At 39.2% G+C, this 72,089-nt stretch overlaps 2 protein-coding genes across 4 annotated transcripts in view; both read right to left on the bottom strand.

The window, feature by feature from the left end:
- Window positions 1–24,584, bottom strand: part of LOC122885817 (calcitonin gene-related peptide type 1 receptor) — a 34,226-nt gene extending 9,642 nt beyond the window's left edge. The window contains exons 1-9 of the mRNA XM_044217496.1: window positions 24,426–24,584; window positions 4,486–4,594; window positions 3,218–3,374; window positions 2,902–3,012; window positions 2,043–2,155; window positions 1,273–1,364; window positions 1,024–1,150; window positions 545–698; window positions 1–45 (exon numbers count right to left, since the gene is read on the bottom strand). The exon at window positions 1–45 is cut by the window's left edge and continues 16 nt beyond it. Of these exons, the coding sequence (XP_044073431.1) occupies window positions 1–45; window positions 545–698; window positions 1,024–1,150; window positions 1,273–1,364; window positions 2,043–2,155; window positions 2,902–3,012; window positions 3,218–3,374; window positions 4,486–4,560 (874 nt within the window). The 5' untranslated portion in view covers window positions 4,561–4,594; window positions 24,426–24,584. The remainder of the gene's footprint in view (window positions 46–544; window positions 699–1,023; window positions 1,151–1,272; window positions 1,365–2,042; window positions 2,156–2,901; window positions 3,013–3,217; window positions 3,375–4,485; window positions 4,595–24,425) is intronic.
- Window positions 24,585–25,823: 1,239 nt separating this feature from the next.
- On the bottom strand, window positions 25,824–64,844 carry tfpia (tissue factor pathway inhibitor a). Of its 3 annotated transcripts, none has more exons than XM_044217421.1 (7): window positions 64,544–64,844; window positions 42,531–42,734; window positions 31,202–31,378; window positions 30,190–30,267; window positions 29,949–30,008; window positions 27,040–27,213; window positions 25,824–26,766 (listed from the first exon to the last, which is right to left on the bottom strand). In XM_044217421.1, exons 1-7 carry the CDS (start codon window positions 64,629–64,631, stop codon window positions 26,702–26,704), a joined length of 846 nt encoding a protein of 281 aa, XP_044073356.1. In that variant the 5' UTR covers window positions 64,632–64,844; the 3' UTR covers window positions 25,824–26,701. The 3 variants fall into 3 exon arrangements, with proteins under 3 accessions (XP_044073356.1, XP_044073357.1, XP_044073358.1); XM_044217422.1 differs by having other exon boundaries at window positions 42,531–42,731; window positions 64,544–64,732; XM_044217423.1 differs by lacking the exon at window positions 64,544–64,844 and adding an exon at window positions 47,314–47,450.
- Window positions 64,845–72,089: the final 7,245 nt, after the last annotated feature.

Raw genomic sequence — 72,089 nt, 5'->3', positions numbered from 1 at the left:
AACTTCGAGCAACGGCATGTATGGAAGCCGGAATGAGAGGAAAGCCTACAAATAAATAAATAAAAATAATGAATTACAGTTGCAGTTTAAGCTATTAAGCCTTGCAGTCAGACTTCCCTTTAAAAGTACAATTCTGGTTTAAAACAACTTTTTACTACAAAAATGTGCAATGGGGCAAGCAGTAAGACAATCACACAAATTGGAAATAAGCCAAAAGTTTAACCAGAGCACCTAAACCGAGGTAAACCCAAAAGTGTAATAGCAGTAATTTTACCATTCATTGCCAAATAAGCCCTGCTGAACTTTAGTAATGCTGCCGAATTCTGAGACTTCCGAGATGGCCAAAATAACAAAAACAGCCCCAAGTTGTGTGAAACTCAGTTTTTTAGTCCACAAACTCAAGCTCAGCCGTAAGTAGACATACCAAACCTGGTTTTCTTTGTTTTAAATAAACTAGAATGAAGAGACTGACTCTAACAATTGAACTTTTTTCACAGCACAGAGAGCGACTTCCATTGACCCGTCACATTATCCTGTGACTTACCCCAGCCTAAAAGATAGTACCACATCAGGTGCTGCTTCTCAGCAAACACAGCCACCACGATGAGAGTGTGCAGGTATATTCCCTCACACAGCATCCAGAAGTAATTGCAGCCAAACAGGTACAGATGAATGAACTGGGAGACTTTACAGCTCGTCTGAGGAAGAAACACACACACATAATGGATTTGGATGGTGGCTGTTACATATTCTATTCTACTTATCTTATTTCCTTGTGCAGTGCTTTCACAGTTATGTGAAATATATAAATAAATACATTTAAAAAAATAAAGCTATTATAGAATTCCACTGCACTCGTGGAGATGGGGGCAGTGCTTTTACAGATTTTAATACTGAAACTAGGATGACAAAGCAAACAGCTCAAATCGCTGCTCAAACTGGTAGAGAATCTACGATATGAATGTAAAAATAATACAAATTAATTAGAACAAATAAACTACAAATAAATACATAAACACTCACTGGATTCCTCTGCACCAGCTCCTGGTTGTTTGCCACTGCCGTCAACCAAATGATGGTGATCACAGAGTTCAGAACAAAAGAAAAGAAGAGGTTTTTGTGAAGCGTGATCCTTTGGCAACTTAAACTCCTGCAAGAAGAGAAAGGCGACATTTACATCACAATGCTATTAATTCAGGCGAAACAAACAAACAAACAAACAAACAAAATATCTGTCTATAAAGCATGTTAAGACGAGGTTTGCTGACTCACTTGAAATGGAAGAATATTCCGAGCGAGATGAAGAGGGAGGTCAGTGACAGTCCATGTCCTATGAGAGCTAAGTAGAAAAGATTCATTGCAGTCTGGAATGAAAAAAGAGACACAAATGAGATTATCTGGGTCTCCTAATGACTACTCATGCTGTGAGACAATATAAAAATGCTCCTTACTCCTACAGTAAATCCCTAATTTATGTAAGGATGACATTCATCATCATGTAAAAGTGTTAAATGTTAAATAGTCACTCTGAATAGGAAATGTGTGACTAAGGGAAAAGGCCAGATGGTCCCCAGAGAATGTTGTAATGGAATGATTCTGGTGAATTTCCATTTGATGATGAGTTGTAATGTTTTCATCCCCTGACCCTTCTGCTTGCACCACCTTTAGGCCAAAATGTCCACCCAGAGGCATCTACAGAGGATAAACCATTTTGATTTTGTTTCACTGCTTTAACGACCTCATGTGTTTTACCTCTTGGGCCACCCGCAAGACAAACTGCACATGTTTAGCCTCGCTACAGATCAGTACATTTCAGCCAACATGAGCATGACACTTACAAGTGTGCTATTTAGTTAAATATATGTATGAGAAATAACGGTCTGCTGCCGCCACGAAATGATGCGTATGATATGCACATTGATCTTTTACTGTCCTCTCACCATTGCAGATATACAGTAACTGCCCAGATATCTACTATAAGATCAGTGACTAAGTTCTTTACATTCTATATGCATTCAATGCCATTTCATAAAGTGACCTACCACTCTGCCTTCATTGGTGTGTTCATTGCAGCGGGTGTAGTTGGTCCAAGTCCGGTTGCTCTCTGGATGCAGGAACCAATGACCGCTGTCTGTGCAAATCTTTGTAACCATCTCTGCAGGTAAAAATGATACATACATGTTTTTTTAAGAATATTTCAGTCCTGTAGACTGAATCTCAGAGGATATTTCTTGGTATTTCATATTTGCAGCGATGCAGGTGAAAAACTAGGGGCTACGTAAGTAAAACATAAAACCAAAAGGAAGAGTGCTATTGAAAATAAAGTCAAGAAGAAGTTCCCCTTTGACACACAACCAGACTGTTTAAAGACAGATTCAGAAGCTGTCCCCCGCAGACCCATACAGTTAAAATCAGGTTCTGAGACTCCATGAAACAAACACATCAATACACCTGAAACTACTGAGGGCCATGATTAGAGGGACTGAATCTAATTATATATCTGCATATCCTGTTGAAGGATGTGGCTCAGAATCTTCCAGCAATTAAAACTAATTTACTGTTATACACACATTCACGCACATACACCACTGCACACATGGAAACACAATTAATAGATGCCCAAAGAAGCTTGCATTGTCAGTTTAAGACACATCAATGAAAGATGTTATTAAGTTGCATTATGGGAAGTGGCGGATCCAACATTTTTGGAGCTTGACCCAAAGGTAAAGTCAGGATATCTCTGTCTGCTGCTTCGATTTAAACCGTCATTTCATTCATCTGTCTCTGTAAAGCCCCCCCAACTTTAGTGCAATACTACATTGTTTACCACTTTAAAGCAAAACCAAACATGCTTGGTACAAATGCACCTTCAGAGCTACTACTGTAAGCCACAGATCTTACCTGAAGGATCAAAATCCTGGAAGTAGTCCGGGCAGTGCTGCTCTGAGGAAATACCTGCCTTGGTGTCATCCCAACACAGCCAGCCATCCCAAGTGCGATTACACATGGGCTCTAAAACAACAGAAAAGGTGTTAGGAGCTATGGTGTGTCAGCGAGAATTTCCAAATATTTAAAAATAATTAATAAATCTAAAAGTATTACAACAACCAAATTCAATCAAGCGTAGGGTTTTGCGAGCAGTGGATTCCAGTTACTTCTTGCTGCCATTTAGCCTAAGAAGCTTTAAAGTTCAGAAACATGAAACATGACAAGCTACCTTCTCTGCTGTGGGTATTGTCCTTCATTATCTTTTGATAGCACTCAAACTGCGCTGTAACTATCTTGTTCCTGGTGAGTCCCATGTCATGGTAGACGTGGGTTGGTTGCTGCTGCTGCTGGGTTTCATTGACCTCCAGGCTTGCTTTCACAAAAATCTGCAAGGAAGGAGAGAAAAGGTGAATACATCTTTTCAGTTCTTTTTGTTTTTTTTGTTGTTTTTTTTTAAATCAGGAGAGATTTGTCCAAAGATGTCCTGTCCAGTGTCTCACAGAAGATACATTGGGCATGAAGTACAGTCATATAGAATTAAGAATTTCATTGCCAATGACTGCTTCACTGTAATTGTTGGGCATGTACAAGAACTTGAATATTCAGTAGAGAAAATGTTGTCCATGGCCATAACTTAAAATCAGAATTCCTCATGAATCTTACCAATTAGTAGTATTATTACAGTATTCCAGATCTGATTCCTGTAACATTTATTGAAGTTAAAAAGGACAAAAATTCTGATTTTTGGAGCCAACACTGGGCTTCATTTCACGAAAAGCCTGCGTGCAAGCATGTGCCCGGACCCACGTTCAGAGCGGTGTATTCTGACTCTGTGGGGATGTACTAAAGTAAGAACGCTCCTTACAATGCCAGGAAAGGGAGTCTACCATACACAAGCTTCCATTAAATCCATTTGCGCTCCATGGAAAATATGACATCTATGCAGAAATATTGCCAACCAGATATGTCTTGCTTATTTATTACACAGCAGATACCAACCTGAAGCAGCTTTGGTAATCCTTCAAAAATGTCTAACATAAACTGAAACTGACATCAATCTTGAGTGAGTCTAAATAAGGTCAAATAAAGTCACAGCTTAATAATAAACTATAGTATTTCTAAAATTTAGATACGTGTGCAAATCGCATGCTCTTTTACTACAGAGCCTTTTTCTTTCACTGCATTATGAATCCAAATGCACTGACGAAAACAAACAAAAAACACCTCTACAGGCTGCAGTGTCATGTAGCATTATGCAACAGAAATATGTCAGCCTCTGTCAGCTGGGTTATACAGTAACCATGTCAGTTCATGTAAATTTAGTCTCAGAAATTATGATCCTAACACACACTTGACATAAATAACATAATTCGTTCTACTATCTATTAGTTTCTACTATCAAATATAGACAAATTTGATTCACACACGTAAACGTATTCAATTAAGTATATTTTGCATGTTTTCCGAATTTGTTTGATTGCATGCAGGCTGTCCTACCTTTGTTAGATTACACAGCAGTATGAGTGCCACCATCCCACTCCGCCCGATGCTATCCATCTTCCTTTTGGCCATGTCAAAGCTGGTTGATGATTTAGCAGCAGCAGATCTGGAATGGAGAATAAACAATTAAGCCCCGTCATTAAAGCGACATACAATCCCCTCATAAAGGCCACTTCACAGCACTCCCTATCTCTCCCACGGCTGATAAATGTTTCGCTCTGTGGCTTTAATCTACTGAAATGTTACCCTCACAGTCCATTAAGCTGGGAACAGACTGTAAATGTATCATTGAAACAGCCCACACATAACGACTTATTGTTACTGTACCACGTTAGAAATACATGAGGAAAAAACATTTTGCTACTTCAAGGGGAAAGGCAAAGAAATTGACGACAAATTTGAGGACAAATCTGGATGACATGGCAGATAGAGATGTGGGTAACCAAGTCCTTGTTGGTTAGTGATTGGTAGTGAAGAGTGAGGTAACCTTCATCTGAGCTGTGGCTCTGCATGAAAATGTTGGGCCATTTTGTCCATTTGCTAGCTGGTTTTGGGCAGTTCTTTTTTTTTTTCAAGAACTCAAAAACTGTGATGTCAATGGTCCAGATTCTCGTCGTAAGAAGTCAAACATGTTGACTGGATCAGCGCGTAAACAGTCAGAATCCTCAAACACAACAAACGGTAAGATTTTATCTCCCAGGTGTCATCAACATGGATCTAACTTGATCTGATCTGTCGTAATCCAGAATCAACAATTGTAGCTTGTGTCTACCCCTTTACAGGCCACATAGCATGCAATCACTGACTGTACATGTTAAGTCAGTTTGGAGTTAAATGTACCCACAATGCTAGTATTCTGGCTTGGTGAACAACACAGCTGCCAAAATAAGCAGTCGGAATCAGTCCAACAAAACCCCACTGATTTAAGACATTTCCGGTTCCCTGACAAAAGTCACGTATGCACAGCTGAAATTTAAAATCCCAGGCTCGCACTGCTGCTGTGTGTTTTGTGAGCCATATCTGTTTTGCACTCTCAATTCTCAGTCGTGACAGGAACAGTTTTAAAAAGGTTAGTGCTCGTGTTACACATTTATACATTTCATTTTTTTTTTTTTTAAAAGGTGATGCTGGTTTCTCATCAAAGCAGAATCCCAGAAAGTTGTTTGCGGCAAAGCTCCGGGCCACTGGGATTTCATGTCACTGCTGCTGCATAGCAGATGAGACAAAATTCAAATGGAAACATATCCCCCAGGTTGTACAAATCTGCTTTGCAAAACAGTGGGTGTACTAATGCTGGGGTAGCTTTAGATAGTTTAAGCCTGCCTGTTACACCTAGTGTACAACTATCAAAGAGTTCAGGTCTGCAACTGCTCCAGTGCTTTTTGTTCAGACTCTGGAGGCTCTGTGGGCCACTTAGTCAAGCATGTTGTCCTTTTGGTTTGTGTTTGAAGCCCATAGTGGTGGCTTTCTGTCTGGGTGCTCTGTAACTGGGTGCTCTGCTTTTTTATTTGTTATTTTTGCCATAAATGCCAAGAGTTCCATACTGGCACCTAAGTTAACCAGAAACAGGTAGTTAGCGTTGTTAGAATACCTGATACAAATCACCAGGCTGGGTTCTTGCGGCAGCATTGCTTTCAGTGTGAAACTACGCAACCAGCATTTATCGTCCGAGCAGCTGAGGAACAAAAAGAGACAGGAGGGATGGCAGAACAGAGAGAGACCCTGAACCCAGGATGGCATACATGTTGGTACGTGGTATTCAGGAGTGGATTACATCTCATTCAGAAGCGAAATTTAATAATGCCTTATATACCCTAAAGGAACTAGGTCGTCACTTTGCAATATCTCAAGTCTAATTAAATTCGGTGGAATGGAACAGCTAAACCAACAACGCAACAGCAAAAAGAGGCAAGCATTCACAAGACGTAGGGCTTTTAACTTTAAGCACACAAATATCCATTTTCTATCACTACTGATAAATTGACAAGTATGGAAAGTAAGTATGTATTGTTTTAAGGCTCATCCTTTTAGTTTTTTTTGTTTGTTTTTTAACCAAACTGCACCCAAAAAAATACACCTTTTTTAACCAGCAAGATGTGTTCCCTGCTACAGGTGGATACTGTTCCTTTCTGTTTACAAGCAACGCCATTTTTTAACAGTTTCTGAGAGCTCAGACGGGAGTAATTGTTTTTGTGTCATTAACTTCATGAATCAAAAGTATGAAGGTTAGCTCAGAATGCAGAGCTGACTATCAGCATCCAGCGACCTGGTTAGAGCTCTGAATTCTAATTAAGTCAAGATAATTTTTCACAGACGCTGGTGAGGAAGGAATGCCTGTTTTAAGATAAGACAACCCACATTGTCACTGCGTGTTTCTGACTGTTTAACGAATAGTTGAACATTTGTCAGGCCCTGTGATCAGTGCTTTGCTGATCAGTTTGACGTGTGTTTAGAATTTCGGTGTGGGACTTTGTGACAGCTGATAAGAGTTGCCGAATGATGTCTTTGGATGGAAAATGCCTAATGGGTTTTTGCACTTACATAAGACAGCAACCTATGACAGCTGGCACATGTCCAGTGTGTGGTATATGTTTTATGATGTATTCATTTTATTCATGGTAACTTAGTAATATCCTGAATAAGGAGGCTTCTTTACTCTTAACGTATGCAGGCAAACAAATTTCATACTTGCTAACATAGCTTCTGTCCTCTTTAACCCATTCTGATGGTCGATGACACAGACAAGTAATTTCTCACTAACTACAAAAGCTAACATCATGTAGTCTGTGTTAATGTTGCAACTGCTACTAGCTGCCATGTCTCCCTAGAATTCCATGAGTCATATTAGCCAGTTAGAGTGAAACATGCATCTATTGAGCCCTGTAGTAAATGTGTTTTTGGAAACATGAGGATGCTTGCCACATATGGATTTACCTCTAAAAAGTAATTTTACTGGTTTCCAGCAAGTTGCTTGTTTTCTTACATTGAAAATGTCCACATGTAAGCTATCATGACATTGTTGCAATGTGCTTTCTACCCCCCTGATCTCGATATCCTCGATTGTTTGTAAACCTGGAAAGCTGTCCATAAAATGTTTGTAACTGGATTTTCAAACAGGTATTTGTGTCATCTGGTTTGGAGCTTTTTTTACATTTAAAATGAACACCAAAACGAAAATGTTCATATAACTTGCTTTTATATAAATACTTTGTATATATAACTACATATACTTTTAATGCTACAAATTATGCAAATACTGCAGCGTTATGCAGCTTCAACTTTGCTGACAGCTTGAATATTCATTGTTTGGTGGCCAAAACAAACCATTTTCACTTACGAAAACTTAGTACAGTCTTACAACACACTGACAAAGGAGGAAAAGGAGGCAAAGCAGGGGGCCGTCAGTCAGCACATCACTGAGAGATTTGACCCAGTCAAAGTCTCCCTGTGGCTCTGTCACCAGGAGGACTGGCCCAGTGCCTCCTCAAGTCTGCTCAGAGTTAAAACTGCATTACTCTGCAGAAAGGAGAGGGTGGGGGTGGGGGGTGGGGGGGGGGGCTTACTGAAAGTGGGATAGTAAAACATTATGGTGATGTGCAAATTAGAAACAGCCAGGAAAAGATCAGCTGCTCCGTCACACACGCATGCTTGCAAACACACAAAAATGGACGCGCGCAAACACACACACACGCACACACACACAGCACTGCTTTGCCAAGTTCCCCGGCTGTTTCTTGGCAAAGGCTGTTTGCTGTAGCAGACCGATACAAAGGATATATCTTGTCGGATGGCAACACAGAACAGACGACAGAATGATTTCCCATTAGCTGCTTCAGTGTTGCTTATAGTTGTGATTTGTTACTCATCCCATTTTCTTTGGCTATTGCTTCTTTTTTAGTGGTCATACAGCCGCATTTAACATTTAAAAAGGTGGTAGTGAAGAAAAAACCCCTGACCCCATCTAAATGGAATCCATTTGTTAAAGTGGGAATTTCCAGCATGACCTTTTGTTCACGTCTGTCATAAATACCTTGCTTATGAAAAACCCCACTATGTTATAGCATGATCAACTCTCAACACGCCTCTTTTTGAATGATAAAAGCTTGGGGAATGAATGCCATCAAAGAATAAAGAGTGGTTGGTCTGAAATACCTTCTTCCCAAACAAAGACAGATTAGTCTTTTTCAGTTCTCTTAGAAACCAAGTTTTAAATAGATATTCCTTATTCAGACTAAATGACACTGGTTATTACACAGAGAATATCGTTTCAGTTCTCTGTCCCAAACCAACAGTGTCTCCTACTGTCATAGAGTATGCAACTAATTTATAATAACCATTTATGTTCACTGGCAACATTTAGTGCCAGTACAGTAAGCAGTGGGATGTCCCAGCTCAACCTTAACTCTACTGTACTTACGCAGTCCAACACCATTATGTTTACCTTAAAGTTTCATTCAAATCATTTTGGCTATTAGGGGGCAGCAGAACTCCAAAACCAGCAGACACACATACAGCCCTGATTCGATCCCCAGCCCGAGGGCTGTGCCTTCGGTGTGTGAGTGTGTGTGAATGCATTACTTTCTTTCAACTGATGAGCAGTTGGCATCTGCCATCAGTGTGTGTGGGGTCAATGTGATATGTAGTTGAAGCGCTTTGAATAGTCGGAAAAAGACTAGAAAGGCGCTATATAAGTACGTCCCATTTACCATTCCCTGACATATTATCTCGTTATAAAATTGCTGTTAGCAAACAATTGCCTATGGCAACATAACCATCCCATTGGAGCTAGGCTTGGGCGCTGTGTTTTTCATACCTTATACAGTATATGACGGTATTTGTGTAAAAAACAAACAAAAAAAGCCCAAAGTAAACGCTGAGCTGTTGGTGATAGAAGTCACTGTAGCATGCATGACGTCGTCTAGCCTACAACGCTGTGTCTAAGATGCAATTAGCCTACTCAGTGCTGTACCGAATGTCATTTATTTTTTACATTTGAAGCTTCTATTGAGATTTTCGAATGAAGCTTTAAATGTCTGTTTCAATTTAAAAATCCTCAATTTGAATAAAGTGATTAAATGAGTTAGTCTTTTTTTTATTACATCAACTTTCTTTAATGAATGTACAAGTCGTCAGCTATTCTATGACTGACAATGATTTTCTACAGTAGTCTGAAGTCAAAGACTATTTGTATATCTCAAGTTGTAACTCATCTATTCTGTAGTAGCTAAAGCATTCACCCATAACTGTTTTTCCTACCACTACACAGATGTAGGCATACTGTATATCAGCAGCAATGTGATAGTCCATAGTAGATAGAGTCCATATAAAAGAAAAACTAATAAAAAATCATATACTTCATGAATATTCTTTGCTCATTTCAGCTCAAAGCTAAGAGCAACCTCTATAGAGGCACAACACTTGATTATTAGTCTGTTTGGGTCAACTTCATCCAACCATAAACCAGTGCGAACTGTGGGTGGTCCACTATTATCTGTAGTACCTCAGAGTGTTTCACTGAAGTGGTTAGTCATGTACACTTTGCACAAGAGCTGACATCACCTATTACATCCGCCAGCATGCAGAAAGATACCTGGAAAAACAGCCTATGCATAACAGCTGTTGTCTTCTCGCCCAGTGCCAGAGCTCAGCCTGTACTTCAACTCCCACTGTCCCTGCAGAGATGCTGTGCTGTGCTGTAAACATCCTTCTGCCCTCACAGGATGTTTGGAGCGCCATACTCCAAGTTCCGCTCAGTGGCATTCGGATGTCCATTAGGCTGGTGAGGACCTATAACATCATTACTTCCCCATTCTATAGCAGGATACAGGCATAAGACTAGAGTAGAAAGGGGAGTAGCCATGAGAACTGATGAAGTCCCGGCATGCAGTAGCACTAACAATCATTCATGTTGTCATGTTTTACTTCCCACCAAGACATATTCCTGTACATTTACTGCATATGGCAACTCAAAGTGATCCTGATTCTTGAAGGGGTTTGAGGAGAAAATAGATTATACGCTAACTCTATCTCAAGTATTATATGCTGATGCTGATGCATCAAGCAGCATATGGTGAGAAGGCAAAAATGAATACGGTACTGTTGCACTGCAATGCTTGCTTGATTCTGTTATCAGTCTTTGAAAGCCAAAGACAAAACGGGTCACTGGGGTAAGTATCTTGTGCTTGCTGCAAAAACAAGAGACAGGAAACTACGTAGCATGGGAAATAGCACAGTTGTGCCTTCTGGATCTAATTTCAAATGACCTGCAGACTTATATCATTTTGATAAACAGTAGGAGTCAGGGAACCTTTGGTTCAGGGTCAATTAGATGTATATCAGCACATAAATTTATCATATATATTTCCAGAGATGACTGTACCTCCAGAAGAATTAAGATATAAGAACATAATCAGATGTATAGTTGGTCATTGTTAAAAGGATTTAATATGGAAAGATTTCAATTTTTTTTTAACTGAGTGGGGCTGTTTGTTTTTCAGAAATCAGACTCGACCAAGTTTAAACTAATATATAATTCTTTTGGGTTAATTTGAATGAATAGCCTAACCCTAAACTACGTTGAGGAATTGATGTTGTTCCTTTCATTCGCGATGACGCAGCCTCACTGACAAGCTAATGTTACTATAAGGCAGTTGCATTATTAAAAGGCAGCAAACAGCCATTTTTTTTACATTTATGGTGTCAAATCAAAAATGCTTTCTCACAATATTGATGGTTTGGTGACACGATTATCCATTCAGCATGGATTGCCAGTCCTCCGGAGGCACTGTTAACACCCCCCACCGGAGGACACAGCCTGTCACACTGAAACACAGAATTTTGAATTCCAACAGAGGATCAAATATTACATTTTTCCATTAAAAACAGTAGAGCTAGACCACTAAAAAGCTGATAATAGCCAACTGCAGATATATTGGCATCGTGTATATGTTGGCCAATAAGTAACAAGAAATTGCAGTACAGAAATGACAAACTAGGTTTGAGGTCATTTAGAACAGTGACACCATTACATAGTTTGTAGGACTGACAAGTTGATTTTTCAACTGTAAAATGTCCTGCTTTGTATGCATCCTGATCACAATACACTTAAAAAACCAAGACCAATTCCGTACCAAGACTGTTTAATTAGGTTATGTGTTTATGTTTAAAACATTACTATGGGTCAATTTTAAACTCCCAAATATCAACACCGGCTGTAAAAAATCCAGTAACGGTTGGGCTGTAAAAAAATAGTGACAGCTGTCACACTGCGTTGTTCAGTAGCTGGGAAACTGCCCAGTACCTGAGGTCTACAGCTGGTGAATGAATGGAAGGGGATAAGATCTTGGCAAGTATAGCTGGAGCATGGGTTGATGATGGAGGTCACCTTCTAACCAAGGCCTCGCATGACCACATCATGCATCTTTAAAACATGAAGATGCTAAAAGACGTGACATGATGATTTTGAAAAAAAAAAACAACTATTTGTATGTATGACAAAACTATGATTAACTGGATAAACTGTACTGATGTCAGAATGTACACCACCCATTTGGCAGTATCATAATATGCTCCCACTGAGCTATTTCAACATTCTCCGCATGTGTGCCGCATCCCATCATATGGATTTCTAAGTGGTAGTTTTGAAATGTGTGGTCAACCTAATGTTGAACACTGTCTTCTAACCTCTGAAACACAGGTTGTAATAAGTATAGGATCAAAAGTGACCATACTAACACCAGTCCATTCTTTCTCACCGTACTCCGTATCATGATGTGTCAATGACGCTCACAAGCCCAGTTTCGTTTTACACGCAGCACGTGCAACATGTGTCCCAGGTCCATGTCTTTATCAGCTAGGCTTACGTTACCTTAACAACATATGTTGGGAAACAGCTTGAGGAGTGCAGGTGTTCGTGCAGCACATCACCACAAACTAATAAGCAAGACGATAACCTGCATCCAGCTGAATTGTCATACATATGTTTGCTTTTAAAGTCACAACAATGCAGATGATACAAAACTATTTATAACCTCTCTTTGATTTTGTCAGCAGCTGCAAAATGTTAACTTTCAAGTGCTTTGTGATGCTTGGCTTATAATGTTTTGGGGTTTTTTTACTGTGTTTTCTTGCATTTATAGTTACTTATTCTCTGATAAAAAGTTCTACCTGTGTATCATCTCTTTTATTTGACATAAATAAAAAATAGTGAGTTGATTCTGACAAGGAAGTCTTGACATGGACAGGGAGGAAGGAATGGGTTCAGTTTCCAGCCAGCTTGGTCTCCCCCTGTTTTCTGTCATTTTGTGAGCACAATGAGAGCTGATAATTGAACAGTGGATAGAAGATGGTCTATGAAACAGGAAATTCTAAGAAAAACCTATAACTGTCTGCAAGAGAGGCTGGGAATGTTAATACAAGAAACAGGAGGAGAAGCTTTTAAGAGCGACACAGTCCCTCTGAGAGCTTCCTCTCAATCAGCAAAACCAAATATAGCAAGCGGACATTTCCCATGGGATCATCTGTGAATTTTGATGATCTTTCTCTGATCACTGAATTAGAGTTTAACATCTCAGCCATAGATGTTACCAAGCCCAAGATATGAGAGCAGACCTCATGCAAGCCTCCAAGTTGCCAAGGGCACCACCAGATGTCAAAAGAAAACAATAACAATCCCACACAGATGTGAGGGAGGAGTCCTGTGTTGCATGAAAAGACCTCCTCAACTCTCCATCCACCCGCCCTGACTGATGCACGCAATAGTCTTTGCATTAACATGGCAAGAGGGAGCTTGTGTTCCAGCGGTCGCCAGATGCCGAAGTATTCATGTCATTGCATTGCACGCCCCTTATGGCCAGCATGCCAACGGTCTCAGGGCGAGCACATGGATCTACTTACAACTATGGTGCTGAAATAGGGAAAAGGCCGCATTCTAATACTAATGTATCTCATGGGGAGATAAGAAAGGAGAGGCTCCTACTGGCACTAAGTGTTGTTTGATGATAGATATATGTTAGATATACAACCATTCACGGTGGTCATTCAAGCCCTTGAGGCTGTATGGTTAAAGGACAGACGATGCAGCCCAGTATCCCCAGGAATGATGAATACTGAAAGATCTTCTTCCAATGCCAGTGCTCAGTGCTAGTGCAGAACATAGTGTGTCCTTTTTATAGCAGAATCATCAAATGTCAATGTTCTGACTGGCAGAAAATCAAACTATGAATACTACAGAAATTTATTTTCTTTGTGGCTTGGATATTCATCTGAAAATGCTATGTGTGTGTGTGTGTGCGCGCGTGCATGCGTGTTACTCAGTATGTGCATCTACCTTTGGATCAGTGTGGCTGCATTTGGCTTTAACTTTAAAGCTACATTCCTTTGTTTTTTGGCCACTTAGGGACAGTGAAATGAGCTGAAAACACAAACTTGAATTATTATCACCTTAAGGTGGTGTTACGGTTAACATGTTAGCAAACAGCTGCCAATTTCCACGTCCAGCAGACCGGAGAAAATGTTGGCATTCATTTGGAGTCGTGTTTCTGTCTACTTTATGAATCCAATATTCACTCTCTTTTTGATTCTGTTTTTTGACTAACTCCTGAGAAAAATATCTGGCTCTTTAGCTCCACTATGTTCACCAGATAGTTGCTAACTTTGTCTGTCTGCTCTTTGGTGCTGGGCAGGTAGCGTACAGTGGGTTTATCTGCTGCAGCTAGAAACATGAGAGCAGAATTTGCGAGCCAGAAAATCAAAATCAGCTGAAAGACACTAAAACGTTCGGCAGAACTGAGGGGAATTGCAGAGTTTTGTTGATAATTAGTTAGAGTTTGTTGTGGGTTCATCACTACCAGCTACACCAGTCACATGACACGTAGTCATATGTATAAAAATATCAATTAGTGCAGCTTTAAAACTACCGTCAACTGTTCACATTTTGACATATTTGAATGCATCTAAATATGCTACTGCCAAACGGTTATAGGTTTCACTGATTCATATCAGCCAGTTAATATTTTTAAAATATTACGGCAATGTTTTATAGTGAGAGCTTAGTCCATGAAGAGTTCCTGCCAAGTTTGGTAGTAACTAGGGCAACGCTGTATGAGGGAAAAAAGGTGCTGAAAACCCATCATAGAGGAAATGGATCCTCTTAATAGTACTCCTGTTGAACACGAGCACAAAGTTTTATGTACGTCCTACAGGATGTGGTTTCACATCCTTATTACCACATACAGTATGTACAAGCTGAGCAAAAATAGAACGAAACTGCACTTTGAAGCATCCGTTAAAAAAAAGTAACACAGATAAGTCATACTGTGCTGAGTGTCAAGTATGTGTCAGCTTCTAAAAAGGTCTCACAGTTTAATGCAAGTTTTGACATCATAAAGCAGCTATCAAAGTCCCAGTGCTTCCAAATAATCAGTGCGTGAACTCTACAGTAGGTACATGAGTCACAAAAAACCCAGAGCTATTTCATGTACTGAGGGGAACAGTCTGAAAAACTGCCAAACACAGCAGCATTATCAAAGAGGGCACCAGTCACTGGTGGAGATATGTGCGTTGTTATTGTATCAGGACGACTTAACATCACAAAACTATGCCCTCAAAACTGAACACAGATTTTAATTGACACCTGCTGCGAGTGCTGTTGCGTCATGATTGTTCCATCATCCAAAATGCTAATCAAAAGGAGTCCATGTAAAGCTAAATTATGGCTCATTCCTTCTGTTTTTCTCCATTCTGTCCTATCACCTTCTAGCTTTCAACCAAATAACTCAGAACATTCCCTTAAAGGAGTAGTTTGACATTTTGGAAAATATACTTATTAGCTTTCTAGCCGAGAGTTACAGATGTCACTCGTTTCAGTTGACATGATTACTGCCGTGGCAGTGAAGGGGGGTGAAATAATTTATCCAGGAGTAGCTGCATAAGCTGCAGTGCGCACCGACAACCACCAGGTGGCACATGTGAGCAGTCCCTCTCTCTATCTCTCTACTGTAGGGTACTCATGGCGACCATGATCGGCAAGCAGACGGCAGGGGAACAGAGAAACGCCACTCAACTGTTTGGGAACTGTTAAAATGTTTCTGCCGGGCCTGTGTACTTACACGTTAGGCTACACAGTCTTAATTTTACAATGGATATTTGTGTCATGATATTCAAACAAATCATCATCAACTTATCTGACAGTTTTTATACTCAATAATAATATTCTTCTTTGTCAGTATCATCATTGATAATACATGATCTGAAGTCTAGTTTTTGAACGTTTAGAATCATCAATATTTTATTACACTCAGTAGTAGTAGCATTTCCTTGATACGATTGGTCTGAAATTTACAAGGTTTCCTTGATTTATCTCTCCATATTTCTTAGGGCGAACACTTTGGTGTTCTTTGTCGAGGTGTTTTTAAGCTTGGGTTTTTTAGTTATACTAAAATGAGGTTTTTAAATATGGAAAAATGAACGTGGGGTGCCCAATTCCCTCTGTCAAAGTCAATCAAATACAGCATGTGCAGTATCCCAGTGAGCACCAACCGGGATTTCAACGTTGATTTCTAGGTGAAAGTGGGTGATAGTCGGTCTAAGCGTCTAAGACCTCTTTTCAAACAGCTAAAATATGGGTACTACATCAACGTCTCACACATTTGTTTAATCATTTTGTTAATTTGTTCAGCTGTAAGTTGACAGAGAGACGATACTGATTAGTGTGACAGTAAAATATCTATACCAGCAGTAAAAATATAGCTGGAGTCAACAGCCGGTTAGCTTAGCTTAGCATAAAGACTGGAAACAGGAGGAAACAGTACAATTATGAGACGGTGTAGTCCCTCATTCGTCCAGGAGTGTTCTATCGTAGAAAAGGTTTCAGTCGTAGTCATCTGGACACTGTTTTCAGAATCATGACGTTTCGGCTCCCATCCGGGAGAATGACTTCCAGATGGGAGCCGAAACGTCTTGATTCTGAAAACAGTGTCCAGATGACTACGACTGAAACCTATTCTACGATAGTACAATTATGAGTTGTTTTGGTTTCACCAAAAAGGAGGAAAAACCCTCCATTATTTCACAAAAAAGCAAAGAGTAGAGAAAAGTCTGAAAAATTTGTCAAAATGTATGTCGAAGAACTTTTTTCTTTGTTCCTACCACATTAATCATCTCACGACCCCTCAGACTTATTTTGTGATCCTGACCCCCTGGTTGGGAACGACTGAACTAAACTGTATATAAAGGAGTGAAAACTAGCTCCACTTGGACTAGCAACAACAGTAAATCTGTAATTTAATATATCAGTGACAGGGGCCGATTTTCTGCAAAACACATACTTTTACTTTTGATACATTATGTACATTTTGCTGATAATACTTTTATACTTAAGTAGGATTTTAAATGTAGGACTTTTACTTGTAATGGAGTATTTTTACATGGTGGTACTTGTACTTAAGTAGAAGGATCTGAGTACTTCTTTGACCACTGCCTGGCTGCCGACCAGCACCTCTAAAGCTCACTAATTAACATGTTATATCTAGTTAAATCCATACAAAACCCAAGTGCAAAGATGACACTTTGCTATAGTCCAGCACATAACTCTCCATAAAGCCACAACGTGATGCGATTACACTTTGGTTTTTGTACGGATTAAATAAACAAGATGTAACATGTTGATTAGTGAGCTTTAGAGGTGCTGGTAGGTGTTACTGTACCTTTGGAAAGAGCTAGCTGTTTTCCCGTCTTAATGCTATGCTAAGCTAACTGTCTCCTGGCTCTAGGTACATATTTACTGTACAGACATGAGAGTGGTATCAACTTTCTCATCTAACTCTCAGGAAGAAAGCGTAAAGCTGAAAAGATAACATCACATTTCCCCTCTGAATCTGAACTTAGCTTCAATGCCATCATTATTTAAAACAGGACAAAAAGTTATTTTTTTTAAAGGAGGTTAAGAGTACTAGAGGTCTTACCATAGAAAAGGATCCCATGTCCAGAGGCCTCTAGTCTATGCAAAGGAAAAAACAGCACAAATACCTAGATAAAAATACACTGGTTAAAAATATACCAGGCTCCATCCTTCACCTGCATAGCTGCTAGTAATTCTCCTTGGTGTTACTGTAAATATTTTGATGTAGCTATAGTGCTTCTAGGCTGTGAATAAAACCTACTGAGCATGTGCTCACTGCTTAACGTGAGGCATACAGTACAGTCTGGTGGGAAAGTGTGGCTAATTCCACCAATTCTTTCCACTACATGGGGCCACATTTTCACCGGTCACTCCATTTTCCTTGACAGGTTCACACAATAGCTTAGCTTTCTCAGCAGAGTATTAGTTCCTTTCTGTGTGATATTTCTGCATCCTAACTGGCTGTTGCTATTCACAGATTTTAGTTTCATGGCAGTATTTGTTGCAGCGATTAGCAGTCATTAAACTGGCATACAGCCGGAAGGGGATTTTCAGGCCAAAGACTGCCCTGAGAGTTTAAATGGGTGTTAGCATGTTCTTTCAGATTTTATTTGGGGATAGGGAAATGGTTTTTCATATCAGTGGATTTCATCAACGATACTTCAGCTCAATTATCAGCTGTTTTTCTTCTGGTTGTGGAAACATTATAAATCTGGCAAGATGCACTTTGGGATCTCTCTGCAAGCTAGTCAAGCACCACTCACTAATCTGTCTCCAAACATTCCCAACGCTCCATACCACACTCACATTCTGTGTTAGTAAAAGGAAGTCTCACATTCCCAAGGTAAGATTAGTGACATACTTTGATATAGACACTGAAAAAAGGAACATGGAAGAGCAGGAAGATAGTTAGAGAGCTGCGGCTGTCAACTAAACAAAAATGTTCATTACAAGTGTTGTGTTAAGTTCTGTTTCACAGTTTGATTACATCTCTTTCAGCATACTGGAGTCTGACCACATACACTGTGGGTCTTCCAGGACTGGTGTGAGTGTTTCCCTACTGGTATTGCAACAACAAAAATAACCCTGGAACTCAGTCAAATTCACTGCTGTTTCAAGACGGCTCCAAGGAAGCCAAGGAATATCCTCCATGTGCTTGCTGTGGGCCCTAGACTTGACCTCCAAGGGAGTTGTTCACATCATTACTAACAGGCGCGAGTTGATCAGTATGCCTTGGGTTTGTGTAACAAACTCCCTCACAGTTGTCATGAAGGGGGAAATCAGCTATAGAGACCAAAACCGTTTTTTGTACCAGGCTGTAAACATGTTTATTTCTGCTGTAAAGTTGGGCATTTTAACATGGGGCTCTATGGGCACCGACTCGCTTTTGCAGCCAGCCTCAAGTGGCCATTCGAGGAACTGCAGTTTTTGGCACTTCCACGTTGGCTTCATTTTTCAGCCTTGGAGGCTGCCGCTTGGATATAACGCAAAAACTGTTTAAAATGAAACCATTTAACTGGCTATATTGTCCACTTACAAAGATGGGAAAGTAATGGCTTTCCGTTAATACATATATAACCTTTGTTTACACTCGAAAAAAAACAGGAACAGAGGAACAGGAGCCCTTTTTTTAATGCAAAGACATGATGGCACCCATCATGAAAGCCAGAAATATAAAATATACATGTCTGTCTTGTAATGACTTTTTCTCTGGAGAGCGCAGGACATTTAATTTAGAGAGCAGATCCGTATGCTGTAGCAGAAATAAAACATGCAATCAGTTGGACTGAACTCCCTATGAGTTGTGGTAATGACCGGTATAAAGAGTATGGACAATAATACTAGTAATTTGGGACTTTTATTAACCTTGGAAACCAATTAACTGCAATAATATGGAGAAGTTTTAGGCAGCGCTTTCGGCAGCCTGAGTTTGACAATAATAGTCACATTTTCACAGTAGAGTAAGTTAGCTAATTGGAGATCCAACAGAAATGTCTGCTGCAGACATTTGCTCATAGCAGCAGAAAATGCAGGGTGGAGGAGAGGTCCAAAGCAGTGTATACTGGCTGGAAAGGGAGCTTTTCAATAGCGGTTCGGCATTTGAATGTTTGAATGTAATTGTATTACAGAAATTAAAAAGAGGTGCTTCACTAGTTTCTGAATACTCCTCTAAATCTTGCCAGCAGCAAAAATTCAAAGAGCAACATGTGCACATAATGTGACAACTATACAGTACTGCAGGTTCACCTTTGTAAGACAGACAGTTTCCCAGGGACCACTTCCTCTATTCAGTAAGCCAGAAGCCCCCTCACACACAGTAAATCAGGAAGGCTGTGTCACTGACAGTTGGTTTAGCTCACACAAACACGAACACCCTTAGAAACCGCACAGCCTCTTTCCACTGTCCTCTAATCTCCACAAAGCACTGCAGCTCACACTGCCAACCACTGCACACAGACAAAGCTCCCCAGATGCTGCTCCTGAAGACATTAGCCCAGGTCTCGTCAGGCACCTTGTGTGCTGAAATTAAACTGGAGAGGGGAAAAAAAACGACCCTCCATAATGTATGTATGGAAAAATTACCTCAAAAGCTTTCACATCCCTGAAACTGAATCCAGAACCTGAGGGGAGCGCTTTGGAACTGGTGCATATGTACATCATTGTGCTTTTGTGTAATACGATAACTTCAGCCCGGGGTAAGCACACAGGAAACAACATATTATGTATACTTGGGTTGCTGATTCGATCCGAGCTGAAACACAATGAAGTTTCAACTTGAATGAGTCTGACGGACAGTAAAAGATGCTGGAAGAACATGAAACTGGTGGTCGCATCCCTTAATAAATATATGTGAGAGCTCTTACAGTGTCCACAACAGGACCGGGAACATAGGCGGTAAATCAATAAGATGCAGGCTGCTGAAGCCCGGTGTGCCCTGATGATTTATGAGGGGTTAGGTTTCATGAGAATTGTCATTACTCTTGGGACTGTGAATCGGGTGGCTTTTGCACTCATCAGAGTTGGTTTCCAGCAGTGTCCCTCACAATAGCATCAGTTAAACACACACACAAAATAACACTGATTATGAATAAAAATAATATCAATATTCAAATATAGTTTATTCAACAAATGTGTTTCTGTTTTAATAATCATATGGTTTAAAAAGACTTTAAGACTTTTAAGACAGGGATTCAAAACACCCCCGTTTTCACAACTTTGAACTCGCCCAGCCTAATGGAGACTGCTAGGCCTAACGTACTGAACATTTACTCAGCACCAAACTAATTGACACCATGACAAAGAACCAGCACAAATGGCTACATCGGCCCCCAGCCTCAGAGGACGGAAGAGCTGAGTGGATAAAGTTTATTTTTGATGGCAATGTGTGTGCATTTTACTACGGACTGCTTTCTTAACGAGGGCCGGTAACGGTTCACGCTCAATGACAGATTGATACCACCTGTCCGTGACCCGACTTCAAACTCGAAAGCTGTAGGTTTTTCCATGTTTTATAATGTTTTACTGTTTATTTTGTGGGTTAGCCTGTTGAACTTGGCGTAAGCATTTTGCACGGCTAATGTGGCAACTCCCACAAGCTGGGTCGATGTTGGACTAATGTTGTAATATTGAGGGACAGTCGAGAGAAACTGTGTGAACGTTAAGCCTTATTTGAAGCCACCTAAATAGGATTAGGAGGTTGGATGCCGGTAACTGTTTCTTTTTGTAAAAATTTACTGCAGCGCTAGCTCAGCTAGCGTTAGCTTTGTTGTTATACAGAAGCCCGTTCTCCGTGATCCTCGCTGGTGCGTGCGTGTTGCTGCTGTATGTAAATTTACTTGCTAGACATACTTGATAGCTATGTGTGAAAAAGAAATGGTCAAACTGCAGGAATTCATATGCTTGGCAACGTTGTGTAACTTTTATTAGCGCCCATTTAGGCTACCAGTTAAGACTGTAGCCTACTCAGTGCACCGATTTAGTTCATCTAGAGAAAACGCACAGATTTCTTTTTTTGCCCCATTAACCAATCGATTGATTGAAGAGTAGGTAGAATTTCAGTCGACCAAGATTTTGTTTGGTTGACTACAGCCCTACAAAATCGCCATACGGTGTTACCACAGCCATTGTAATATCACAACAACTGCTCCTAAATGGAAGGTAGAAAGAAAATCACCCCTTTGCTGCTTGACTGTGATCCTAATTTCAACCCTAATGCACCACAGAGCTAATGTATGACAGTATCAGCTACAGTGTGAATGGGATTCCACTGGCACAACCTTCTAAATGCCATTGCTTTAGGAACAGATCCACCATGGAGATCGCAGGGGCTTTGGGAGCTACGCTTCCGAGACCTTTGTCTCGCCCACATTTAATAGCTGTTTTCTGGACTCAGGCAGTAAACACTCAGCATGATAGTTTAGGGGCTGAAGTTGCATGACATCCCCATTGCACAATCAGCTCATGTATTTAGTGTAGGCCCGGGCCACTGGAAGATGTCTGGGCAAAAAGGCCTCATCTGATGACGCTGCCGACTGGCAGCTTTGACATGCTCACGGTCCAAAGTGTCCCGATAGCTGACATGCACGGACAGTGACGTAAAAACTGTTTTACTAGGCTTACTTTTAGGTATTTCTGAATATTTGTGTCGCTTAACGACCTACAAATTATGATCGAGTGTAATAACTTAAATGATGTACATGTATTCACTGGCAACATTTTGTGTCATAGAAGTGGCATGACATTCATATTGCATAGAGAAAAGTAGAGCTGTTGAGTAGCGTTTCCTGTTTGTATAAGCTAAATCTGAGGGGTCGTGCAATGATCAACAGACAAGGAAAGCCGAAAAAACTATTTTTTCATACTTTCTTCTAGTATGTGTTTTGTTTGTGAATTACTAGATAATTTTACCTCTTCAAGCCTCTAAAAACTATTTAAATAAAAGGAAAACAAACACTGGTTGAACTGCTCATGACTCATTCACATATGCTACAGGTAGACACTGCTTCGCTTTAAAAAGGCCCTTAAATCATATTTTCTCAATCAGCTTCTTACTACGGGTTATGGGTTTCCACATGAACATAAAATAAATCTGCCAAAGTTACAACAGCTTATTTCACATGGGATTTCTGTATTTGTCTTTCTGTTGTTTTCTTCTCACTAGTTTGAAGTGTGAGGTGATGTCATGTACTTTCGTGCACCAATTAAAATTTTGCTATTGTCAGTCAAATCTGATCAAACCACACCCACACAGTGCTGATGAAGCAGATTATCAGATTTGAGGTTTTTAAAAGGTTCTTAAAAATAATAACTAAGGATGTTCTTTTTTTTTATTTTAATTTTTTACAAAACTTTAACTTCCGTGGTTGTTAATTTAGTCGTAAACATTTCCTATTCCCAAGAAAAACCTGCGTTTATAAACCAACTTTGCAGGGCCTTAAACCGGCACGTTTTGATGGGTTTTAAGGGTCCAATAGTTACTATTTTACTTTTCAATACCACAATTTACAATGAACACAATCTTTCCTAATCTTAGTGGTTTTAGTTTCCCAAACCTAACCATACGTAGCCTCTCTTTTGTTTCCAAGAGCAGACATTGTGGGGGGGAAATTTCTTTAAGGTTACTTCTTGTTGGATTTTAAACATGTAAAACAATGTGGAACAAAGTTTAAAGACACAGGCAGCATATTAAAACAGCACATACACCCCTCTAACTTGATTTTATACACAATCAATTTGATTCTTGATAATTCCTGTTTCCCGCTTTACCATCACTGTGACAGTGCTAAATGAAACCGTAGTTAGTGCACATATTAGGCTGGGAACATGCCACTTCATAATTGCAAAACCCATGAGAAATCTGCAGTAGCCTGTAGCTTGCAGCAGAATTGTGTCAGATTTGACAGAAACCAGCCCACAAACTTGGCAATAAATAACAAATCTGCTTTTTTGGCTTGGGAGTTGCTTCTGCCCTGCCACCTCCCTTATAATGACTCCAGTGCATCTTTCCTCAGCACAATATATTCTGCCAATGGAGACCACGGTTGTCATCACCATCATTCACCATCATCATCATCCTTTTCGCTTTCACTGTCCAGCCCACAAACTTCCAGCATGTCCAAAACTGCTTCTTATGTAACCATGCAGATGATTTAGCAACCAGTGACCACCGCTTACATCAAAGCCTCAGTGCTGAATGGAGCTGAATCACTGCTGCTTTCCAGTTGAATCAATGTGAAAAGCCAGCATGTATCTCATCCATTCTCCATATACTTTAATAGTGATTATTTCATCTAAAGAGCGGATGTCAGGTCTGGTAGATTGTACATGAGCCATCCGTGGCTGTACAGTCAACCACAGCTGAGTCAGCCATGCATGCAAGCAGACGTTAAAATTGATCCTTGGAGTTTATATACAGTAGGTACCAACAATGTTAATCTAATCTGTGTGTTTAGGAAATGCAGCGTCGTTTCATTCTCTTTTAAAAGGCTTTTACGCATTACCATAAAGCATGCATAGGCTATACTGCAGGCTGCAGCTGAGAAAACTCTACATGATAGACATCACTCGACAACACATCGAAAATAAAAGCACCATGAAGAAAGAGGTCCGAATATCTCATGAGAACTATGTATATATATATAGATAAAGAGCATGCACTCCGCGCTTGGATGGCCTAATGGTGTCCAAACCCCACAAAAGACCGCTGTTTCACTCTGTTCTTCTCTCACATCTACGTTTTTCGCACCCAGCTTTTGACAGAAGGACGATGCAGATTAACTGGACCCAGTTCTGCTCATATTTGTTTCGACGTTTAGGATTGATCGAGGACATCACAGTATAGGGTATTCCGTTCGACTCTGTAATTCATGCAGATGAATACAGTTGAAATGACCTCGATAAACACACATCGATGAACAAAATGCATTGTCAACTCTGCGTAAATTCGACTCGACATTAAAGTAGCTCAAATTGCCCAGAAAACATGGGAGAAAACACAGCGCAACGCACACAATTCCCACTGCATTTCAGCGCGTCCTACCAGAGAATAAAATCCAACAGTCCCTGAAGTGGCTTCTGTCTTCGGCTCCGGCACAGAGAAACACACACAGCGGATCTCCGGCGCTCAATGAGCGCAGCTGAAGCGGCTGTCAGGTTGACGTTGGAAGGCAACCCACTACTTCCTGTTACATCATCACACTGTAGCCTACAGCTGAGGACCTGGGAGCTGTGGCGAGTCCTTCACAGTGCACGATGGTTTGCCACTAAACTCCCACTCTGATACAGACTTGGAAGTGCAGTTTACAAGTCTGTGACCCCGCTGGGCCACATAGTCCTGTAATGGGTGATGAAGAAAGGCAGGGCCCCAGAATTTTAGAAATACTGAGGTCATGTCTAAGCGCCCCCCCACCCCAACCCATTACAATATAAATAGCTAATAGACAGCATAAATTGGAAAAAAAACTTTGAATCATTTGAATTGTATTAAAGCTGAGTGGGTTGTGCCCTGAATGCTGCCAGTAAAGCTAAAAACTCAAGGTTGACATTATCACGCTATAAAGTTGTTGGTGAACTGCATCCAGCAGACTCAGAGCAACATTAGCGTTCATTTGGGGTCGTCTTTCCGGCCACCTGAGGAATGAGACCAACATTCACTCTCCTTTAAGCTCTGTTTTGGTTTCCATCAGCTCCTGAGGGAAATATTTGTCTCTTTAGCTGCTAAATGCTCCACTATGTTCACCAGCCAGTCTCTAACTGTGTCTGTCTGCTGTTTGCTGCCGGGCAGGTCGTGTACAGTCGGTTTATCAGAGCTTCTTCGCTGAAGACAGCTGGCCTGCAGCTGCTGGAAACCTTGTTGCTTAGAGCATTTAGACTCAATTAAACAGTAAAGTTGGGGGGCTGCAAAACCAAAACAAGGAGCTGAAAGACACTCAAATAGCCTACTCAGTAGAGCTGAGGGGAACTGCACAGTCAGGTGATAATTCTCTGTGGGTGTCACTGCAGTGACACCTTTCACATTCCACAAGGTCATCTGTTGTTAGTATGAAATACTGTATTGACTAGTGCAGCTTTAACTGTTCCAATTGTATTGTTTGTCAAGTGTGAATTTTATTTCCCAACATAAAGATCTGAATGCTGTTGCAAAGCTTTCCCCACCCTGCCAGGAATTAAATGGTGGGGAAATACTGAATCATTTACTTTTTACATTTATTTATTGGACAAAAGTAATTCAAATTCCAATACACCAAGTCTCAAAAAAAATACTGGAATCAGCCTATAAAATACAGACCAAGTGTTAATTGTAGAATGTGCTAAAACCCCCAAATTTCCTGAAGAAATCCACGGGACGCGACCTCAGTGTCCTCAACTACGGCCCTGAAGAGAGGCCAACAAGTTCAGTTGGGTTTCATTTAGTGACTTTAAAATTACTTTCAAGGTATTGTTTTAAAGGGATACAAATTGTCTTTATTTTTTAACAGATTAATTATCAACAAAAGCCCATTACAGAATTGGAATTGCTGACAGTTGTTGAGGCCATACAGTAATTTCATCACAGCCATGGTTACAAAACAAGACACAGAGCACTGTGCAGCCAAGACAGAGCAGTGCTGACAACCTCTGTGAAAACACACTTTACACAACACTGCCTCCTTCTGTTTTTCCTTACCAACAACACCAGCAGGACTGCAATAATTATTTTCGAACGGGCATAATATTGATTAAAAAGAAAAAAGAAGTGTTCGTGTTTAATCTGACAAAAATAAGTCATTACCTTGTTCACATTGATTTATGAGGACATGGTCAGCTTGATTAATGTGAACATTCTGTCCTGGAATAAGGATTGTCCACCAGTGTAATCTGCTAATGCTCTTGTTCACATCGATTGACAATAGTGGAGCAGTACCAAAAACATTGTAGTATGTTATATATGCAGGAGAAGCATTCATTTTGTTACAGTAAAATGTTTACATCAGTATGATCCTAACAGAGCCTTGAGACTGTAAAATTAAAAAGACATAAGATATTGTTTATACAAAACATTGATACACAGAGCATAAGTGTAGAGAGCTGCTATATTAGAAATCAGCAAAACAATATATAATAATAATAATAATGTGTTTTTTGTCAATGACATATTGAAATTATGTGGATAATAATGATAATTGAATTCAGTCACTACACAGCTAATTCAGGTACACTACAAATGAGTTTACTGTAGCACTACAGAACAATAGATATGAGTAAAGCTAAAAACAACATATGGACATAAATACAGGTGGCTCCACAGCAGTGCAGGATTGAATGCAGAGCCAAGTGTCAGACTGAACGATTAACAATGTTTTCTAAGTTTTTCTTCCTTATTCGGATCAGCCTCCCATGACCTGCAACAGAACACAGCAACAAAATGATATCGTTTGAATCGCATGGGTTTTCTATTAAAGATTTTCTTAAAGATGACAAATGACACATTATGTCTCACAATGAGAAAACTACAATTAAAACCATTTACACCTACTCTTGGTTAACAAAATAGTTACACTTTTACAGACTCTACCTGTCCATTCTGCAAATAAAAGTAATTCATTCCAAATGTGTTTTTAAATTCCTAAAATGGGAACATGCATTTTGGAAATGATCTCTTAAAATAATCATACCCTTTCTGCTTTGAATGCACTTCTTAATACAGTGTTTCCGGTATGTGAAGTTGTTCTCGTTTCCCCCGCAACCACCGTAGAAAAACATCTGGCATCTCTTGGTCTTGGGGTTGTATGCAAACCTTCTCTCTGCACCGTCACACGGTCCCTTGTCCACAGGACTGAAACACAGCCCTGTGAATCCCAGAAAGAGCCAGAACATATCAAAGTTTTAAATTGGGGTTGCAAATGACAATTATTTTCATTTTCAATTAGTGTTTCTTTAACAATTAGGACCCAAACTGATGTATGTCATCCTTTATATGATATATCATTGTGTATTTGGATCTCTTGGATCCATTCCAGTCTGATTGCAGGGTCAGGAAGGGGGTGGAGGACGCCATGGTCCTAAAGCACCTGACGACGAATGATGTTTTCTTTTCATTAACATCTTCCCAGCTTTTAACTCCACGTGAGTTCATATCCTGCTCATATCCTCCTTCCGTCTGCCTCTGCAATAGATTTTGTCCAGTGTCTGCATGCTCTCAGACTTAAATTGACAGATTTGAAAAAGTGAGAGTTCTTATCACGGCCTCCCACAGGCCTGTGTAAGCTACCCTCTTTGATTTATTCTGCAGCTTTCTTCACGGTGAGAGACACAGCTGTAGTCGACTTGTAGGAAAGCAGCCACGAGTGGTCTTTCCCACAAATGAAGGACATTGATTTTAATAGGTAAACATTATGACTTCAAATGTCCAATATTTAACTCATTATTACTTCATTTGTTGGGGTCAACAGGGGTCTATTGGAACAATTAGAGAATTTGAGGAATTGATTAATTGTGACTAAGTTGTCAATAAATATTGATAGCGTTAATATTATTGATATAATCATTAGTAGCAAAGCATTAGACATTATGACTCTACAGATGTAACGCCAGAAGAAATGCCTTTAAAATCCTTCAGTTTAAGAATTATTAAATGAGACAAAAAAAACACCCTCATGGTATCTGGATGACAAACTAAACATTTCTTAAAATATGTTACACCAAACATTTTGTATCGTGTCGCAAACAGAAATCGGTGTGGAAAGAGTGCTTTCATACATGTCACCGGACTGTTTGCTAACCAACAGGGAAATATACACACTGATGAAGCGCAAAAGATGGTCTTCAATCCAAAGCAAAACCATTTAAATATCATCTCAGCTAATACAAAACTGCATAATAGAGAAACCTTCAGAAGTAAAATGTTTCTGTATTAGCATGTAAATGAATAGTTGTAACAATAGTAGTAGTATCGTGTATGCAGTATTTTTGGTATACTGCTTGCAAAGCCATTTCCAACACAGGAAGCTGGAATCCAGAGCTGCTTTAGTTTAGGATTAGTTTATGTTCCACTTTTTTAGCCGCAAAGGTTACATTACAGCTTCTCCCACTGACACTACAAGTGTACATCCTCATATAGCCACAAGGTGTCAGTCTTTGGTTTCAACATTGCAACATGTGCTTGGTAGAGACACCATACTCAAGATGTATGCCAATTCTATAATGCTCATTTTCCAGCTTTTGTGACTGTGAAATTCAAATGCTCATTTCAGTTCAGCAGTGAAAAACAAATCTCACCTGATACTCTGACATGAATCATTACCACATTTTATCCTCTAAATCTGTCTAATTTAAGGTCTGAATAACTCATTGTTGCTCTAAGGAGTTTTACTTTCACGCCAGCAGTGTTTCTGAGAGATATTTCTGCCCATGCTGGAGAGCTCATCGCAGAAAAAAATAAATACAATAGATTAATTAGGAGGCAGTACTGTTGAGGCTAAGTCATCCTGAATCTTTCCCTCTCAATATTTTCTGACAAGAGTGAAATTGAATTCTTAAAGTTATAACAGTTTGAAGGAGTTGAGGGAAGCAGGCCAGGGTCTCCCTGTGCTCTCCTGCTGCGGCACAAAAGAGCCTTGGAACAGGACAACCGTGATATATGCTCCCTCACTCCTACTACACAGGAAATTAGTACATGGGAATATGTGACAAATGGGCTGTGGGAAGGAGACACTGATGCACTGTTTCTGCCCTTTGCCTCTCACAACAGAAGCAATTTTGTGAGCTGTCTACCATCTAATGCATCACTGCACCTTGACATTTTATTACATTTTATCACAATAAAGTTATTAGCAGCATACATTGGTTTAATAAATGAACTGGATTTGCTTACGTTGAGGTCTAAGCATAATTCAGAATTCAGCATGGACTGGTTGCTACTCTGAGGACAGGATGATTGATTTAATTACGCCTTACAACAGTTAATCTTTCCCAAATGTCTGGTGCTCTGTGATTTCTGTAGTGAATTAACACTGCATGTACGTCTTGCTGTCTGCATTTATGTGATGCGACAAAAAAAAGTGTTTTTTCTCGTCTTGAAAGAAAAAATATATATTAGTCGCAGTTTATTTTCCTTACTGATCAAGGTTACTGAACTAAAGACTGCAACACAGTAGGCTAATATCTGATGTTGTTCTTCAGACTGAAAAAGTTCGGACACAAAGCAAAGCAAATGTTTGCCTCGCATCGTAACGCAGGACCGTTTGTGCAGTCCGTGTTTAATTGTCCAGCCAATGTACCAACTGTACAGATGTTAGTTGTAAGCTAGCTAGTAACCGTGTGTGTGATCGGTGTGGCAGCTCAGCCTCTAACTGATCTCAGAACTAACCAAAAAGTTCTTTCTCTTATCTGTTCCCTGGTCTCTCTCTCTCTCTCTCTCTCTCTCTCTCTCTCTCTCTCTCTCTCTCTCTCTCCTCTCGACGCAGATGTGTCTTCACCTCGGTTTGCTCTGGGAAAATTTGTGTTTATTCTCGCCCGCTCTTTCCGTTGTTATTATATGCAATCACACCACGTTCTGTTAGAGTACTAACAGATACTTTCTTACCTTTTGGCTCTTTATTAGTGTCATTCAGTTGCACCTGAGGTTCACTTACAGTCAGTTCCCCTGAGAAACAAACACATATGTCAAGGGATCAGTCATTTCTTGGTTCTCTCAAAATTCAAACCTGAATTACATATGATTGCAAAACTGATGTATTTTATTGAGTGATTTAGACAAGAATGACAAGCAACAGAATTTTAACATATTCTGTTTGAAGGAGAGTGTGGTGTACATTCAGTCTTACCAGTTACTATGGTTGAGTGCACAATGCTGGATTGTCTAGTAGACTGTGTGTGGACTTCTGCTGCCTTAGTGGGTTTTGCTATATTGACCAAAAAAAACAGTAACATCTGAGGTGTGTCTCCATGTGAACCAGGATTTTTACATCAGTCTATATTTAGAACAGATCTCATTAAATCCCAGTAATCAATCAGAGTTTAAGGAAATTAGATTTTATTAGTATCTGACTAGAAAGGGCATCGGTCTGCAAACAGATATAATCTACTAATGAAACCAGACAGTCATCTATCTGAAATTGTTATCCATTAAAACATTTTTTTTAAAAATCACACAAGCTTTTCCAATTGGTTTTCAGTACAACATGGGCTGTCAACCGAATTGGTCACAGTCGAGCAACTCGTTATTTTCTTTGACAAATTCAATATCTAAATGACTTCTAAGTCATGCCTAAGTCTAGCATAATTGAGTGTGCTTTGGTCACTTTAAAACGATTTAAATGCTAAATCAAGGCGGAATGTGATTTCATGGTCAGCTAAAATTCATCAGAAAGTTAATTTTCTGAGGTAGAACTATTTTGATTATGTCACCACTCTGAAATGAGTTTTCATTTGTTGTGCAGCAACTGTGATCTGCTGTGCCTTGGCTGTCTATGAACCCAGACATATATAAATTACACCTGGCATACCGCTCTGAGGTAAAGACAGGAAAAGTAAGTATTTCTGTTTGGCCAAATTAAAAAGCTTTACGATGACGAGGTAAAAACAGCATTGACTACAATTACAAGTCTTGGTTCAGACATGTGCAGCTGACTTGAAAGGCTGTGTAGCTGTGTTGGCTCTTATAAGGCCTTAGAATAATGTTGTTTCTTTACAGATACAGTCCATTTTCCACCAAATGACGACAACTTTGGAATCTTAATTTGTGATTTTGGATAGAACCTGACTATGCTGCTGTCTGGCCAGCTTGGGTGTTTGCCAGTCTTTACTGTAAAAAATCAAAAGTTCAACCTGGCCTACCTGGGTTCTGACATTTTGCCTCGCACTCTGCCATGCTCTTGAAATTGTTGGCATTCCCAAAGCAGCCGCCGTAAAAGAAACGCTTGCACTGCTGACTGCTGCTGTCAAAGAAGTAACGCGTCACCATCCCTCGACAGGGACCAGGAGCTTCGGCCAAATGACACGGGTTCTTGTCATCTAGGAATGGGAGAGGGAGAACGATTGTTAGAAACTCAGAAAAGACTCTGTTACAGCACTTCCTTATTGAGTCTGTTGCTAAACAAATAAATAGTAAATGTGTGAAATCTATTTGTTTCTCTTTACTCATCAAAGTGCACAGTTCAGCAACATATTCAACTTTGATCTGAAATATAACATTGATGACTTTTGCTACTGAGTAATTGAACATAAAGATGCAACTTTCATTTATGGTTCATTTGACCAAGAAAGAAAGCGTCGGATAGAAGTGCCAAACTGGCTTGTTCATCCCACATTATACAGTATCATCTTCACTTGGTTTGCATTGATCAGTGTTACTTCTCGGTTTCTGTCATCTTTGTTCTGAACGGAAAGCTCCAATGACTCTGAAATCGACTTAAATGAAAACAAAATAGAAGCAAAAACACAACATACTTCACTGCCTCAATTGAGTTTTCAGTTTTGCTGTGATAGCATCTAAATTGTACTGATTGATAAATTACTTTTTAAAGTATGAAGTATGAATCATCTCGCAACAAAGCCAAGATTTTAGTTTTTTGCTTATATACTGTATGAATGAATCAAGGCCTTGAGCAGTGAATGACACATTTGATAGAGAACACGCAGTTCAATATAGTCCAATGAAACATGTCTTCCAAAGAAAACGCAAGCAAGGGGAGACGAGGTAGGGACGCAATAAGAAAGAGACAGGGAGGGAAGATATAGGTAGTCAAAGCCAGTGGTGGAGGAAGTATTCATCCGATCCTTTACTTAAGTAAAAGTACTAACACCACACTGTGAAAATACTCTACAAGTAAAAGTCCTGCATTGAAAATGTTACTTAAAGTATGAGTATAAACAGGAAAATGTACTTAAAGTATTCAAAGCAGAAAAATGTCCCCTGTGACTGTTATACTATTATATATTGTATCATTACATTATTATCACTCATGCATTAATGTAAAAGCAGGATTTTATTGTTGTAGTTGGTTGAGGTGGAGCTCATTTATGACTCTTTACTATTGGACTGCACCTAATGATTATTTTCATTATGGATTAATCTGCTGATTATTTTCTCGATTAATCGATTGTTTGCTTTGTAATAATTCTGAAAATAGTGTGAAATCCTGTCGCAGTGACCCAGAGCCCAAAGTGACGCCTTCACAATGCTTGTTTTGTCCAGCTAACAGTCCGAAGCTAAAAACCCCCAACTTAAAATGATTAATATAATTCAAAGGAAAAGCAGCAAATCCTCACATTTGTGAAGCTGGAACCATGACACGTTTTACATGAAAAACGATTATCAACATAGTTGCTAATTCATTTTCTATCAATTGACTAATTGATTAATCAACTAATCATTTCAGCTGTACTTGTATAAACTGTTGAGTAGTTTCATTTATAATAAAACATCATATTTTATAAGCTCTTTGTATGTTTTGTGTGCACAAATCTTAATTTGTAAAGTAACTAGTAACTAAAGCTGTCTAATGAATGTAGTGAAGTAAAAAGTACAATATTTCCTTCTGGGATGTAGTGGGCTACAAGTAGAAAGTGGCATGAAAAGAAAAGACTCAAGTAAAGTACAAGTACCTCAAACTTGTACTTAAGTATAGCACTTGAGTAAATTTACCATGTTACTTTCCACCACTGCTCAAAGCCTGTGTACAAAATATAATCCAATAAATGAACTGCAGGCCATACTACACTTTGCAATCACTGGTCACAGCTAGCCCACTTCCTGTCTCCCCAGCGGTACAGTGACATTTCCACTCCAGTCAGGTTTCAGATTCACTCCTAATCTTCCTCTGCAAGCTGAAAAGTCAAGACTTCCACCAAGAACTTCTTTATGTTCCCTTGTCCCCAGTGAACCACATCACCTCCTCTGCCATGCCTTCCTTCTCTGCTTTCTGTCTGTCATATCTCTTCTACCTCTTAGCTCAGCTCTCACTTCACTTCTTACCACTCGTTGCATATATTTTCACCCTCGGGTCTTGAAGTATTGGGATATGGGCATTACAGCTCTAAGCTACAGTTTGATGTTCATCTTTCATTGTGTAAGGATGTAATGCAGTTGTAATAGTAGATTGGTTTCCTGTTTGTCTACCTTTCCGTGATGGTAATTTGTATTATTTGGCAATCCAAACTTTATGCTTTTGAAAGAGAAATGTAAAAGTTTGAGATTATTTGTACTTCAAATCCATCATGTAAACTGCATTTAGATTTTCTTTAATCTGAAATCTGTAACTTTAATATGTTATCACCTATCACCAAAAGACAGCAGAGTTGTTGTGGAGGGTTGTCAGGAACCCTGCTGTTTATTTGAATAAATCGTCACAAAGCCTAAAAGATTTACAAGCTAGTGACAGGCTCATGCTTGATGCGAGTCTGAAACACAATCGCAACCATGGTGTGAAATGCATCACTTCCAGCGGACTGGCTCGATTTCGAACAGACTTTACTGACATTGTCGACCAAGACAGGTGCAACCTGACAAGCCATGACTAGCTGATCAGCATTTCTCAACAGCAGAGTAGAGACAGTGGGTCCATTACTATCTGTTACTCTGCGTAGTCCGAAGTTTGCTGAGGCAGTAAAATAAATAAGTAAAGCTCTTAAACTTCAATGACCCACCCGCGGATGAGTCAGTACAAACTCGTGTTCTGATCCCAGACTTTGATAAAAGTCACAAATTACATCAGCAAGGAAAATGTCTTGCATTTAGCCATAAGTTAAAAAAAATCAGCTCAGTCAACCTGAATAAACAGCTGATTTTTGGTTTATTTTTGTTTTTTTTGCCCACGATAAACAAGAAGACTATTTATCTGTGAGTGTCGGTGTTCCGTTTGTTTTGTTGTTAAGATCAATACCTCTCTCATGTCTGTATACATATATGTAGCTTGAGCCAACAGTCAGTTAGCTTAGCTTAGCACAAAGACTGGAAATAGGGGGGAACAGCTAGCCTGGCTCTGTCTGAAGGTAACAAAATTCATCTACCAGCACCTGAAAATACATATTAGGAACTAGTGTATTTATGTGCAATTAATTAAACGGCATGCACTAGCTTCTATAAGACATGCAGCCATCATGGGTTTACAACAAGACAGTGACAATTAACTGACCAGACCAGTGTGATTTACTGGCTATCAAGCTGACAAAACTCTGGTTAGAAGCTAAAGCAGAATTCTGTTGAAACTTGTGTGTAACTAAATGCTGCTATCTGCCTAAACCCAAGGTGTCCCAACAGCTGAGGACTTCTAATGTGGCTACGAGGGGATGTCTTACACCAGCTACACACTCTCTTATTGGTTTATCTCTTAAGTCTTTGAATAACCACACTCCATTGAAGGGTGACTATGGTTAAAAGACTATCATTGTAACATCTAGATACATTTTATGAGGTGACTTTGACTTATAAGCATGGGCAAAGAGACATGTCAAAGGGTAGTCTAGCACTCGCTGTAGAGCAATGCAGTGCTGAATAATTCACAAACACAATTCTCTATCAAAGCTGTGAAGGTGGAAGAGGTGATTTGTGTTTTGAAGAGAATTATCGGTCAGCTCTTTTTTTCAAGCGCTGGGTGTGAACCAGACGGTCCATCATTCCAGAGAGTTTTGGCCGCTCTCCAAAGAGAACCTCAGTATTTCAGCAAAACAGACTTCATCATTTAAGATGGGCTCGGGTGATGGGGGAGAATGGAAAAACACATATTTTGCCCCCATTGAGTGTCATATCCAGAAAGATGATATTTTAGAACAATGTACAATGAATCTATTGGAAACTAACAATGTTTAGACTACGCTTTGTATCACCCCGATCCGTCCCTTGTCTCTTCACTTGCTCAATTGATTTCTCATGGCTTATTTTCTTCCTTCAGTTTTCTTCAATACATTTCAACTTATTTTGAAAGGTTTTTGTTGTTCTGCCTGTAAAAGTGCTGACACCATCTTGGCCAGGCCTCCTGTGGGAAAAAAGACGACTGATTGCTAATGGAATAGAAATTTAAGCAAAATGAAAGAACTCAGGCGTAAAAATAACAGCTACCACTGGATGGAGACAGACATAATCCAATTGACACTGAACACTGCAGCAATATCAGCCTTTCCAAATTCCAAAAAAAGGACTATTATATTATAACTGATTACTTTTATGAGGTTGTTGTTTGCATATTGTAAAGTGCTAAATATATCTGGATCGAAGTACCAATGTTGCAGAGGGTTAAAGGCCAATGTTTGCAGGCTGAACTCTAAGGAGAGAAATATGAGTGTTATCTTTTAAAAAAAGCTTATTTTTGATTAAGAGCCAAATTGTCAGTTTACTATACATTAGGCAATTAAAAACATCAAATCTATCAATTCACTAATCGATTAATCAACTAATCGTTTCAACTCTACAAAGCAGGCTCATGTTTTTTCCTTAACAATCTGCCCAGTTCTGCCACCTCCAGCAACATCATATTGTTTGTGCTGTTCACTTCTCCGTCCCTTTTCCTTTGCTTACTTTCTTTTTTAACAATGCCTGTGCCCACAGACTGAGCAGAAGCCCTGAGCTAAGGACGGAAAAGTACAACTGTCAAAGAAAAACACTGTGTTTGTGTCTCTGACCTCTTTAAGCAGAGCTGTAAAAGGGACAGCAGACCAAAAGAAGGGTTTGGGACACAATGGTTTCAGTAAGACATGAGGGCTAGAGAGAAAAGGCCTTTGCTTGGCTCAGAGATAAAAGAAAAAAGTATCCCAGACAGCAAGCCAGAATGGTCCTCACATTGGTTTGTGACCTTTACAGGAACATTCTTGTTAAGCTGTCCATGGCCAAGAATATAGATGAAATAATTCAAATTACAGTAGTGTGTGTCAACTAGCAGTTTTTGTAGTGTGTACTGTTTTTGGGAATTAAAATGTCACTGACTTGATGACATCAGCCCTGCTGCAAAGGATGTTCACCCTAGAGATCTTCCTTCTTGCTTTAGAAGTGTGATGACATTTTCAAATGTCTGTAGCTGTAAAATTAAATCCTTCTCGGAGAAGTCTAGCTTCACCTTCCTGTTGACTACACTGAATCACAGAGTTAAGAATGTAATGCGTGTATTTACTGTATAGAAAGAAACATTCAACATCATATTGTGCGACCAATGTTAAAAACAATCATAAAATACTTTAAGGAGCATACTAAAAGTATTCATAGGTGGTGTTGATCAGTGAATATTAAAAGACTGTTGTTAATTTAGTTTAATTTTAAATCAATCTACCAATGCATTATACTTAATAAGCCAGACAAGATCAGTGTGACAGTGGAGCTCAAGCTAATTTTCTCACTTATGGCTTCATTTGTTGGCAGTGATCACACTCATGTCTGTTGTTTGTCAAATACAGCTGTGTTCCAATTCCAGAAGAATGGAATTTACAATAGAAAAGCCTTTGTGTGCTTTCTCACGATTCTGCGTTTTGGGCCCATAGAGCGTGTGCACTAGAGTCCTTCTCCAGCCGAGCCAGCTGAGCACATGCGAGCCCGAGACTTCTGCTGGCCGAGCTGGCTGACCTCCTGTTGCCCCCCCCCCCAAATGTTACTGGACCGAATGGCTCAAATTATGATTACAAAAGCAGTCATTTTAGGGTGTTTGTGACGCTCATAAAGTGTATTCACGGTTTTACAGTTCCTCCATTACCAACGATTGTGTATGGGAAGAATACTTTTTGGACCAGTGTGCATCATAGATGATCCCGGAAGCTGCAATACTCTGTGCGGCCACTAGGCCAAAATTGTTTCACAGTCAAACTGTTGAGTTTTCTTGTAAACAAACAAACTTTATGTTTACATTCAGTGTTTCTTACCAAAACACACTGTATGTATCCTTGAAGTCTAACAAAAGTCCTTCTTCACAAAACATTTGCATATTTTAAATCCTGCATCGTATACATCTATGTTTACTTGCTTGCAGTCTTCTTTTTCGCTGCCTTTTGTGAGCTTTTTGCTACGCTTCTTTGCGCACCGCCACCAACTGTTCATCAGTGGAATAGCATAAAACCGGCGGCAGGAATCCAAGTGTGTGCATAATACAAACAAAACAGGGACTGACAAGTAGAAAAAATGCTACACTACAGTACACAGTCAAAACCTGCTGTGAATTAGTATGTAGTATGGAATTGGAACACAGTTTATTTATTACCATCCTTGTTTTGACTTTGGCCACTAAGTCACCACCCAGCACAGGAAAAATGGATACACACATGGAAGGTGTTATGCTGGGCTGCAACATGCCGTTTTTTGTTCAGCCACGAACCAATAAATATAGTTGTGAAACTGCCTTTCAAACGCCATGGTACAAATGTGTAAGTTTTATAGCTCTGTTATTTTCTTTATGAGCAGCACATTTCTTACTCATGAGTGAGACTATACACTCCATGTCCAGCTTTAAAACAGATTTTTCTGACATGTCACCTTCACATTTCTGTCCAAGCAGTTTTATATAATGTCCCCTTTGGATCAGCTGGAGCCAGAAACTCCACACCTCTAGATTTATCTTTACAGTGCAGATTTGTTTGTGTGCAGACTGACGAAGGGACTGAAAATGGAGGCATCTACTGCATATGGCAATGCCTGCGGTATGCAAATTCATTCATGATCTTCTTGTCTGACTGCATAATGTATCCCATGGCATGCAATAAGAAGGTGAAGGTTATTCTTTGCCAGTGGGAGAAAGCACTTTGTCACACCACAGAATAACACGCAATCTAAATACTTTGATAGATGTGTTATTACTATGCATGCAAGGGCATATTTTATGTTTATCAGACAAGCTCGAGTATTAAATATGTATTGTTTTCCTACTGTAGATGACAGATACCATGGCGCACTGTATGCAGCTGTTACGCCAGAGGGAAAGGCATTCTTCTGCCATTCTCCAGGTACCTTTTCTGGACGTATAGAGTTTTTCACACGCATACCTCAGCACTGTTCCACTCACCTGAAGTGCTTTTGAACCATACCAGCGCAGAACAACTTGTTGTGGGCAACTTACTGTGGATAAATTCAACTCCCAGGGGTGAAAAGTCTAATTGTTAGAGCTTTGATTGCAGCTTTTCAAGAGCAGCAGTTATGATATATTACTAACATCCCACTTAACAAAAGCTAAGTGCAGTGTGGTGAGTGACACGATGTATTCCTGCACTGTCAAGACTGCACTTAGCAGGTATCACCATGCTCTTACCAACAATTGATTGGATAAGATGTAGCAAAGATTAAATAAACATGTTCTTACCTCAACTTTTAGTCCATCTTTTAGTCATTTTCACACACACTCACAGTGACCTTTAACCTCTACTTTTAGTCATCCCCAGGTGCTCTTGCATTGTTATAAAACCTCAAATTTCAATGCTGTGTGTAATCCAGGATTGAGCTTTTTTTGTGTGTATCCATTTACTGCAGTCACATAACACCACTGAAAAACAGCTGCCACATAACATGCTTCAACTCAATTGTGGCATTCAGCTGTGTTCTGCAGGAAGGTGAAGAGAACCATAGCAATGATGATGGTCGAGCACATTTTTCCATTTGACAAGAAAGTAAAGTAAAAAAAAAGAAACATCATCTGTATGTTCATATCTCTGCCTCTTTTACAATCTATTGATCTCTGACAATTGGTGCAAAATAGCTGCTGCAGAAAAGTCAGTTGTCTTTGATTACCTCACATAATTCCCATCAGCGCTTTATGATGCAGCAAATCGAAAAACTACATACATATCACCAACTTAATTGTAACTGATAGATGCATCTTTCGATTGCTATGCAATCTATGTGTGGCAGGCATATCACCCACAATGTTTTAGGGTGGTGTGAGGAAAAATAAACTGAAACCCTTTTATAAATATCTGGGTGTTTTCATCAGCATTGTGAGCTCAACACTTACCTGGGAACACTGCCATATAGAAACTATTCTCCCCACCCACCGAGAATCCAGTGGGAAAAGTATTTTTAGCTACATTTTTTCAATTTCAATCTAATTAATCTAAAAAAACCCCACAAAAATCAGAATTTTTACAGCAAGTCTTAGTTGAATATACACCCTTTCCTACATACAGGCAGCACAAACAGACTAATAGACACAGATAAATACTGACAAACACATACAGTACATGCATACACTACAGATCCAAAACATATGCAACCATCCATATATTATGCCAGTTATGTGTACTGCATTGTTGATACGCCCTCCCCCCGTGTAATATTTATTGCTATATTTGTAAACTTGGTTGATGCAATTATTTTCCAATGATCACTTTTATCTAATCTAACTGCATAATAAAACATTTTATTGCCTGTAATGGAGGGATTGACAACTTTATGTACATATTGATGTGAGCAGATTCATATCATCTTAGACTGAACATTTCAGATCAGTGCTTTCTGCAGGTGCATTTGCATTTTGGGAATTTAGAATTTTATTCATACAAAGCAATTGATCCTTGGCTAAACCCTTTCCCACAACAGCGATTGTCCAATCATAACTTAGCAACTGTAACTATGTACACCATGTCTGTCAATCTCTGGAGTTTTCATAAGATGTGGAAGCAGTGTGCTTGTATAGTAATACTTGATACTGTATTGCCTGACCAATACTGGAATTTTGAGGCCGAAACTGATATCAATATTTGACAGTTTAAAAACTCTGATAACAACATATCGGCCCATCCTAATTTTCTTTTAACAGTAACACACAATATAAACAAACAATCTTGATACGGATCCCTTTGATTTGTTTTTTTAAGAATTTACATACTGAGCAGGACATTTTGCACTGTAAAAAGAAACTTGTCAGTCCTCTCTGGTGGACAAACTATGTAATGGTGACACTGTTTCTATATTACCTCAAACCTAGTTTATCATTTCTGTACTGCAATTTCTTGTTACTTATCGGATACAACCGATTTCCAGCAGCAACCTCTGTGGGGACCAGTCCAGACAATATATGGGCGTGATGGTACTCCTCATAGGCGCACATAATTTTAAAACAAGACAATGATTATCTAGTCTCTCAGTCAAGGTTTAGTTACAAGTCTGGACTAATGCAAGATGGCAAAGCAATGGATTGACATTGACTATTGATAATACTGAATTTAAAATGTTGATTAGCTGGGCATACTGGGAAATATGGGTGCACATCTCTCAGTAAATAATAACCATCAAGTATTCAGCCAAGCCATAGTATAAATAGTAATTAGAAAATGTATAAAAGGAAATCTGGGGTTGAGGCAGATGGCCGCCCAGCCTGAGTCTGGTTCTGCTCGAGGTTTCTGCCTGTTAAACCGGTGTTTTTCCTTGCCACTGTTACCAAGAGCTTGCTCATGGTGGGAATTGTTGGGTCTCTATAAATAATAGTATAAAAAGTACGGTCTAGACCTGTTCTATATGAAAAGTGCCCTGAGATAACTTCTGTTATGAGTTGGTGCTATATAATTTAATTGAAGTTAACTAACAATGTGCAAATACTACTGGCCCATTTTTGGGTAGATTAAATATGCAAGAGTAGTCTTACATGTCACTGTTTATAACACAGGGCATTTGTCCTTTGCTTGACGGGATGCTTTAAAACAATATGTGGTACATAAATTATGAGTATACTCACTACATATTTTGTAAGATTACAAACTATATGTAACCCTGTTCAGGACTAAAACATCCAGAAGCTAGTCCTAGCTTCCTACTATAGCAGAATGTAGGGTAATGGCTTTGTCCTGCACCTTAGTAGATTTGGGGAAGCTTACAGGCTACATTTGTGAAATTCATTGGTTAGTTCTCGAAACGTTATCTCTCGCAAAACATCTTGATTATGAGAGAAAGACATATGCCAAGTATTTGAATAGTAATAATAAAACATAAACATAAATTTCACATTTGTGCGGCTTGACAGGCGTCATTCCAACTAATAACATCAACAGTTGCAGAATGACAAACCTGCTTTTGTCTGCTTTTCACTGCATTGTTACAAAATTACAAATTTCAACTGTCAAATCTGACAACTTTATTGAGGTTAAGGCTTAATCCCATTTCTTTATTTTCACCTCTACCCATCTTTTTTCGAATGCCCCTCACCCCTTGAAACAGAGTTACAAGTGATAGTGTTTGAAATATTCCCCTATGAAATGGGACAACCCTTCAAGACCCTGATACGTCATCAGTAGTCTCCGATGGCGTTGGAAACAGACGCGACAAGTTTGTTGCCGGGACATCTCAAAATGCCTTAAGTATTAAACTGTGGTGATTTCTCTTGCGTCTCGTTGCTGAACTTTAGTTAAATTTAGGGCATCATATGTCATCAAAGGGGGGAAATGCGACACGTAAATATGTCAAAATGTCATGCACAAATCAGCCTTAAACAATGGTATAACATTAGCTATTTAGCTAGAGACATGAGCATACTAACGGAACACATAACTAGCGATTTTTCTATCTTTAACCACAAGCTCACCCTTTCTCTCAAACTGACCAAGTGACCCTTGCACACATCCAGCATCTGTTATGAGGTGTTTTGTTTCATTACGAATTTTGGATTATATACTATCATGGTCAGTTTAAAAATATTTAAAATCCATTTTCAGCCTGAGACATCAGAATTGGGAAATCCAATATTTTGAAGACTCTGTTATTTGTTATTAATGAATTCTTTTTAAATCATCAATTTAGTATGTGTAACCTATAAATAATACAATACTGGCTGCCTCTCTTAAAAGTGCCCATTTTTTTCATTAACCAGATGCCTCCAGGAAAACTGTTCAGAATTAATGTGCTGGCAATGTTCCATTTTAGCTGCATACCAACAAAATGACTTTGTAATAGGATTTTATGCCCAAGGTGGCAATAAAGTCTAATGAGGAACACAGTCCTTGAAAACAAAACTGATTATTTGCTAACAACAACATAACAATGCAAAGCAATAATACATCTTTGTCCTTTGTACTGTGATTATGAAAAATAATCCTTTTGAATCTCTTTACTTTGAATCAATAACGTTGGGGTCAGTGTCACTTTCACTGTTACTGTGAACTTCAAGTGGAGATGGTTACATTTGCTCAAGTATCAAGGTGAATCTTTGGAAAAGTGTCAAAAACTGTTTTATAATGTAGTTGTAAGTGTCAGCCAAAGGGTCAGACTCACCTGAGACAACACACATTTCCTCACAAGTTTCCAAGGTCTCAAAATTGTTGGCGTTTCCCCCACAGCCTCCATATTCAAACGGCTCACAGCGTCCTGTGTCGACACTGAAGAAGAATCTGTCCTTAATGGCCTTGCAAGGCCCTTGCTCGTCCTTCAGGGCGCACAACTCATTGAAGATAAAGAGCTCGGGTTGTGCTCCATCTGCTGAGGTGGGATAAAAAGAAAACTTTTAGTACTCTGCATCTTATGGCACTCTAAAATGGATTTTTTTTGTGTGTGTGTGTGTGTGTGAGGGAAGAAATTAGGTCACAGCATCAAACTCTAACCTCAGGCTTTGAGATAAGGTAAAGTTGCGTGCCAGTATAATTTTCAAAAGACTTCGGTGTATGGTTTGACAGCTTACTTGTTTTTAGATACTCTGCCATTACCAAGTCCTTCACACAGTCTCCCTCCGCAACAAAGCATGGTGAGCTGTGTGACTTGACTGAACATTTAGACTGATTAATTAAAAATATGCAAAATTGGAAAAGTCAGAAAAGCCACTCATATTTTTTTTTAAATAAAATAACTTAAAACTCAACTTCTGGTTTAGGTTTTGTACTTGCACTGAAAATAAGGAACCATCAGGGAGCACCTAAATCCCCCCAGTACATAAAAGCAGGCAGGTGGCAGCTGGCAGGAGAAGAATGAGTGAAAGCAGCGTAAATTTCACAGAATGCAGCACACTGCAACAGTTTGCACTGCAGCAGATCAAGCAGTATATTGCACTGATTGAGAGAATGGATGATCAGAGTGTATTTTAAAATAAGCTGCCCTGTTGTGGAGAGCATGTTCGATCAGTGGATGTATAGTTAATATTCGGTTGGACAAAGACAGAGCTTGCATTATTCATAATTGTCAAGATCAGATACATTTGTCGACAGTGAATTAGCTCTGCATAGACACACTTCTCTACTGTCATTATCATTCATAAAAGCTGGCTTTGTCAGATCCGGGAAAGAGGTGACATGAAACCCTTTGAGTTCTACTAACCACTGTTGCGAATGTTAAATCACTATCTCAGTGTGCTGCTGGGAAATGGCTTTCTCTGCCCTCATCCCTGCTGTTTTTAGGTCAGGTCTGTGTTATGCCCGTCTGTAGCGGTGCAGTTACTTCAAAACCCACTGAGAAGAGAGGGATCTCTGTCCAAAGGGATTGACAGATGGCCAAGACTTGAGTGACAGTGTTTAAAATGTCTTTCTGCATTGCTTGTTAATATTCGATAACCTTGATATTACATGATCTCCCACTGAATGCTTTTAAAGTTCTGCTTTCACTGGATTTTACACGATATCAGCACAGAGTGGAGAATGATATAAAGGGTAGAAAAGCAAAATGCAACTAAGGTAATGAGCTGGAATGTGAATGCCCGGTCAAGTTTGTAGCCATGCCAGCGGTGTGGCGATGTTGGTCTGTTGGTTAACTGGTCCACCACTTTAGTTCAGATTGAAATATCTCAACTACTATTAGATGGATTACCATTAAATGTTTGTGCAGACTTTCATGTTCCCTAGAGGATGAAGCCTGACTGACTTTGGTGATCCTCTGACAATTCATCTAGTGTCGCCTGCAGATCAAACCTTTCTCTTATCCAGTGAAACCAGGCACTGGTTTAGCGGCCCAGGGTTGTAAATCATCTCACGTGATGCTACTCAGCCAATCAAATCTGTGAGTGAGTGAGATACACATGCACACACAGGAACACAGATGAGTCCCTCGGGTAGTTCAAAACCAGTATGTCTCATATGTTCTGAGATCATGGCGATTATTAAAAGCAGCAATGCAGAGCGCCACTACGAGACAAAGCACAGAGCATCTTATGCGCAGGAGAACAAGGGGGACAAATTTGGTCATTTTGCTAACAAGGGGGATGGCATCCCCCCACTGCTAACATGCTAAACTAAGGTGTTGAACATGGTAAAAATAAATAAACATTGTTATTGTTAGTATGTTTGATGTAGTGACGTTAGCATTTAGCTCAAAGCACCTCTGTGCCTAAGTACAGCTTCACAGAGCCGCTAGCATGGCTGTAGACTGAGTATTTTTGGACTGAGCTTTTGTGCTTTTGGTAAACACTAAACTGAAAACATATGTTTTTTTTAATCATTTAGCTCATAGGTAGTTTAATCATCATCCAGTTCTATTTCTTGTCCTGGTGTGACTGGAAAGCTTGGAAAACAAACATTAAATTTTCTTTCCTGTAAGGTACAAAGTTCTATCAAAGTACATCCTCTAATGGGAACCACCCTGCCCAGTCCTATCAGCACAGCAGTCAACAAACAGTCCCTCAGCCAGGCGAGGTAATGAGGGCAGCAGCTCACCACTACAACCTGCCCCCCTCCTTCACCTGTCCAATTCTGACTTATAACCAGGGATTGGGGACACCAATCAAATACTCCCAATCTCCTTCCTTCCACCCGACCTGTGGTATTGCAATTGCATGTGGGAGGTGGGGTGAGGGCAGCGGGGCGTCCCTGCAGAGACTTGTGGTATTTTTTATTTACGTTCTTCTTGTCGTGTCTGATAAGCAGTAGAAGATTGGGTCGTCTAGCAGGGGAGAAATTACACAGCGACACAGGCAATCTGGGTCTCTGTCTAGTACCCCATTTTGGCTATGTAAACTCATCTCATTGCCGAACCTCACTGAACAAACTTTACAGAGAAATAATGACAGGTTGAGATTGTTTGCTCTCTTCTTTGTCATTGGATGCCTCACACTACAACAGAATCATTTCTTTTTGGGGAAACAGATGTGGTTCAGACTGGTTTTATGTAAATCTTGTAAATACGAGTGTTCAATAAGTCAGAATTTGGCCACCCAAGGAGAGAGAAGAAAACAGGTTCTTCCTATTGATTTCTGCTCCTTTTGTCTGAGACGGACCAAAGTACAATAAACAGTGTGTTCTTTAATCACTCGTGTCCAATATCCAGACAGAGACAATAAGGCAGTCCAAAAGAAACACAACCTCAGAGAAAGTTAAGAGCCAGATTTCTCTGCAAGAACACACAGACACATGCAAACATGTGCACCCACAGAGACACATTCTTGCACGCACAAAGGAGATCTTTTAAAGTCAATTTTTAAAAAATACACACTGCAACTTAGGATAGATGTTTAACATACAGTGGGCCTAAAATACTTAATTCCCAGTGAAGTATACATTCAAAGCACCACAGTACAATACATAGGTGCAGATTCTGTGGACGATTGGGAGCTTGGGTACTCATGGGCAATTGTGAGCACCCATGGGGGAATCATATTGTGAATAGTAACTGTAATAGTTATCCAGTGAAGATGAATCGAGGAATAGAGACAATGCCAAAGCAAAGTTTTAACTTCGAGCTTAACCTGTGCCCACTCCTCTATTTAAATTTTCTTAGTGACACCCGACGGCCCCTTGTACTGTAGGTTAGCAACACTCAGTAGTGTCATACAGTGACATAAGGTGCGTCATTCATTTGGTATATTTTTAATCAAATGTAAAATGGACACAGGAAGAAGCTGTAAAAACTTGCAGTGATCAGTCACCAGCATCACCGGTCAGTGAGTGAACCTACAATGGTAGCTGTATTAGAGTGTCTGGATCAAATGTGCTAAATGTTTACATTATTTTGTTGCTTGTTTAAATAGCTTCAAACATACTGATCTGAGCATGTGTGTAAGTGAGTTTTTTGTGCAAAATATTTTATTTGGTATTGATTTTACTTGGTGGCTGGGTGGTTATTTGTTGTTATGTGGTGATGAGTTGATTGTTTTCACATATAAACTTGGCGTAATATTACCGTAAATTCTCAAATAGTGGCTATATTTACCTCAGTGGCAGAGAGAACTAGGCCTTTATGTGGGACATACTTATATTCAACATTTATTTTTTTATATTTATTTATAATTTCCCCTGTTCCCGAGTTAATGCAAACTAAAAAAAGTCCTTTATGTTTACCTTTTGACTTGATAAATTCAGAATAACAAGTATAACACAGTACAGCAACAGTCATGCCACTTTGCCACTTCTTCCCTAAACTATGTTAAGCTACCATGAATGAAACTCAACACTTCCTCCAGAATTTTCACATTAAAAGTCTTACAGCCTTTATAGGCAGTCTTTTAATGTAGAAACGTCTGGAATGAATTAAGAGTATGAAAACATTATTTCCGTTAAAAGAGAGAAACTAAGAGCAGCAGAGTGGAGAGCATAACATGACTGTCGTTGTACTGATGGAATTAGTGCAGTGGAAATGTACATTATACAACATTTTAAATGTGAGCTGTTGTAGCAGGCTACAGGTAATTTCAATGTTTTTAACCCAGCCTTTATTAGTGACCAACCTTTATTTGTATGGACTGGCCACACCCCAGCCATTATTTGAGTATCGGCTTTTATATGAGAATTTATATGATGATGTGACAGCTTTGCGTATCTTGTCGACTTTATAACACACAACTACTCTACCTCCAGTGACATCAAAACAAAGGGAATGAACAGCAGAACTGCTAAAGTATTTTTTTATGAATAATTGTATTTGTGTTCATATGAGCTTTATTATGCATAATGAAATCCGCACACTAGAAATTAATCTTTGAAGTAAACTAGGTGAAAAAAAACAGATTTGCACACCCCTTGCAAGAGCTCTGAATGCAAACATTCTTTCCGAGCAATCCACAAATCCCTCCAAAGCTCCAGATCTATCCTCAGGAATTCTCCATATTGTTTAACAGAAGGTAAATAAATATAGTTCTACTCACACAATGCATCAGCAAAACCATTTAAAGACAAACAACAAATCAGCCAGCTCCTTGAAATATAGGCCATGCTGAACAGGGAAACAGATTTTAGATGCGTCAAATTTCCATTGGCAGCTAGTCTCCTGAGTATTGCTGACAGACTTAGCTTGGCCAGGATTTGCACACACACTCACACATTTGGATAAAGATCTGAGTTACTCAACATGTACACAGTGCCAAGCACCTCTGTAATTCCAAAGATGGGCAGGTTGAGTCGGTTTGAGGCCCAGTCCCAGCTTGTTTAATATACAGGAAGATTATCCTGTAGCTCCATTTCTAGGTCTTTTAGCAAAGGGGACTTAAGGACTAAGTGCACAGCAGCCATGGGGCAGCAAAAAACTAAAAACAGCCCATTACTGATGACTCAATAAAAGACAAAACAACAAAGAGAACAAACTGTTATCAGGATGAGAGTGAAGTATGATGTACTAATAAAACAGCTGGAGAAAGTGAGACAGATGTTGACAGAAACAGGGAAAAAGAAGAGAACAATGCCACAGTCTTGTCAGCTCTCAGTTGTTTTGTCATCTACAGCCGAACTATATGACTTTACACTCCATGACAGTGAGAAAATTGTTTCTATGCTTTCTTAAGGGTATCCTTCTAAACATTTTCCCATGCTGTGTAATTGAGAAAGAAACTTACTAAGAAACAATGGAAAAAGCATATGCATAAAAACATTTGCTGACTAAGTTGAATAAGTGTAAAAAATAACCATGTTCAGAGACCTTTGCACAAATAGAAACAATGAAAAGAAAATAATGACAACAAGTGGGGTGAGAAGAAAAGTGCAAGTAAATGGCCAGAATACACCATTTTAATGTGTACTCATTATTTAAGTCTAAAATATCATTCTTATGATCTTATTCAGTAATTTACTGATGCCTCCCTACAGTGCTGAGGTATTTATTGTGTCTGATTAGGTGCTAATACAGCACAATAATGACAGCATTTACAAAAATGGTGGAGCAGAAATCCTGGTGTTTAAATAGCTTAGGTGGGGCTTTAATTTTCCATCTCTCTTAAAAACACAGCTGAAATAGTATTAATTCTAAACCAAAAAGACAGAACACAGCACAGAGATAATTGGAGCAAAAACAGCTTAAACTAAAAAGCAGTCAGAGAGCACATACCACAGCCACGGGCAGCCACAAGGCTGTACAATTCTCACAATTTGTGATTTTAATAACAAAACTTTTTTACATTTTTAATCTACATCTGGATCTAAATCTACACCATCATGTTGATTTTGAAAATATTTTTGTACAATGACAAATTGTAAATGCCACATGAGAAACCATTGAATTAAGGCAGTTTAAATTATCAAGCCCACCAGGCGCCACTTTGAATCCTCTTCTGAATTTGTTTGTAAAAGCACAATACATTCAAGAATTATGGCAATCAAAGGCCTAAGGATAAAGGAATGTTATACAGATTGTAAAGCCCTCTGTGGCAAATTTGTGATTTTGGGCTATATAAATAAAACTGACTTGACAACAATAATTTAGCAACCAGTTGTGAAAAAATGTTATGGCATATGAAAAACAAATAAATACACTTTGTTATGCACCACATTTGGGGATGATTGGATGAAATTTGTTGGAAAAAATTTTGAAAAATGTGCTTGTAAAAATGTAAAAATGGCAGAAATATTGAGTAGGTGTAAATGGGTGTGGCCTATGTTTATACTGAATATGGTTTGCACCAAGAAAATCCAAGAGAAATTAATTTTGCTTCTGTGCCTCACAGGTACAAAAACATACTTATTTTACTAAAAAAAACAAACTAATTTGTTCTTCTTGAGGGTTTTCTCATTCACTTTTCATAGTCATACCAACGCACTAAAATTTGTATATAACCCACGTAATAGAGAGCCAGGAGGTAGTTACATTTATCACTAGGCAGCAACCTCTAGTGGCCTCAGTAATTATAATGGGATCAAAGGAGGAAGTCAAATGAGGAAGCATAAAGAGCGTCAAAGTCCATATAGGGAGGTGGGCGGGGTGGAGAGATGGGTCAAATACAGGTCTTTCACCTGGGAGACCCCGGTTTGTGTCCTGCGTGAAACTAAAAGTCAATGTTGAGTCATTTTAAGTTAGGTTAAGACTTACGTGTTTATGTCACGTGACTTACTGTGAGTTACTAACGTAACTTACTTATTTTAACCGTGGCCGTGAGCTTTTCCTAAACCTAACCAAGTAGTTTTGGTGCCTAAACATAACCTAACTATGACCGTTTCACAACGTTAACCATGTGTTTATTGTTGCCATGACGACGAAGGTCCGGTATGCCTGTTGCTGGACATTTGTAGGATTATGCATGAAAAATGGTCCATTACTTTTCGTAAGATATCTACGAACCGTTGTCTTCTTTGGCCTATCTAACAATTTGACCCAATTTTGTTTTAGAAATCTGTTGTAGTCTTTGAAATACCATGCTAACTAACAAACATAACAAGGTAATGAGGACCTGGATGTGTTAAGCATTTTGTTTTTATTACTTTATTGTTGTTACTTTAGCATGTTTGAGGATGTCCACGCACTGAGCTCCAATGATTTTTTTGTAACACCAACGTTTCAAATACAGTCGGTCTTCTTTGCAGCAACAAACAAACAAAAGTGTCAGATACAGCCTTGCATATTTAAGCACATCACCTGGCCTCAATCTCCAATCAGTGACATCATCAATGAGTCAAGGTTGAAATAATAAAAACTTAAGACTTCCAGGACTTGATAGAATCAGAGGTGGCATATTCATGTGGTTACTTCACCGAAATAGGAAAAACAACTGAAGCGAACATCGCTTTAAAAACACTGTAAGTTGAACTCGGTCATCCCTGTGTGAAATGCATATATATCAATAGTCAAGTCAGTCACCGCTGTTGGAACTCTCATTTCTTTAGTGACTCCCTTAGCTAAATGGTTCATGAAGCGAGGAGCACAATAATGGTATGTTGGATTGCAACACTTGGTCAGAGCAGTATGCATGTGCTTTGATGAAAAACAAAAAGCGTGGCTCAGCCGTGCCAGAGTAGATAGGCCTGCAATGTGAGAAAAGCTGTCAGTGTTTATCAGCACCCTGAGGCCCGTGGCCAAAGGGCTGAGGGTGTGTCACAGCCTGTCCCAAGGTTTCACAGCTGAACTCAGAACAAATAAGGCTACCATCATTATTTGTATTTGTGTGTTTCTGTGTGTGTGTGCCTGTGCACATTTTATATAATACTTTATTGTCCCTAAGAACACAACTTTTTTGTTTGAAAAAGTGGGACTTTTATTAAATTCAAGGACTAGACATGTATGTGTGCAAAATAGTATTTGGAAATTTAGAAAATATCACTCTTTCAAACTGTGATTTTGATATAAATATGAATTACTGTTCTGCCCTACTAATGCTAATATAAACATAATATAAAATGTCACATTAACTCCATCTGCTTGTGAGGCATCCCCATGTGGGGTCTTGACCACACAGTTAAGAAACACTATTAGCAGTGTTGTGTTCCAGTCATATGGTAGACCGAAACATACATCAATAATATTTATTCACACAGAATACCAAACGATGTACTAATAAACTGGTTACTTTTATTGTTATTTTAAGACATGGCGTCATTATCAATGAACATTTAAACACCACAAACTGGGACTGCTGTGTGGAATCAAACTGGAGTATAGTGTTTCAGTGTTGCACTGTTTTCTTACTCTTCTACTTTTAGTGTCAACATATTGTGAAATATGTCGATTTTATGACAAGACATACTGTCAAATTGGATGAAATACAAGAAGAGCACAGCTCCTTTCACAACACTTGTATCAAGTGTGAAGATTGACTCCGAGGTCACTAACAGCAAAATAAGCGGTGATCAGCTCAATAATAGAGAACCTGAAAAAGAGGGGGTACGGGAAAACTAGAAAGAAACAATGACAATGATCATGCAGATCATTATAAATGCAGATCATTATAAATGCAGATCATTAAGGCTGTAGACTTTGGCCTTTAAGCAGCTATAGAGAGATGACCTCATTCCTGCAGCGATCTTGCAAACATGGAGAGCACTTCCTACGGCGCTTCACGTTGGGAGATTAAAATGGGCTTCAAGCACCTTCAAAAGCACTGTCTCCAGCAGATCAAGGAATCCCCCTGAAACACGGACACGTTTATGCCTCCAGGAGAAATCTGTTGCCATTTCTACGAACAATAAAAGCTTTAAGAGCTCACATTGTGTGGTTGGGAAACAGACTGGGGGCTACCCTGAAGATTGGGTGATGAAGCTACTTGTGTTTGGGCAGGAACAGGCCTGGTCCTGCATAGCTCAGTACAAACAGCATGACACAAACTCCGTCAGGATTGGTGGTTTGATTGTTGCTGGAGACGCCCAAGTGGAAAAACTTTGCACTCATGGTACAGTCGCATGAAAGATCATATAATTTCTTTAACCACAAAGTTAGCCTTCAGGTCTCTGTGCAAGCCATTACTATTTTTTATCTGGTGCTGCTAAAAAGATTGCTTTCTCCTTTACTCTAACTAGTAGCACTGCAGGGAAACCTTAATTATCTAAAATCTAAAAGGCCTGTGTATAGACCCATGCATTTTTAATCAGAGCATGCGTGTTGGTATGGCAGGTGGTGAGGGAGGAGGGATGCAATGAGCAAGTTAATTGTCGCTCCACAACTCGATAGATTTTGTAGACCCATTTGTCCGTGCCAAGCCAGATTTAACATTCATCTCGGCTTGCCTTTTCGACCCACAACCTCTGAAGGTTTTTTTTGTCTTGCTCTTTCAAACAGGAGACTCTAGACAGATAAACAAAAAATAAATTATCTAACTTTCTGTCTGCCTGTTCAAGGCTTTAACTCGCTTCCTTATATCTGGCAGCTGCAAACCTGAACAGCGTTTTTTATCAACTGACTTTTCTCCAATGTCAGCTCAGCGGTGGAAATCTCCACGCTGTCCCTCTGCAATGTCATTATCTTTTCCTGGCAATATCTAAGTTGAGCCCCCACCTGTTTCCCACTTGGTCTTGATAACACAACAATAGTGGAAACCAGAAATCCCTTTCACTTCAGTGATTCTGCCAAATCCGCACTCTGACATTTGCAAAGTCTGAGCGCTGGCGAACTGAACAATCTCACTCAATGCCAATTAGAGTCTGTCTCGGCTGCTTCTTAGCCAATCAGATGGACAAAGTGCATTTCCTGGGATGCACTCATTAGAGTGCATCCCAGGAAATGCACTTTGTCACTGGGGTGTATATGATTAGTTGAAGTACAAGTTGGTGACAGATTTCCTCACCCCGGTCATACCTTTGCAAGAAATCAAGCATGTATCTGTAGGAGCAAAATGGTGGCTGGCCCTTTAATTTGACAGAAGTTGGCAACTTCTCAGTCCAGAAGGAGCATATGGCAAACAATGATGTGGGCATAAGTTTGCCATAAGTTGCACAAGCCTGTAGGGGAGAAAGTACCAAGGAACCATCTGCCAAATTGAGAGGGTCCCAATTACAAAACACTCTTGAATTATTCATCACATCACTTGCGATAGCAACCAAATGATTCACAAGAATGGAGGTGTTGAAACCAGTAATAAAAATGTTCAAGGGTGGAAAAATCAAAGGCTTTCAATATAAAGAGAACTGGCATGTTAGAATGTGATTAGATTCAAATTTCTGTGACTGCCTGAAGTGAAACAGGGGCTCTGAACAACTGTTAATTAAGAAAATTCTAATGTTACATAAAATCTGACTACATAATTTGAATCTCACACAATGGGAAAGTAACAATGTCCGCGCAGCTGCTTATTTGTAGGTTAAAGGCTATAAAGCTGATAACTTAAATCAAATATCAGGATTTAAGTTAAACTTTAACACCAGAAGTGTGTTCTGTCAGCATAGTATCATATTTTAATATCAGATGTACATTTTGATAGTAAAAATAATTACTGACACATTTAGCAATGTAGGCCAGTAGAATGTATTATCATATTGCTGGTCTCACAAAAGCTAGACCTAATTTAAATGACACAAGAAGGAAGATTCTGAAAAGCCACAGTGGGATTCAGTCCCTGGGCTGCCAGGCTATTTAGCAAAAGGGGACAGAATTTTTAACAACTATTTAAACACAAGCAGAAAAATCTATGGCAGTTTCTGAAATGTTTTACTTGTGTTTATGTCGATGAAGGTCTACGAAGCTTCCCAGTGATATCTTGTGAATATTTTGGGCTATTTAATTATACACTGGCTGCTGCTCAGGTTTCTTTGCCCTGCTCACGTACCAAATGATTTACTTGTCTCAGATCTTTAAACATGTAAAACTTAATTCCCACTAAGCTCCCTGTAAACTTAAATAGCTGAGTTTAGATCATCCAAACCTGAGACACAAAGAAAATCTCACTTGTCGATTTCCTGCATGTAATTACAGCATAAAGTGGAGGAAAATAATATAATATCAAGCTTAAAGCATTGCAGGTGGCTCACCTCCACATGGCATGGTGCTGTTGTGTCATTAGGAGCAACCAGAATGGTCATGCCCCCTGATTGCCTCCAGGAGATCAGGGATCAGATGTCCAGGATGTGTAAACCAGGCAGCACAGAGGGCAAAGTTCAAACTGATTAATTTGCTATGTGGCAACCAGTCACATGTCACATTTTCTGTGTAATTAATGTAGATAAATGTTCATTTCAGCTGCTATAAGAGTCTGCTAGACAGTGAAGCCTGGGTGAAACAGAACAGGATTTTCTTTAAAGGCAAAACTGTTACCTCGGTACACACAAGTAAAAGTCTGCTCTATCATTCTGCTGATTTATTGTCATCTTGGGGAAAACTTGTATTGGGCCTCATGTAACTGTAGATAAGCACTAATTAGAATAAGCCATGTAAGTGAATGTACAACATTAACAAATTACAAACACAATAAATAAGTATATGAGCCTACATCGTGCACAACCCCTGAGGCCAACAGCACATTACCTCTTGGTCTAATGTAGCTTGACTACCATAGGCATATATGAATGTTTAGCTTAGCTTAAAGTGAGGAACCCTTAATGTTTTACTGAAGAGGTGGATAACCTTTGACTCCTATAATATTCAATGCAGCACCAGACGAACAATTAGAGATTTTAGCTGTACTGACTAATTACAATGACACTATGAATAAATATAAGCCTATTCCCTATCTGTACTATCACACCATTGTGATGTGTGTTGTTTGCCACAGGGCAACACTATTTGCTGTCAGAAAATCAGAAAAAGACAACACTTTAGCAAGTCAATAATTCCCACAGGATAAGACCGCACCGCAGGTTTTTGAACAACCACTGAGAGCTTTCACCACATGAAAATAATAACCTGTTGTATTGGACAATGCAGGTTGGCAATTTGCTATTTTTCTAAATGCATCTTCAATAGCGCACATATGTTATTGAATATAAATATTGAATGGACCTTCAAGGACTCTACAGGCTGTAGCCACGAATGTTTGGTGTCTTAGCCTCGTTGATGTGGACGTGATTACACAGCAATGAGACAGACGAAAGCGAGAGCAAGTGGCTCATTCACCGTCTGTGCAAATGTCATCCTCCACCGCTTGTACTGTAGATGCACTCTTGATTAGATGAGAGGGTCGATACAGCGGCCCTTTCCTGCAATGCAGGTTATCATTCAAACAATACAAATGAGAAAAAGGGAATGGTTCTTCTATTGGCAATTGATGAGCTTTAGTGAGACTAAAAGTTTAGCTTGACAGCATCCTTTCCCGAGAAGGATTAACCCTGCTGCTGCTAGGATCAAACCTAAGGAGCAAATTATTACACATAAAAATACACTTAATGTTCAGCTGAGATTCCAGTTTTTTTGTGTTTTATCTCCATTTTGTCCAAATAAGCAGCATCTATTGCTATCCTCTCTGATGTGGTCACTGATTCCCTGTCATTATTGTAGACATCTCAACAGAAAAGGTTAGCAGAATTCATGTAGCATGTCTGCAAATTCCTCTCAAAAGTCAATGCTCCTCTTAACCAGAGCAAACTGTTATTTTAAGCCCGGTGGTGATCATATACTGTTTAAAAAAGACTTACTGTGTGTTCAGACAGATTGCGAAGCGGATTTTAGAGGTGGTGTAATTAGCACTAAACACAAATTACAGCTGAGGCTGATGGGAATGTCATTAGTTTTGCAAGTATTTACTCATAAAGCATTGAACAAATTGACATTTTGACCTGATGATGCTACATGAAAAGTCAGCAGATCACCAAAGTTATTAGGATACATCCTCTGGGAACCATGAATGTCTGTATGAGAATGTCTGTGTAGTTCTCACAAATGGTTCAGTACCAACCTCTTCAGTCTAAAGTGAGAGAGCAAAGAAGCTGTGTATGATAAAAAAACAGACCAAGTTGAAGTTGTGTAACAAGAAAATATATATATATTTGCATATTCGCAAATCTCAGTATGCATTTACAAATACCACATTTCTAATAACAAAATGTTGATTTTATTTCTACAGTTCCATTCTCACACTGAGAGTTTATATTCCCTATATAACACTTAGGTCACACAATTTTGCTTAAATCATCAGCCAGCTGCACTATTTGTATCTGAAAATGGTGTAAATCTGTCAAAGAAAGAGCTTGTTGACATGGTTTGCATTTTTCCTGTTATCTTTTTCTTTGTTGAATCTTGGTCATGTTCATCTGTTTAAAGGTCTTGTTGTACAGCTGAAGGCAAGATAGCTGAAAGCGCCAATAAATAAAGAATGGTGTACTGGAGAAGAGTTGCGCAACATGTTTTAATTTTGATGGACTTGCATTGAACCTGACACAGCTCTGCTCTGTGTGCGTTAGAAATTGTAGGGCTGAAAGTAAACAAAGACAGATCCAAACACATTCAAGTACACACAGCCCCGACAGCAGATGTCCGTATCTTCTCTTAAACTTGACATTAATTTAACCTCAGCGTGTCAATTTTTCACATTACATTTTAGTCCGTCATTTGGTCACTTTTAGTAAATATATTTTATATTTATATTTATTCTGAGCATCTTTGGAGTACATCAAGCAGTCAAAAACAAGAAGCCCGTCGTCCACTCCCATCGTGTCTGAACTGGCATAGAGTGAAGACAAAGTGATCATTTTCTTTGAGTGCTACTTCAACAAGTTCAGACTTAGTTCAACTCTTTCTTTTATTCCCTAAACCTTTTGTACACTCTGGCATTAGTTGCTATGGTTGAGTACAAAGCTTACAATTAGTCTGCACACCTTCTTTCTGCACCTTCGTTTTTCCTGCTATATATTTTTGTGGCATCACTACTACAAGCTGTTTTGTCATTTCTGACACTCTTTAAAATAAAACAATACAATAAATAATACAATAACACAAGCAATCAAACGTCATTAAATACATATCTCAGGCCATATTTACATTTACATTTTTGGCATCTGTACATTGCTCATTTCCAAGGGACTTACAATAATTGTTATCTCCCAGAAGTTCAGTATCCTGAAAGATGCATCACTTCCTGTTACTCTCTCCCTTAAATAAAGCTTACAATTATCGTCGGTACGACTCATACAGGAAACGCTAGCATAGTCATATCCATCTGCAGATGGCCAGTTGGACTCTGTTGCAAAAACTTTCCAGGCTCAGAAAAGATACCACTATCTTTTTAAACAAACCAAAGTGAGTGAGTCATGAAGGCATGAATAGGACAGGACTACATCCCTAATTAGTATCCTTGTTGGTGTCATCCACCCCCTGTGAAACATGCGAAATATGTATCCAATTATGTGGCAACATTCAAGAGATTAAAGCTTCCTGTAAGCTACAGAGAGACAGTAATAATGTATCCCCAGCTGCAGACTCTGTTGTCCACACACTGCCTTTCAGGATACAACACACTGTGCAGACAGACGAAGGGTCATTTGAACAAAAGGCTTACTTTTGTCTGTTTTTTATCTCCTGAAGTAATTAAGCAACATTACTAAAACCAGAAAGTGTGCATATGTGCATACATACACATATATATATATATATATATATATATATATATATATATATATCAGCCCAATCTGTGTTAACACTGGACTATTATAACAAAGTGCATCATCCTTCCAACTCAACTAGAAACCAAAAGAAACCAGAGTCAGTAACCTATGTTTGTTTATGGCACGCATTATCAGAATTTTTATTAACGGTGGTTATACTACAGGGGCTAAACATGGCTAGCATGGCCAGTGTAGTGTGTAGCCATTATTTTAGAATCAGAAATTATAATGCTCTAAAATGAAAAATCTAGTGTTCACAGCAGGTGCACTGGATTTGCTATAAATCCCATAACTGATGCTTCAACTTTGCTCTGGGGATAACGTGACATGTAGGGCTACAACAAATGTATAATCAATTCTTCTTTTGTTTTCTTTTATTAATCAATAAATAGTTAAGTCTTTAAAATGGCAAAAAAACAGAAACAAATCCCTCCAGAATCAAAGGTGGTCTTCAAATGTCAACAGTCAAAAACCCCAAATATATTCATATTACAATGATTTAAAACAAAGAAAAGCAGTAAATCCTCACACTGGAGAAGCTGGAGCCAGAGAATGTTTGTCATTTTTACTTGATAAATTACTAAAATTATTAATTGATTATCAAAATTGTTTGCTGATTATATTTATGTTGATAGACTAAGTGATTAATCCACTAATTGCTTCAGCTCCAATGACATCAGGTGTATATCACATTATGTTCACATCATGTTATGTTAGCTTGCACCTGGTGATGGCACAAAATTTCAATTTCCTGCTCACTTTAGAGCAACCTAACAAGTGGTTTTATGCAGAATGTTTGTATCTGACACTTCCAATGCAGACAAATGACAACCATTGATTGTTGCACAGCTATATGATTCTGACAGTAACATTACATCATAAAACTTATTTTTATCCATTTGGTATATCACTATTAGCCGGTGCCCGTGAGCTGGGCTATCTTCTCCTGCTAGTGAGCAAATAAGATGGCACAGAGATTTCTCTGTTTTGAAAATGAGTCTGCTCCTGAACTGCCTTCTGTTCCGAGGCTACCCTGCTGCAACTGCGAAAGAAAAGGCTAACTTAACCATCTTGTCAAGTTAGTGGAGAAATGACCACCTATCTTTTCTCTAAATATAAATCCAAGGAAGTAGCCTTTGCCAATTTCTACAGGCAACAGTGCAAAGGACACACAGATTAACCTCTGGCTCATACTCCTCCGAGTACATTTGTCATCTCCACTGATGCGTCAACCTCGAGTGGACAGTCATTTTCTCACACAGGACACATATCGTCATCATATTGCAATGTACTCAGCCTTTTATCTGGAGGTAGGATAACAATGATTCAAAGGTTTGACGCTCAGAACCACTTTCCCCGGAGCAAAGTCTTTTGGTTGAGCATCTGTGTTGTACATATGATAAATCATGTGTAGAAACGTTGTGTTACAGTCTATTGTTTACTGTATATTGTTCAGGAAATAGCTTGGAGTTCACTGACTAACTCAAGTTTCTTTATGCCCACCACGCCCAGAAAACAAAGTCAACTAGTGCTCTAAACTACCATCCCTGCTGTCATGTTATACACCCAGGTGTCCTTTATTTGCAGCAAATGAATCAGCAAGGACTTTTGAACTCTACAGTCACTCTATAGTTGTTTAACACTAGAACTGCCAACAGGTAAAATTCACCTGCTGATGTTTTTCGATTGTAACTTGTTGGGTCTCTGTAAATAATATTATAAAGAGTATGGTCTAGACCTGCTCTATAGGAAAAGTGCAATGAGATAACTTCTGTGATGAATTGGCGCTATATAAATAAAAGTGAATTGAATTGAATTAACTTTGTTTCAATACAGTATTCAAGTCCCCCAGTCTTTGACTTTTCATAAAAGTGTTATGTAGCACTCATCTATTGTTAAAATTTGTCAAGATAAAGCCAGATTTTAAAAATGGGCATTTATACCTATATGCACCAGCGGGTAAAATTTACCCCGATCGAGAATGCAGTCATTTTCGTCCTATTAATTTCACACATTTAGATAAACATTCTATTGGCGCCTTTCGCCTTCTGCTACCGTGGTGATACAGCTGTGTCAAGTCATAGGCTAACCTTCAGTTTAGAGAAAGAGGGTTATGAATGCAAAACAGGGACTAGACTTGCTCTATGCATTGAGTGAAGGAGAGGCCTCAGGATTGAGCGACATGTCCTGGGTTGACTGCCGGGTCAAAATGACCTGTGTGGTGAAGGCAGAATGCAAACGCAACATAAACATTCTGTAAATGCCTGAAGTGCTGGGATGCTGTTTGTGGGAAGTGCACACCCAAGGTGCTGAATGTCTGCACAAAGTGTGAGCAACGCGTAGCAGAAATAATCACAATATCAATGCATTCTAATAGCGGGTACATTTTACCCGTTGTCGGTTTAAGGTATACAGCGACTCCTGGCGGTTCCAGTGTTAAGTCAAACAAAATCACAATTTGTTCCCAGTCAATTAGATTACATAATGTGAGTGTCATAATGAGTCCATGACTCCCGCTCAGCTGTGGGGCGTCCTTATTCAGCTGTGTATTCATATGCAGTATCGGCGTACGTATTATATATGAACTACATGGGAATATAAACTGTATACTCACTGTAATTTATTGATACAGTGAGAGGAAAACACAGAGACAACAAACACATGATAACTAGATAACAAGTGTACGAGCTAGAGGCATCACCTCGAGCAGAATTCAACCCTTTGCCTGTGAGAAGTACAGTAAGCTACAGTAATGCTATGCTGGCAGCAAGCTGGGAATGTCAATGCTAGGCCACATGCACCAATGGGTTTTAATCAAGTCTGTTTTTCCATTACAAAACAATGTCACATATTGAGTTTCTTGGTAATGTATGAGGCAGTGATGATCAGCAAGCTGAAGAAATGCCTGACAAAGACTGGAAAATCACTTTGATGGCTGTTATTAATGGGCACAAAAATGTCTTTTTTACAGCAGAGATGACATATTCCTTACTGTCATCATGACTCACACAACTCATTTCCACTACTGACCATTATTATTTAATCAGTCCAGCCTGAAAACAAGTTTTTCCTGCTGCTTCATATGGAAATTACAATAGAACTAGCTTTACTAGTGAAAAAATAAACAGAACTGCAAATCAAGCCTAACTGGCAGCTGTCAACGTACCTAAACAGTTGCGAGCTGAACCTAAGTTAGTCTAACTTATTTAAGTTCAGCTAACTCACTATATATTACAGTACACCTAATGAACAAATCAACAGAATTAGTTTAGCTAGCTTAAAGGCAGATTGGTGACTCATATTTTTATCTTGAAACAACTTGGCATTTGCAGTTTTATTAATTAGTATTAATATTTTACAGTGTACTGTACAGTGCTGTCCATTCTCTAACCTAATTTGGAGTTATTTTTGTGCAACCTGCTACAACTGCAAGTGTGTACTAGTCATCCCCATTATGTTATTAATTATTCTCGACAGTTAAGCAGAACTCCTAAAGGCATAACTACGCACAGTAGAGTATATGTCAATATTTATGGGACACCAAGACAAGTCTCCTCAGCTGTTTTCCTTCATGTCTCAAATCAAGTCGAGTCCTCAGGCAGTCAAGTCCAGTCTCACAGCAGATGAGTCCAAGGCAAGTTGCAAGTCCTCATTTGACTCGAGTCTGACTCATGTCCAAGTCTCAAGTCTACAGCTAGTATACGCTAGGATGGATTACTTGGGGACAACAAAGACTGCAGTAGTCAGTCATAAATAACCCAGTTAAGAAATCATTAAATAAGTCGGCGTGGTAAACAAAAACTGAATTTGTAAAAACTTAAAAACAAAGAATTAAAAACAAAAAAGAACAAACAAGACTCAACAAATATCATGCGTGGAAAGTGGGAGTGTGTGTGTGTGCATGTACAAACAGAGAACAGAGAGTAGTGAATGGCATCTTTCAGAGACTTTTCATGAAGTTTGATTCATTGCTAGTCTGTATTATAATGCTGGCGTCTCCCCCAGAAAGAGCTGCTGCTTTTGCTGCAGTGAAATTGCTTCAAGGTGAGATTCATGTCGAGACATTTTCTCCTAAAGGCCAGCATACTGGTAAGTGCAGAAAACACTAGGTAACACCTAATTGACAAGGCAGAGAAGTGTCTACACCTTCCAGTTAAAGGTGTATTCATCTAATGAACATGAAAATGGTTTTTAGTGACAGTTTAGGCTAGTACTTTTCTGAAATCTACTCTATATTGCAAACGCTAATTAAGATGGCACATGCTACACAGTTTCCTCGCTGTCTATGGCCTGAGGCTCCCTAATAAAAGGACCACTTCAAACAGCAAGTGAGCATCTAATTAAATTTCTCCACAAATTAATGAGACACAATGTTTATGCCTCTGTGACACAATTAGTGAAGCTACCAAGACCGTGCACCAATGATACTGGTGTTTAGTTTCAGAGGCTCATTGAGCTTCTTATTGTTTTACCTCTCAAGAGCACCTAAATTATATGCAAATAGTAAAATAGTATAAGATTCTATAAACAAAACCTTGTTGAAGGCCATTGTAATGTAAGTAGCCCAAATTACTTCTCTGTATTTACCTATGGCTTGTATTCTCATATCTCTGATGGATGCAAAGCATTATTGCCAAATGGTAATGCGTTTTTGTAATACTGCCTTGAGGCTCAGTTTTTGTTTTGGAATATTTAAACACTCAGCTTAATTGTCCTTATGTGCTTTAAGGTTAAAACACTAAACGTGTGTTGTTTGCAAATGTTAACCATCAATAAACGTCAGCTGATGGCTTGCGGGAAACTGGAGCCTCTTATATGCAAAATATGTAAAATGCTTTCTTAAGGAAAGGGTATGAGAATGTCCAATCCTGTAATAAATAAAGCTCAAATACATTTAATTCAAATACATTCAGATAAGACACAATACCTTATGTCAAACATGTGATGCTTGCTCTTACACCAAAGTAGCTGCTTATACTGCAGCACCATTTAATATTTTACAAAAGTATATATCAATCGGCATGTTTTGGGCTGTGGCTTGAGCCTGAAGCAAAATATACAGAAATGAGTCCAGACATGTTGTTATCAGCTGAGGAATATCTTCAAAATTAGATAAAATCGTTTGCTTAGTAACAGAGAAAATTGTACACGCGTGTACATTACCCTCCTGTCTCGACTATGGTGTGCTATCTTGGCAAGGTCTCCCTCGAAAAGGAGATTTTAATCTCAAGGGACTTCCTGGTTAAATAAAGGTTAATTATATAAAATAAATGCCTTGTTTTCTTGTCTGAACGGTCGATCTAACAGTCGAAAATTCAGCAGCCAAACTACTGACCAGAACAAAGTGTTTCTCACACAACACACCAGCTTTGCCTCCGCTGCACTGGCTTCCAATCTCTTTCAGATGTCATTGTAAACGACCATTAATTACATTTAAGGCTTTGCATGGTCTGGCAACGGAGTAGATCACTGAACTTCTAACCCCTTATTTTCCTGACTTTGGTTTGCAGTTTGTGCTTCTTGCTTGAAAAGTGCTCTATAAATAAACTATTATCATTATCATACCTTGCAGGTTCACTGGGTGGCAATTATTTGGTGGTATTTTGATTAATAGTATAGTAGAAAGTATTCCAGGTGTAGAGGTTGGTTTCTGGGCCTCTGGAATTGCCTTTATTTCGAAGCTGCCATGAGTTGTCTGCAGTGTGCACTGTACCTGATGGGTACTTAAACACAACAGGATACACATACAATGCACAGAGAGTAGGAAGAACCAGGGGAGTCAAAAGGGGCCCGCAGCTTAATTTTCCTCCGAGGCCCACTGGAGGGTTGATCTGGCCCTGGCCAAGGCGACCACAATGCAACACATGAAGGGCAATCTAAACTGTGTTAGTTCTTAAGGTAAAAATTATTTGTAACAAGTATGGGGGGTTGACAGAAATATAGGAAATGGCTTTGACATTGTCGACAAAGCGTGAGTATTTTAAGAACAATGCTTTCAAGAATTGTGTTTATTTGTAACATGTTTCTAACAACAACATATTGTCACATTTTCTCTCCATAAGAAGGTTTTCAGCCTTCATGCTTCAATACAAATTCTGCTCATACACTGTAAATGTTCCTTCCATACAAGGAAATGATGTATAAAACCGGCTGTATGTCACTGAAAGATAAGAGAAGGCACATATTGGCATTAATGGCGTACAGGGAATGTTGCAGTTCATCACCTAACCTATCAACTGCCTTCTGCCAATATCTGATCTACCACACTTGGAATGACCTTTCTGGACTCTTAACTGCATAGTTTTCATCTTGACGTCAGGTCAGCTCAGAGTGTTTGCTGTCAGGGATGGAGGAGTAGAAGAGGAGTATTACAGTTTCTCCACCACTTTGGACCAGACCTGTTTCTACTCAGACCTTTCTCAGCTTGTTGAGTATCTGACATCCAATCCCAACAGCCTCATTATCGCCTGGGAGGCTGTTGTTGCACATGACAGGACAGGAGGAGGTGCCAGGCGGTTCAGGTGTGGGTCGGCCGGTATGAGAACTGCTGTCGGTGTGGACTTTGGCCCTGCCTGACGCCACATCTCTGCCCTCACTAATAAGGACTTACCAAAGCCTCCAGCACAGCAAAACAAACTCAGTAGTGCGTCAACTGTGGCGTTGATATGGAGCAGGATTTCAGTCAAAGCATTGATTAGAATATGGATCGTATATTATTGCTGTGTGGGGTATTACACATGATTATTACACTCCCTGAGCCAAACTGCAAGATACAGAAGCCAATTTGTTATTTTACAAGTATCAGCCAGTTTAACGAGTCACTCTGAGGCGCAGATATTCTGTTTGAAAGTGAGTTTACGCTTTAATTGTGAAAGACAATTATCACGGCAAAAACAACGAAAATTATAGGAATATTACAGCGATAACAACACGTACTACAAGGTAACACACTACATACAAAGTCCAAACATGAATAAACTGAAGCCAGGACATATAGTAGTGTCAATATATACAAACTTCGGACCCAGCTCCAATTTACGCACGAGTTTCGGGACGAAAACGTTCCCTCGTGTTGTCGTACAACACCAACTGTGAACACGGTGAACACAGTTAAAATAATAATCTGCACATACATACGTTTTTCAATCATCTTACCTTCTCTATTTCTTCTGCAAGACCCTAAACGGGCGACACAGAAGAAGGAAACGGCGCAAAAAATCCAGCACTTGTTGGATAGAGCCATGCTGCTGAACGGGGGGCTGATCCGCGCTGAATGTAAAGTTTACAGGAAAACTTCATGAAGTTGAAGGGCTGAAGTTGTGAGTGTGTGGGTGCGTACTTCCGTTTAATAACACTGTGCCAGTCTGCTGGCACTATGAAATTGAAATCCCCAGTAATTTCCTGGAGGGACACTTCAGTGTGAGGAAATAAAATATTCCCCTTGACTTATAACGTTTTACGAGGAATTAAATGAAAAGCAACGAGGATTTTTAAAATGTATTATATTACCCTCTTATCATTTTGCCTTATAAGGAATGTCGCCTAAATGCTTTAATAAGATTGTGGACAACCTGTGCAATGGTCCAATGGCATCTCAGCAGAAAACTCAATCATGCTGTTTAGCACACTCACAAGCTCTCTCTCTCTCTGTCTCTATTGGGAGTAGATGAACTGTAGCAAGTCAACCAGGTTGCATCTTCCCAACCCCTCATCAACACTAATCCGCAGCAATTTATCTCACAGTGATGAGACATTTTCATCTGGAACCTATTACTCAGACTCAGCTGTCTGTTTCATTCAGGACATTTGTAGTGAGTTATGGCCTTTGGAGAGGTTTTGAAACCCCTTTCAGCTCCTCCAGGCCTCTACTAGTGACATAAACTGTAATTGAGCTTCAAACTGGCACATATATGCTGAAATTATAGTCTGCCAGCCCCTTTGTACCCCATACTTTCATAACTTGAATGAATTCATTACACTGTGTTTAATACCGCACTGGATTTGTGTAAAACACTATGTTAAATATGGATGGCTACACTACTGCCAAGTCTAGAGATTTGATACACAGTTGGAGGTCGCCCAGAAAAAAAATTCTGGCTTTCACTGTCTAAAGATGGGTGTCGTCTGCTGTACAGATTATAAAGCCCTGTGAGACACATTTCTGACTTTGGGATATATAATTAAAATTGACTGACTGGTCTTAAGATGAAAGCAAAGGCAATGGCATTTGTTAAAGCCACAGTAAACTGGGCTACTTCACATGGTGGAGACTCCACATGGACACAAGTTGTAACAATTGTAACAAAATTTAAACCTCAATATTTAAATATCTTAATAACAGAAAGATAAAGCGCACACAGACAATGTACCAGCTCACTGCTCATATCGTAACCAGGACCAGTCGCTAGGCAGCTCCAGGACGTTACTGGTCCCGGGCCAAGAAATAGTCCGGCACATAACCCCTGTAAAATGGCAAATTGTTGTTTTTACACTTTCATTTGTTTAATCCATACAAAAACCAGACAAGTTCATTTGTTTAAGCTTTAGAGGTACTGGTAGGCGGACTTTGTTACCTTTGGACAGAGCCAGGCCAGCTGTTTCCCCCTGTTTCAAGTCTTTGTGCTAAGCTAAATTAGCCGGCTGCTGGCGGTAGTTTCATATTCAGAATACAGGATTGAAAGTGGTATCTATCTTCTCATCTAACTCTTGGAATGAAAGCGAAGGATTGTATTTCCCAAAATGTCAAACTATTCCTTTAATCATACAATGATATATGTGTTGTAACTACAGGTACTCAAAGTCTTGATTAAGGGTTTTGGCTTTTAGATAAATGTGACTGTTTCTATTCTTTATAAACTTAAAAGATAAAAAGATATTCAGAGAAAGTTAAAGATATTGCATTTGACATTGTTCCAAAACTGATGGCCACACTCAAACTTTTTGTGCTGTCCTCAGATGGTGCCACAGTTGCCAGGACAAACTCTTGCCCTGGACGAGACTGAGACAAGGGGCCCTGGTCCAACTCCCCAGAACAGCTGGGAAAATCTGTGCAGGGAAAGTTAATATTTGTTTCCTCTCCCTGAAGGGGCACTGAGGTGCCATCAAACCAGCCTCCTAAACCCCAACTGCTCTCATGAAGCTCATAAACAGCCAGCAGCAGAAGACAGTGGTCACACTGGTCAGCTCCCAGGGGTGACTGTGTGGAGCTTGACTGTGTGGAGCGTGATACACAGTAGGAAGAGAGCAAAGATGCTCACTCCACCTTCCTTCAGCAAATAAAGGTTTGGATGGATAATAATAAAAAGATTATATATATATATATATATATATATATATATATATATATATATATATATATATATATATATACTCCATGGAGATGTTATTATCTGTATTATCTGTATGAGTCAGTTAAATCATATCAACCCACCCTGTGTAAACTATGACTATTTCATTTCGCATTGGCCAATATCCACCTGAGAAATGCTTTTTTTTTCTGTCTTGTCAGACCAGCCTGCTGTATTAAAATTGATTGGTTAAATCTACATTAACCATAATGCCATTAACACATTGTTTTCCTAAACTTAACCAAGTGGTTTTAATTGCCTATCTTTAACCATACTTTAATTCACAGGTGCCAATATTGTAGGAATGACCACTCAGAGAATGTTGACAGTGAACATTTCGCAGATGCATACAACATAAACCCATAAGAAAACTATTCTGTCTGATATGTTTAAGGCTAATGTAACTCTGCCACCATTATGTTTCCCCCAAAGTGCTTTTTACTTTCTCAAATTAGCTTCATAATCTCTCTAAGGCTGTTCAGCAAAGCTCGACTAGTGGGTTCTTTTGGAATAAGTTTATATCTCGCCTATACAGTGGTATAGTAGTTATTTTCTTTGCTATTTGCACTAAAGTAATTTGTAATGTAGTGGAAGATGTATGGCAAACTGAATTTGATTTTGATCTCTGAATGTGGTGCATGAACCTACAAATATGAAGAATTAACATTAAATGTATTGGAAATGTAAATAAATGTACAGTCAAATGACATTCTGTCTTGTTTCAGGATGATAACACTTACCTTTAAGATTCCTGAAACAAAAGAAACTGGAACAAGCTGAATTACCTCAACCCATTGACAGATTTGTTCTTGTTGAGAGAAAAATTTGCCTTGAAGGCTGAAAATAACAATGAATTGCTTGTGACACACCAGTCCACAGCCTTGGCCCTTTGTCAGTGTGTGCATGCTTGGTTGTACACATGTGTGGGATGTCCGTGGACAAGAATGTGCTTGTCTGTGAGAGTAATTGTGTAGTGCTATTACTCATTCTGTTCAGGGAAAATGTGCCCCTGTGGTCCCCCACCTTCTGCATGGAAAGTCTTAGAGTGAGAGAAAGTAAAAGTCACATGGTCAAATCTGCAGCAAAGCTCTGATGGAATTTCCTGTGTGCTAATTTTCCCACGATATCATGACCTCAATATTTCTCACTTGAAACAATTTGTTGGAGGAGAAGACTCCTGACACTTTGTGGCTTGTAGCAAATGACATGATGTCAGTGTTCGTCCTCCCAGTAACTTCAGAGAATGGAGTCCTTGATTTTATCTGTCTACATCTACAGGGGGAAAAAATATGTATTGGAAATGCAGATGCCAAAAGAAAATGATTGTATTGTAGGCATTCAGTTCATTTGCAATATCTTTACAAAGGGAAATAAATTATAAATTCACATCTTACAAAAGCTTATATTTGATGTTTTTCAGTAACAAGCTGCTTTTTTAGTATTTGATATTCCCGAGTTGTTCACTTAGTATGACAAAATATTGCTAATTTTCTTTATTATTTTATTTTAGCTAACAGGTAAAACCCCAAACACATGCATTAAAATAAACAGCTGTAGACAAAACACTGCAGCTGTAACATTCATTGCCTGCAGGTGGTTTTGCAGCAGCTAATACTTCCATGTCTTTTAGGACAGTGGTTGGTTGGGAGCCTCCAAGGAGTCACAAGATAATTCGTGTGGAGTGCTGGAGAGTTTCTACCTCCACCAGGTCCTTTAAAGACCATTTCAATGCAACTATCTAAGAAGGAAACATCACTCTTTGGTTGTACGTCTCACAGCCCATAGATATAAGCTACCTGTGAGGACATCAGCAGACTGCTAAATGTTTAGTGTGGGTTTGTGAGTTCCCTCAAGTGTTTACATCTAAAAAGTAAGGAACAAGCAAAACATTTTATTTCCCCATTCCACACATACATGTAACTCTACTAACAGAAGTACACCCAGTTCCTGAACATCTGTAGGTTTTGGTGGGTTGAAGTCTCGGTCTTCAAAGCCACCATTCTCTGTCCTATTGCAGCTGTCCCCAAAAGACTTGGATTAAACCCCTCTCAAGACCACTTCATTCTGTCATACCCTGTTTGACTCAGATAACACTTCAGCTCCATTAGAAATCCTCTGCTGCAGCCAAACATGTCTCAAGTTATAATGAAAATAAGTTTTGAAGATAGTCAAATGACGCTGGTGGGACAACTCAGTATGAGTGATTTGGCAAGGGGAATAATGAAGCTTATTGTTATGAGCCACGGTCTTCACATGCACTTTTTTTTTGCACGTTTTTCAAATAACACATCCCATTCATAAATGTTCAACTTCAAAATGGTGCTCCTTCATAAAGATAAACAAAGCAGCCAACAATTTACATAATAGCGAGTTAACCTTCAGCTCAATAATTAGTTTAATGAGTCGGCAGAAGTCGTCGTTTGACAAAGGATGGTCCTGTGGGTGGTGGGTGAGAGTGCAGATACTTGAGTACAGGCTTGTAGTGTGGGTTGAAGTATGTGTATATAAATCAAGGTACAGAGCATGAGTCACAGCTACAACACCTGCTGGCTTTAATGTGAAACTCCCCGGCTGGATACTGTAACCACCTTGTGCACTTCATTATGTGTCTCAGTATAATCTTTGTAACTTCTCGGGGCTCAGGGGCCAGTGAATAAGCAGCTCTCTTTGATGTAAAATGGTGCCACAGTTACGGTCCAAACAATTCATATCACCTACCACAGCGTTACAAAATGTCCAAACAGTTAATTCTTTCCCTGCGGGCAGCCCCACCTACTGATACGTTTGAAATTTGGAATCGGTTGTCAACACTGACAGAGGGGGACATACAAAAGCTCTCTCACCTGGGGCTGAAATCCAAGCTGCTGTTGCTTGGATATCAAGAGGAAATAACACAACATCGTATTGTACATTACTGTTTATATCATAGTACAGCTGTTTCCTGAGCAATGTCTGAACCCAGGTTGCATTAACCTCCAGTCTCAGTTAGATATATGAGACGCTGTAATTGCATCTCCAGGAGATAATGAGTCGCGTTGCATCAGGAGAGAGCTAATATTATATTTTACACTCCTCAATATATACGGAAAAAGCTGTCGATGGCTGCTGAGCTTAATGTCACAAGGGCGGTAACAGATTAAGTGTATTGATGAATACGTGCATTTTAATTGGATTTTCTTTCCTCTGTGCAATTAACATTTAAGTGAAAACAAGGAAAATCAAACATCATTAACTGCCATCAAGTATCACAGTCATATTAATGCAGCCACCATCTTGTGAAAGAGCATTATTGAAAAGTAGTTTGCAAAGGCCTATTGGGCTTGAAAGTAATTCATACCCAGAGAGAAAAGAGAAGCTGTCAGGTCAAATTCTCTACAAATCTGTCCTTGAAGACAAAGGGCTGCCTCTTTCTCGAAATCAGTGGATCCCAACCTTTTTTGACTGACATTCCCCCACATCCCTTTCAGATGAACTCAAGTGCCCCTTTTAGACACCACTCGTCAAAATGTATTCATTTCAACTGAATGAAAGTGTGAGTAATGCTCCAAAAGTGGATATTGTTATAATTACTTTTCATGTAAATAAATTGTCAATGTTTAAGATGATTTGTTCAAGTTTGTAGTTGTGCTACTACCACTTGGAGTAGCAGAAGCTGGACCTTAATGTATCCATTACTTTCAACAAGTTATGTTTATCCATTACTATTTGCTGACTACTGTTTCTTCACCTGATTATTACCATTAGCTAACTATTTCAACTGTTTATTCTCACTTAGCTACCCTTTCAAACCATTTATCAATATTTTTAGCTAACTATGTACACTTCTCTGATAGCTTGCTGTTTTCATGCACTCTCAGTGGCAACACAATGTGTTAAGGTGTTACAAGTGACTAAAGTATTTTTTTTAAATCAAATCATAATTTCTATTTTTTCATATTAGTTGAGCAATCTTACCTCGTGGCAACTGCAGAAGTATCCCCTGCGGTGCAAGTACCCATGGTTGGGAATCACTGCTAAATAATTTCACCATGTACACATTTTGCAAAAACTGTTGTTTTTGCTTCTAGACTTATAAGGAAGGACAATTTCGCTTTTCTCTTCAGAAAAGCATATCTCTATCAGCAGGAATAGGTCAGATTGCATGCATACATTGAATGAAAAGTCCACTGGAACTTGATTAAAATGGATTTACGTACTAGGCTAATGTCAAACAAAGGAGCCTAAGGGGATTTCCAGCACACACAATTACTTCATACAGAAATAGTAGAGTACAAAGGCTTTGCTCTGCAATTAAGGTCCTTGTTCTATCCCAAGTTATGAGTATCTGATTGTGGTTATAGGGCAAAACTAAAAGTAGGAAATTGAAAATCAGACATAATAAAGGCAATCATAAAGTCAGTAAATTTTACACTTCTTCTGAGTTTTAAGATGATACATCAGTCTCACTTTGAAGAAACTGTTAATTCGAAAGCATAGTTAGATAAGCTTCCAAGTTGGATCACAGACAAAAACAAGTGCACACACACACACACACAAACACTCTATCGCTGTGTCTTTTGTGCTTGCAGGCATCTAGTCTTGAAAGAAAATGATTTTCTTTTTGCGATTGTTTTCATCCTGAGAGACTGAGATACCTCATCGACACACTGTCTTAAGATCAAACGTCAAGCTACGTTTCAGGAACATGAAATTTATTTAAATTGAATTACACACCCCTCGCACTCTGCTCACAAAACTGATAATTAACCACAAGTGCATTACAATGGACTAAAAATAAAATTAATTTTCTTTTGACTCCAGGTCTGTTAAGTGGCCAAAAACATCATTATGGGCCTACAGCATGAAGTACACAGAGACAAGAAATCCCTCAGCGTATGTGGATAACACAATCCTCTAGAGTTTTGATTACTCAGGTACTTGTGGGTAAATTTTTTGTTTACTCATTAGAACCATAAAAAACAGTGGTTCTGTGAACACCTGTTTCAGCTTGGGAGGTTTATTGACAATTTTCTACAACTATAAAAGACACAATTTGTGGTGAATTACAGAAAGAAGCCTGGATGTTGCCTGTTCAAAATATGTGCTTATGACTTAATGTGGTTTAGTTTGAGAGGCTCAGACTAACAGTCAGAGCTTTCCCACAATGAGCTGTCCAGGGGTGAACATGAACCCAACTGACTTTGAGTGGATCGTGGTATAATGTAGTCTGAAGTTAGAGTTAGAGAAGTATGTAAGTACAGATCATAAACAAATTAAAGGAAAATTCTGGTTCATTTCAACTGGGTGTATTTCCCATAAATGTGGCGGTTGTGGCTGCATGGGTCATGCTAACTTTTCACTCTCCACTCAAAAAC

This window comes from Siniperca chuatsi, linkage group LG12 (assembly GCF_020085105.1).
Source record: "Siniperca chuatsi isolate FFG_IHB_CAS linkage group LG12, ASM2008510v1, whole genome shotgun sequence".
Taxonomy (NCBI): Eukaryota; Metazoa; Chordata; class Actinopteri; order Centrarchiformes; family Sinipercidae; genus Siniperca; species Siniperca chuatsi.
This window is presented reverse-complemented; position numbering and strand designations above follow the sequence as displayed.

What these genes read in the sequence shown, in the direction of transcription:
- tfpia (XM_044217421.1), bottom strand. Translation starts at nt 64,631, where the DNA reads ATGGCTCTATCCAACAAGTGCTGGATTTTTTGCGCCGTTTCCTTCTTC. An exon ending in TTGCAGAAGAAATAGAGAAG is followed by an intron (nt 42,735 to 64,543) that starts GTAAGATGATTG and finishes ATCCCACCTCAG; the next exon opens with CAGATGGAGCACAACCCGAG. An exon ending in GGAAATGTGTGTTGTCTCAG is followed by an intron (nt 31,379 to 42,530) that starts GTGAGTCTGACC and finishes TCCCATTCCTAG; the next exon opens with ATGACAAGAACCCGTGTCAT.